At 33.4% G+C, this 71,903-nt stretch overlaps 5 protein-coding genes and 1 pseudogene across 13 annotated transcripts; 2 read left to right on the plus strand and 4 right to left on the minus strand.

The window, feature by feature from the left end:
* Positions 1–8,763: 8,763 nt before the first annotated feature.
* On the minus strand, positions 8,764–17,900 carry LOC123227486. Its single transcript, XM_044652310.1, has 8 exons — positions 17,417–17,900; positions 16,457–16,825; positions 16,098–16,357; positions 13,562–13,703; positions 12,839–13,210; positions 12,606–12,737; positions 11,482–11,610; positions 8,764–11,368 (listed from the first exon to the last, which is right to left on the minus strand). The coding sequence occupies exons 1-8, from the start codon at positions 17,534–17,536 to the stop codon at positions 9,068–9,070; spliced, it is 3,825 nt and encodes a 1,274-aa protein (XP_044508245.1). The 5' UTR covers positions 17,537–17,900; the 3' UTR covers positions 8,764–9,067.
* Positions 17,901–22,083: 4,183 nt separating this feature from the next.
* LOC123227317 (probable protein kinase At2g41970) lies at positions 22,084–25,427 on the minus strand. Its single transcript, XM_044652079.1, has 8 exons — positions 25,231–25,427; positions 24,714–24,903; positions 24,047–24,300; positions 23,835–23,961; positions 23,472–23,745; positions 23,079–23,211; positions 22,908–22,994; positions 22,084–22,395 (listed from the first exon to the last, which is right to left on the minus strand). The coding sequence occupies exons 2-8, from the start codon at positions 24,802–24,804 to the stop codon at positions 22,282–22,284; spliced, it is 1,080 nt and encodes a 359-aa protein (XP_044508014.1). The 5' UTR covers positions 24,805–24,903; positions 25,231–25,427; the 3' UTR covers positions 22,084–22,281.
* Positions 25,428–33,578: 8,151 nt separating this feature from the next.
* Positions 33,579–37,080, minus strand: LOC123227013 (E3 ubiquitin-protein ligase SINAT2-like). Of its 5 annotated transcripts, none has more exons than XM_044651617.1 (4): positions 36,924–37,080; positions 35,338–35,620; positions 34,287–34,673; positions 33,579–34,187 (listed from the first exon to the last, which is right to left on the minus strand). In XM_044651617.1, exons 2-4 carry the CDS (start codon positions 35,542–35,544, stop codon positions 33,867–33,869), a joined length of 915 nt encoding a protein of 304 aa, XP_044507552.1. In that variant the 5' UTR covers positions 35,545–35,620; positions 36,924–37,080; the 3' UTR covers positions 33,579–33,866. The 5 variants fall into 5 exon arrangements, with proteins under 5 accessions (XP_044507552.1, XP_044507555.1, XP_044507551.1 ...); XM_044651620.1 differs by having other exon boundaries at positions 36,880–37,080; XM_044651616.1 differs by having other exon boundaries at positions 36,836–37,080.
* A 6,000-nt stretch (positions 37,081–43,080) lies between these two features.
* Positions 43,081–46,938, plus strand: LOC123228182 (gamma-tubulin complex component 3-like). Of its 4 annotated transcripts, none has more exons than XM_044653473.1 (4): positions 43,081–45,456; positions 45,575–46,031; positions 46,127–46,333; positions 46,452–46,938. In XM_044653473.1, exons 1-2 carry the CDS (start codon positions 43,193–43,195, stop codon positions 45,867–45,869), a joined length of 2,559 nt encoding a protein of 852 aa, XP_044509408.1. In that variant the 5' UTR covers positions 43,081–43,192; the 3' UTR covers positions 45,870–46,031; positions 46,127–46,333; positions 46,452–46,938. The 4 variants fall into 4 exon arrangements, with proteins under 4 accessions (XP_044509408.1, XP_044509409.1, XP_044509410.1 ...); XM_044653474.1 differs by having other exon boundaries at positions 46,127–46,182; XM_044653475.1 differs by having other exon boundaries at positions 46,127–46,182; positions 46,463–46,938.
* A 12,022-nt stretch (positions 46,939–58,960) lies between these two features.
* On the minus strand, positions 58,961–61,850 carry LOC123227119 (DNA-3-methyladenine glycosylase). Of its 2 annotated transcripts, none has more exons than XM_044651801.1 (6): positions 61,336–61,850; positions 60,690–60,761; positions 60,458–60,581; positions 59,955–60,025; positions 59,374–59,431; positions 58,961–59,295 (listed from the first exon to the last, which is right to left on the minus strand). In XM_044651801.1, exons 1-6 carry the CDS (start codon positions 61,630–61,632, stop codon positions 59,111–59,113), a joined length of 807 nt encoding a protein of 268 aa, XP_044507736.1. In that variant the 5' UTR covers positions 61,633–61,850; the 3' UTR covers positions 58,961–59,110. The 2 variants fall into 2 exon arrangements, with proteins under 2 accessions (XP_044507736.1, XP_044507737.1); XM_044651802.1 differs by having other exon boundaries at positions 58,961–59,274; positions 61,336–61,845.
* Positions 61,791–69,102, plus strand: LOC123227886 (annotated as a pseudogene).
* Positions 69,103–71,903: the final 2,801 nt, after the last annotated feature.

Raw genomic sequence — 71,903 nt, forward strand, 5'->3', positions numbered from 1 at the left:
GAGCGTTAACAATTTCTAATAGGCCAAACGACTATGTCCCACCCAAGGTTTGTTGTTTTCTTAAATGTCCCTTTTTAACTATAGAAACATCAAACACCCACTTATGGCCAGTTAGATTTAATAGAACTCTAACGCCTAAAAATTTTATCTCTTTTTGTCCCCCTAAACTTTAAAAACTAAAATTTTCGTCTTCCCCGACGAAGTTCTTCGTCTCCCAAGGAGTCTCCGACGCCGATAGGACCTCCAAATGGGAAAAAAGAGATCGCCGGAAGGAGAGGTTGCTTCGGGAGGGAGAGGTCGTCGGCAACGGAGCTGGAGAGGTCACCGGAGATTTCAAAACCAAACCCTAGGGTGAAACTGCGATTTTTTAAACTTAGGCTGGGGGAAAATTTTAGTTTTTAAAGTTTAGGGGGGCAAAATTATCTTCTATTTTAATTTATTTTTAATATTATAGTGAAAATGACGATTTTACCCTTACCACCGTTAGAGTTTTTAAATCTAACCGATCATGGGTGGGTGTTTGGTGTTTCCATAGTTAAAAGGTAGACACTTGAAAAAACATCAAACCTTGGGTGGGAAATAGTCGTTTGGCCTTTCTAATACCGTCTGTTAATTTGATATGGTATGGTACACAAAATATAGGATTAGAATTTAGTTTTTTTATATAAAATTTATTTTAGATTAATCTGATACAATACAAAATTAAATTTGTTGGAAACAATGAATTCTATGAAATTCTGTAAACATTAAATTTGATGTATCCAAATTTAAGTTTATGATAAAGCATATTCGAATACGATACGAGATGTTAATATTAATCGTTTCCACAACATTATTTGCCCATGTTTTGTTTTCCTTTGAGAGACTTTATCTCTATATTTTTAGTTTTGTTTTTGTGTTTTTTTTTTGAGAAGAGGAAGAGTAAAACCTCTTCTGTAAACAAAAAAAATAATATGTCATATCGTTAGGAGGCTATAGTTTTCGGACAATTTATAAGTGTCTAATTGCCCTCCAATTCCCTACTATTAACTACCCTTGATAGTTAAATTAAATCGGATTGGATCAACCCGTCATAGGTGGACTTAAACTCAATATCTCTTACTCACACATGACAGAATACTCCAACAAAATACTTAGCATCAAAAATCCCATATAGTAGTACATTTCATACTTGCAAATGTGTCGTGCGATCTCGCAAATAACCTATACTTGAGAGTTAAATACTATGCATCTGTTAGGAATAGCATATCCGCTTCAACTCGAATAAAACAAAATAAAGTGTTACGCTCGCAGTATCCCAAACTTACTTGATAACACTATCTCCCTTTAATCTCTTATTTATCATTATGTTATTTTCTTACGTACCCATAATTAAGTCCATTCTCCCAGATGAGTGACATAATCGGCCGGCTAATAGACACACGTAATATATATAAGTCTTCCTCTTCTACTTAAAATTCTCAATTTAAACTTAGCTGTTTTTCTAATCATATTTCATAGACTGTCAAATCGTGTGTGTCATAGGTACCAAACTAAGATAATAACACTAAAAGTAAATATCGAACAATTGTAAAAAGTCAAAAGGTACCAACATGAGATAATCCTCATAAAGTCTCACACAAAGAGGGAGCAAGAATTCATCCTCTTACTATTTTAACTTATCTTCCTACTTATGTGCACACGGTAAGATAACAACACTAAAAGTAAATACCGAACAATAGTAAAGAGTCAAAAGATACTAACATAAGGTAATCTTCATAAAGTCCCACACAAAGAGGGAGTAAGGATTCATCCTCTCGCTACTTTAACTGGTCTTCCTACTTATGTGCACATGGTATGAATCATATGCTACAATGTGTATTTTCTCAAATGTCAATCTCAACATTGTATAGATCTTAGTTTAATCGCCGCACAAAAATCAAAATTTTCCCCTTAGGGTTTGCAAATGTCATCAAAGATGGTCGTCTCTGATGGCGTCGGCTCTCCCTTCCGACTTAACTTTCCCTGTCGATCATTTCCTAGCTATCAAAGAAGGCTAATTTCTTTGAAGAATATGATATTCAGAGGTCTCAGACGGCCACGTCATCTTCGTCTGGGACCTCCGATGGTTGTCTTCATCTCGAACAAAAATGAAATCGTTTTCATCCGAGATGAAGACAATCCCACAAAGACGATTTCATCTTCGTCGGAGGAATCAACCTTCGCCAGTGGCTAGGAAGTGATCGGCAAAGAGAGTTAAGCTGGGAGGGAGAGCTGATGCCACTGGAGATGGTGAAGTTCGCCATATTTGACGATGATTTGCAAATCCTAAGGGGGAAATTTTGATTTTTTAAACTTTAGGTGGGGGGATGTGAGATTTTCAAATTTAGGGGGGCAAATGAATAAAACTTTAGTTTTTTTTGTTAAAAGATGGTTTTAAGTTTAACCCTATCTGAGATTTTAACGGATAGGTAAGATTTTAGATTTTTTAAACTTCATGGGTATGGTTTTGGGATAGCACTTAAACTTGGGTGGAAAATAGTCCTTTGGCCAAAATTACATGCATGCTCAGATGTAAGGTTAGTTCATGGATGTTGTAATTACTTACCAGTCAGATGAAATGACTTTACAGAAAGTGCAGTCAGTCATTCTTTGAGATTGGTAAATTCGTGGATGAGCTTGGTTTTTATCTTGCTGATTTAAAGTTTCGTAAGGCAAACAACATCGATTAGATTTGAACTTATGAACAAATTTTGTCTCATATAATGAAATTTTGTTTCTAAGCCAATGCAACGGCTCAATTAATCAATTTTTCCTGCCAGAATTGTGAATTCAGATTCCATAAGTTTTGTAAGCCAATGTAATTATGGTAGTTGAATCACATATCATATCATCTATTGAAAACCTAATTTTTTATATTATGTTTAATACAATATGTCTTTTAAAAAATAAAATGATAAAATATTTATTAAAACCCCATCATTTTAAAAAATATAATAAACTCCTCTAAAAATTTAAAATTTTTTATATATTACCCTATTATATCATCAGATTTTTTTTAAAATAGTATATCGATCCTATTGATAATATATATATTATATCATAAGATACGTAACATATCATACAATACACTCATTATATTATATTAATTCAATATATCTTACGATAAGTATCATTTTTTATCTATATCGTATCGTATCATAGGATATGTATCATATCATAAGATATATATCGTATGATATAAGACACTGATAACAATAAATACAATGACCTTATTATATTTATTTATTTTTAAAACAACCTATCATAATGTTAGAAAGTGAAAAAGAAAGTAAATACACGCGACAGAATTCTATTAGAATTTAAAAGAATGGAAAAAACAGAAATTGAAAAAATAACCAATAATTTAGGGGGTTATAGAAATTAGTTAAGTAGTTCAGGACTTTAACAATATATCCAACAATTACAAACCAACGAAAATGCCCCTGTATATAAATTGAATTTTCTGTCTATTGTCTGTCATTTTCAAAATTTTAGTTTAGTTTAAGTCGTATTTCAAACTAAAAATCTCACTAAAATAGAAGCATATTCACCTTCCAAGCACTAGAATATGTGTTTCCTGTCCATCTCTCTTGTCTTCTCATTCATTTTCCTTCATTGCCATCATTCTTTTTTAGTCGTGGTTGTTGAGTTTGTTTCGAAAATTCAAATTACATTACTATGTAAAATTGAAAAAACGGTTAGTTGTGACATTTTATAACATTTCATTGTATATATTTATAATAAAATGTTGTGTAAATGCAGATTATATTAGGTTTATGGTTGAAAGTTAGTGTTTTTGGTTTGGGATGAAAGTTACGGATTTTATGGTTGTTTTGATAATTAAGTTGTGAATTTGTTTGGGGGATTGATTAAGTTTGGAATATATTTGCATTAGATTGTGTGAATTTTTATTATGGTTTATGGGTTAGACTGTCCAATTTTGGCATGGAAATTGAAGTTTAGTATATGAGTTGAACTTCGAAGAATATTCTATGTTTACGAAATTTGAACATGGAGGACAAGTGACAAATTTATAAAGAGAGGAGTTTTACGATAACACGCTAATTTGGTGGTGTATGTGAAAACCTTATAGGCTAATGGGCTAAAAAAGATTTATTACTCATGTATACACTATTGGAGTGAAATCCCATATCTTTTTAAGGTTTAGCTTGGCTGAGGGTAAATGCTAGATTTTGGCACCAGGGGGATAAGTATCTGTTTAGTATATTTGAGGTGTAAATAAATATTTTTGAACGTTGAAGGGATTATAGGATTTTACATTTTAGCATAAATTTCATGCAATCAGTGTGAAATTTTGGAAAATTTTAATTTTTTTTACTTCTTAATAATATTTCATAATTTTTTGGATAAAATTAGAATTTGTTTATTATTTGTGTCATTGACCAAGATTATGGTGAAATTTTGTTTGTAGAATGTAGTATCCAATTGAAATAGGAAGTCTCATTGTTCAACAACATAAGTAGAGCATATAGGTACGAAATTCTCAACTTCTCACCACTCAAGAGTTAAAGTAATGGTTAGAGTTCGAAAGAAAACTATTAACGGAATTTGGATGAGATTGGATGAAAATTAAAAGATGTTATCCAAAAAAACATATTTTGAGTCCTTGACTTCAATGTTACTGGATTCAACAATGTACTAATGCATTCAATACTAAGAGGAAAATCAATAAGAGAACCCTAAATGAGGAGTTTTGGTTCCTATTAGATAGGGTGGACATCTATTTCATTTGAAACAAGTTTTCCTTGATCATTGGATTGAAGTTCAGCCACTAAATCGACATGTCGATGGGCATTCCGACCTCATCAACACAGAGGCAAAGGAATGTATATGTTTTTTAATTAAATCAACAGTGACATATGGTGACTTGATTGGGAAATTTGAGTTCATAGCATGGGGCATAACAATGATGACATAGTCAAGCTAGCTGTCTTATATTGTTTGCATGACATATTGTTAGGTGTAGACAATCAAAAATTTATTGGCCTTGATGTCATTCAGCTTGCTGATAACCTTTCACGATTTAATGAATGCCCATATGGCTTTCTAGTGTGGGATATGACTGTGGAGTCCATGAGTAAGGTGATTAGGTCATGTTACACAAAGGTCTTGCATCATTATGAAAAGAAATTAAAGGTCACTCTTAGGTTTCCTATTAGCTTTTCAGGTACAAACCTATCATGCCCATTATTGATTAAAAATTTCATTAACCTTTTTTTTTTATTATTGATTGAGTATAGTTGACTTTGCATATATAGCTTTGGATGTATGAGATGGTGGATAACCTGGAGGGTTTGATGGAGCTAAAATTAGTGTAGGAGTCTCCCACATGGTTAAATAGAAGATGACCAATTAGATTTCATGGTCCAAGATGGAGAGTGTTCAGAGGGTCTATTGGAAGTTAGTTAAAGTCTTTGATTGTTTTAAGGTTAAGGGTTAAGGGTTTTTTATAAACTTTATTAAATATATTCATAAGAGGACATAATTGTGATATGGGTTCTAGCTCCACGAGAGAGGACAACAAATTGGTTTCACTATCTTATGGAGTTCTTGGGTGAGTATTACTATCAGTCAATGTCCTGACGACTCTATCGATGAGTGATATGCAACAAGTAAAAAGTTTATCATCAAATGATCCATCACCATTTAAAGGGTAAAAATACCCTAATAACTAACATAATCCTAAAAGGAGTGAATAAGATTATAAAAACCTAAATCACAAACTCAAACTTTCTCACAAGAATAAGTAATATAATGTAAACATGCAGGTATAAACACAGAGTAAAGAGAAAGTGATGGAGATACTTAAGATTTATAGTGGTTTGAAATTTTTTGACACAAGCCTTCTACATTCACTTTTTTAATCAACCGACTTGAAGTTTCACTCATAAAGAATCTTTTATTTACAATAGTTATCGAGGATTTTGTCTAATTATACTAGTTAACAATTACATGAGATTTTGCTCTACAATAGTTATATAAGTATTTGCTCAAGTTGATAGAATATAGAAATGTGTTAAGTAAATGCCTCTACAAGGGCATATGACAAAGATTAGGGACAATAATTCTCTCAAAGATATAAGATACAAGCTTTAAAGAGTGAGAATTGAGGAGAAAAAGAGTATAGCTTTTACAAGTATTCTCTAACCTTTCCCAACTCAAAATGGCTTGTATTTATTATGTTTTGTCACACGCACACTATGTTATAGTTTATGTTTATTTGATAAATATCTTTTGCACACTCATAAATGGATGGAGATTGAATATTATTATGACGGATATAATATTAAGGATATTTATGTGATAGTTTTGTTTTTGATTTCGCTTGAATTAGTCTATTATGCATGCTTGTTAATTAAGAGTTAAGTAGTATCTAGATACATATTCTCCTCGGTGAGTGGTTTTCTAGATAGGGGTGTTAGAGTGTTACACACAACCTTCCAACTTTGTCACCTTTGCACACCATCAACATTGTTCATGGTTGCATCAAATTCGATCTACCCTTTGTTGACTTGAAACTTTATATTAAAAACCAATCTCCAAAGCAAACCTCTTGAATATATCTTGCAATATGTCTTTATTCTTGAAGATATCGATCACTCTAAACCTCTTACACCACTTATCGAACCATCAGTAATAGGTGATGTTAGCTAGTTAGAGAAATGAGGTAGCCAATGCATTGAATTAGGGATTGCTTGATTCTTCATTGTAGCAAATTGTGGTTGATAAGTTATGGTCTTAGGTGTTACATGGACAATAATTGGACTTGGACGTTGAAATACCAATGCCTTCAAGACACTAAGTAATATTCAATGTCTTGTCGAATCAGGTATTTTGATAGAGATATCATCCATTTCATGACTATGATCAAAAACACCCCATCTCAAAGTTCATCATTTCTATCCATGTACCCAATCCTCTATGACAATAACTCTAAGTCAGGAACATAAGTGAGACTACCTTCATCAACATTAACATTAGTTTTACCCTCTTCATACAAATATTGGAAGTTGATATTGGCTCTAACAACATAACAATATTGCTCCCCTTGCAAAGGTTTAGAAGGTTTGCTAGTCATATTTATCCCCTTGTTGCACATGTTACCTTCATTATCAAGTTTATATGCTTTAAAAATAAAACTAGAGATGCTTATTTTTAGAGAAACCGTTATAAATAGATAATCAAGTTGTATCGTCTTTTTAGTAGAGGCTACAGTAAATGCAATATCGTTATTATCTTCAATGTCACCAAACATCTTATTTATGACATTTTTAGCCCCTTAGCTTCTAAATTTTATAGTTTTTCATAAACCCCCTTATATTTAAAATTTGCGCCCCCCCCCCCCCCCCCCCCCCCCCCCCCCCCCCCACAAAATCATTTGAAGTTTAGTGTAATAGTATGAAGCTTAATGTAATAAGTTAAAACTTTCAAAATTTCAACTAACTCATGAACATTTGTCAACATTGCCACATTTCTGATTTTAATACATGAATTTAACCATCTTTATTAGTTGAATTTGTGTTTCAATGACAGATTTTAGAGATGATATTGCAAGATAATAAAAATGATACTTGGCGTTGAAGGATTTTAGTGTTTTGCTAGAAGGTTAAGCATACGATCAAAATTGTATTTAATTTAGTTGTCTGGCGATTCCGCTATAGGCCTGAACCTTTTGACTAATTTTGTAACCCCCTAAAAATTTGATTATTTTAATTTATTACCCCGTGAATAAATGATATTTTTCTGAAGTAGTGTGAATCTTTAATGAAAAATGGCGTCAGACTGTATCTGAGATGTTCAATTTGAATATCTAACTTGAATTTGGAAAACAAATGTGTTCTAATTTGCATGTGAATACATGCAAATCCAATCATGCTCTATTTCTGCAGAGAACTCCGTTCCAACCTTTGAGTGACTACTTCTATTTAATGTTTTTAAAACTGGATCGGTGATCAACCGATTGTCTTACTGATTCATAGTTTAATCGGTTCAATCAGAGAATAATAAAAAAAAGTAATCAAATTACTCAAAATAATTCAAATTAAAAAAAATTCAAAAGTCAAACCCAATTTTTGACCGGTTTATCCAGTTAAACCCGGTTTTTTACCAGATTTGATCAAGTCAATAGCAAAATCAGTTTTTTATATTAATCGGATCGAACTTGAAGCCAATTTCCAGTTCAACTAGTTAAACTGACCGGTCCGATCCGGTTTTCAAATGATTGCTTCTATTGTGTTCTCCTTACATAAGAAAAAAAAAACACAGATCTAGACAGTATTTCAAAAGATTTATTCCAAATGACATGTCATATCTTCTGTAAAATTATTAACCACCTGGGCTGCCTGCTCAAAAGCTCACTAACCAATTCCATTCATAAACCATGATTCTGTTCAATAGGTATCCACTTTGTACCAATTTCTAATATCTATATTCACATGCTTGTACTTGGACATTAAGAGGATCTTAAAATGGGGGGAAAAAAAGCACTGCACAATCAAATAGAACAAGAGAAAATTGGCTAGATTAATGTTTAAACACCAGAACAACCTAAAATTCACTCTATGATCTGCTGTGATTCTAGCTTGCGTGAGGGTGTCCTGAAAACCAAATAACTGGTTTAAAATATTAATTGTATTCAATACGAATCCAAGTTTAATCCCTAGATAACAACAGTATAGAAAGGAATGACTAAGACTGAATTTGTAGTGATGAACAAAAAAGTAATACCAAACAAATTCTTCATTAGTTGAAAAACAACTGACCTCATACAGAAACCTCCCAAACATTTTTATAGCAATCTCCAACTTTCCTTTAATCAATATTAATAAAACAATTAGACAACTTGACAGCAATCACCAGAAGAAAAATAAAAACTATAAGCTAAAATTGGAATATTTCAGAAGATTATTATTGTTCTTTTTTTTTTTCCTCAACCACCAAGTATCTCAACCTTTGGTATCACCAAACAAGAAGATAGGGACTAAATTCCCAAACAGCCACCACACACCTCATTCTCACTAGCATATTACAAGAATGGAAACCTTATACCATTAGTTGCCGCAAACAAATTGTATTCATCAATAGTGGTCTCTTTCTTGCAAGCATGATCATTCTTGACATGATCTACTGAAAATTGTGAAGAGAAGTTCCCGACAATCTCATCTTTCGAAGGCATGGAATTTAGTTTACATCCAGTTGAAAGAGCTACCGGTCCACCAAAATGAAACAAGGAAAAGTTGTCATTACCCAATTTATCAAAATCATCACTTTGCCCGCCCTCTGCATTTGCTGATGCATCACTTAGACGTGACCTAGTTGGAGAAGCTCTTTTTATATTTGCATCATTCAAAGCTTCTTGTGCTACACCTGCCTTGGAAAAATGAGTTTGCTCATCCAAGTCATTGGCTTTGGTGACTGACTGATAAAGAGGTACCAGACTAGGATTAAACACAGGAGTGGGTACATGCGGCAGACCACCATATTGCATGCACATGCGTGAGTTTCCATTTAAGCCATAGCTGAGAGGGCCAGCATACAAATAGTGGTTGGTATGAAGGAAAGGCATTAATCCATTTGCTGGAGCAGCTGACCATGGAACTGGATTTTGATGGTAGTAGCCCATTGTTGAAGAAGGCTGAAATACTGAAAATTGCACATTTTGATTATGCAGTGGCTGGAAAACACCTTGACGTTCAGAATCCATGCTAACATTAGACATTCCATTATCAGGATTTTGGGAAGTTTTTGTCAGCAAATTTCGCTGAAATTTAGTCCCCATACTTTGAGGTGGAAGTCCGTTCAAAGGCCTGCTTATTAAATTCTCCACTCCATTTGTACACTGTTTTTTCTCCACCTCAACTTCACGACATTCAGAGAAAACATTTTGAATGCAGTCTGAAGCATCTCTTCCTTCTGACTGTTGACTGGCATCTTCTGAGTCTGATGTTGATGATGATTCCAGATTTCCATGGTTTGAAGAGACCGTATTGCAATCCCCCTCACTAAGGCATGAGGAACAGTTATCTGAATTGGATGTGCTACTCGTGTTGGGATCAGAAATTCCAGTCGAGGTAGAGTTTCTACTATGACATAATCCAGCTTCTGTTGAATAGCAAGAATCCTTTGCTTCCAAATGAAATCCATTTTGGCAGCTTTCATCAGTTGAAAGGCTAGAGTCCCTTGATTTCTTCAAGTTAACAATCTTATGATCGTTTTGATGCAAACTTCCATTAGCCTTGCTAGAATATGTTTCAGCAGATGACATTACAAGGTTATTCTCATGTTCAAGTCCTTCACCTTTGAAGGTAGTTGTCCTCAAGGTAACATCCGAATCTGAGTTGCTGCGGGAGTACTTCTTCTGCAATTCCATGGGCTCCCAAACTTTCTTGGAATATAGTGAATCTCGGCTGGATGAACTATTTACCATAATTATTTTGCTTTTGGATCTTCCAGAAATATCACGCATGTAATCTATTTGATTATGCTTGTTACCACGATAGAATTGTTTGGACATATCCAATACAGATTCAGACTTACTGACAGACTTGGGCTCTCGGCCTACTTTAGTTGAAGAAACATGAGGCTCAACCTTTGCTCGATATTCATTATGTTGACTACAGCTACAAGAATGGTCATATCTGTCACCTGTCCTGTTATTGGAACAATGAACCTTCTCATTATACTTCACACCGCAATTTCTATGACTGGATTTTGAGGTGTTTATCCACAACTGCCGATTCAATCCATTGCAGCCCCGAAGAGTCTCATAATTATCATTGCGATATCTAGTCTCAGATCTATTGACCATACAACCACTTTCAGAAACGGTTGCAAATCTACGCCTCTCAGACCACTTCAACAGTGAATCAAGTTGAGCTTCTTTTCGGAATTTTAATCTCCGACGAGAAAACTTTGATTGTTCCATTTGAAAAGAGCCATTCCCATCTTTGGCACTCATAACTTCTCCATCAGGGCGATCATAACAGCAATTTTCTATTTGCAAAGTGCAACACCCATTTGAATACTGTTCATGTGAAATCCCGGGAGATCCAGGCCTGGACAGAATATCACCTGTTTCACTCACCGTGTCCCTGCAGCTAATAGCATTACTTGGCTCTTCATCAACGCTAGGTAATGATTCATCCTTTAAGGCATCAGAATGAATGGGACTATGATCTGAGGCACCATATTTTTTTTCTTTATCCCTTTCTTTTCCTTTCAATCTTTCCTTTCTTCTGAGCTTTTTCTCTCTTTCTTTCATTCTTCTCCTCTCTTTGCGCTCTTCTTCTTCCCGCTTTTCTTTCTCTTCTTCCTCGAGAAGTTTCGTCTGCAGGGAAAAATACAGAGGCCTCAGAAATATTTTGCACAAACAGGAAATGGCTCCCAATTTTTATACCTAGAACATAAATCTTTATGCTAAGTTATCACAAATACTGAGACCTGCTTTTCTAATGTGATAATCTCCTTGCATGCAACATGAACGCGTTCTTCCAGCAGTTTTATTGCAAGACAAACAAAGATGCTGTGAGCATTTTGGCGTGCTGTTCCTTCTCTAAAGGCTTTTTCAACCTGAAAAAAGAATATATCATGAGTATGTTTCATAATAGTACAATTGCATTTGCACATTCAAAAATAAAATAAGAATTAACAACATGATTCCACCAGCTTCATTAGTTCTGGGCAGCCCAGATTGCATAAAATTTTGTTATGCCAACACTACAGCAATACAGACAAAACGTATTACTCTAATAACCAAAATTCAATTGTTTGCCACAACAAAATGAAATGTCCGCAGGGTCAGCAGCACATTCTCCAGGTTTACTCAAGTTATTTTCCTCAGAGGCAAGGCATTCAAAACTTGGTTCCTCCTTAACGAGGCATTGCTAATTCATTCTTACGCCTATCAATAAAGGTTATAACTTGGTAAACAGAAAAGGTTGGCTATTAATAAGAACAGTAAAAGCAAATTATGCTTATAAGAAACTGCATAATAAAACAAAGCAATCTTTACTGAGTTAGAGACACCAGAAGATAATTCAGATAAAAACCAAAAACTTAACTCAACATGACTTTAACACAGAGCAACACTATCAGTCTCAATAGTCCACTGCATTATCCTAATACAGAAGTCTATCATATGCCTAGTAGTGGTTCAAACAAACCAGAGCATTGACCTAAAAATCTTCAGTAATGTATTTATAACAATGAAAAGCATACAGCAACCACAAAAGCACAAGAATATCAATATAATGAACATGCATGCCCCTAAAAAATTGTGGTTGCAGAAACTCTCAATATGCCTAGTAGCAGCTCAAACAAACCAGAGAATTATTTACTTAAAAAAAACTTCAGTAATGCATTGAAAACAATGTAAAGCATATTGCAACCAACATCAATATAATGAACATGCCTGCTCCTTAAAAATTACAGTTGCACCATCTAGAAGAAATTCTCGCTATGCCTAGTAGCGGCTCAAACAAACCAGAGCATTATTAACTTAAAAATTCTTCAGTAATACATTCAAAACAACAGAAAGCACAAGAATATCAATATAATGAACATGCCTGCTCTTTAAAAATTACAGTTGCAGCATCTAGAAGAAACTCTCGAGCAAGTTCAGGACTCTTTGCATGCTTTTGAGGACGGGAGCATTCTCCATCCAGTTCATTTCCATCTTTGTCCATGGAATCATCATCCTGAAATTGCAAAACAGATTGAGAGCTATACCCTTCAAGTAACACACTCCTAATTAATATAAAAAACAGTTAGTTAATCAGCTTTAATAGAACCAAACTACCTCTTCTTCCTCAGCCTCTTCCGCATGCTCAAAAAACCTTCTAATACTTTCCCCTCTTGTAATTGTAACAAATCCATCACCAACTACAAGCCTGCCATGCACACACTGTTGGCCATTTAATGCATGAGCTTTTACAGAAAGCTCAGTACAGCGGCCATCTAATTTCCAAGCCTTCAGGTTAATAAAGCATGCACTCAGACCACTGAGATCCAAACCACTGACTTGAACACTTCCATTCACGCCAACATTTTCAAATTCAAGAATGTCAGATTTTCCCTCTCCAGTTCCAACTGCCCATTCAAAGTGATGGTATGCTCCAATGGTGTCAGAAAAAGTGTGGCTCCAGTCAGCCTGTACTGTGTCATCAGATACCTGTGATGTAGTCAACAAAAACTTGATCAAGATAAACTAAAACAACCAATGTATAGAAAGAAACATACTCAATTCACTCTCCAAAAAAATAAAAGGCTCTTAAATCAGCTCAAATGTAAATTGACAACACTGCTCTCAACTTATCAACTTTAATATAATGAGTTAACATTTCAACAAGGATACTTTATCAAATGTATATTAGGTATTTGCAAAGTCTTTGAGGACTGAATTAATCAATTTCCATATCAGAGTTATAATATTAACCTTTATAGTTCAAATAATTGGATCAGAAGTCATGAGAAACCAAAGCATTTAAACTGTCAGCAGGGAGAAAAAAAATGGGTGAATAACCTCATATTGAAAGGCTGTATCAGCTACACAAAACCAACTAGTGCAGCGAGGTTCTCTCCTCATGCGCTTCAATTCCTTTAGCTCCTTAAATTCCCGAATAACATTTCTTCTACAATCTCTGCAAAACCTCTTGCTGTCAAACCTGTAAAATGAACATCAATTCTTTTAGCAGAAGCAGACATCTTATAAGACAACCTTATGAAACCATACATCAGCATAAGCATTAAGAGAACATGTTTGAGGAAAAAAAAAAAGCTATGAACAGCCACACAAAAATATGCAATGCAACAAGATTTCGTGCAAGTTAATCTAGAAGACAACAAAACTAACTAAGCACCATTGCACCAACACAAGGAGTTAACTAATTTCATGTCAGGTACAGGAACTAACAAAGTTTTGTATACTAAAGTATCTACCATTAAAATGACTACTATAGGAATTAACAGGTAGCTATGACAAAAATTTACTTGATAACAAAAAGTTGTTCAAGAAGGGAAAAAAAAGAAGAATAAAAAGAAATAGTAGCATTCGGTCCACAAAATATACATAACACAATTTACGCAACGCAACACACATACATTGTTGACCAATTAACTTATAATTGCAGCAATCAATTGAAAAAGAAGGTGCAATGGAGTAAAATCATATAATGCTTTGAGTAGATCTTTAGATATTCAGTGGTGTCATGTGAATGAAGGAGGTCATGGTAAACCTTCAGCAACTAAGGTTTATCATGTCATATATTCTAATAGCACTTAGGACTGCAAGTTTCTATCTCCTTCATGTCCCTCTTTGCGCACGTTTCTCCCTTTAAAGCCTCAACTCAATACACATTCCTTAAAAATGTTTTCTTCTGTAAATCATATCTTTGTTAGACTACAAATATCACCTCTGGTGTGATTCACACATTTTCCTAGATGCTTTAATATAAACTCTATTTAAGCCAGTGATGCCACCCCTTTGTCCATATACCTAGAATGACAATAGTATTCTTTATAACGCCCTAATTTCTTCATATGCAGCATGTTGGTCCATCAGCATGTTGGAAATTATGGAAAACCAACTATAGCTAGAATAAAAACAACCAAAAATAGTGATGTTGGAAATCGATAAAAGTAGGTCAAATGGATAAGTGAAACCAAATATTTTATACAGCTTCTATATTCAGGAAAACTGATGCATGTCCTCATCTTTATTTGGAAAATTATAGAAATTAAGATCTTCTTTATCTACCAATTTTGATCTAATTTCAATAAATCATTCTGCACATCAACGATCTCAAACCTTTTGTCTCTCCATTGTTACCTCACAATCCTTAGATTTTCACAATTACACAAAGCCATCATGAACAAACTAAAGTAACCAAACTTCATTTACCTTTCATAGTTCATTTCCCAAGGCACAGACATTGCATCATAGAACTTTATTTTCCACTATATCAAAAATGGGTCCTACATTTAGGTACATTGGGAGGAAAGTGACATCAAAGTATTTAAATTAGAGATCAAAAACAAGAGAATCCACATTAACTAATGATACTCACAGGGCAGCAAAACTGTAATATAAAATTAAATATGACATTGAAAAAACCTTCATGTTTATCAAACATTTTCCTTTTGAATAAAATAGTGGTCACCTAACCTGCAGTCTCTTGTCATTACTAATCACATATCCTTAAACAGATGCAATCCATCATTTTTTAAAATGACAGCAGTTTCTTTCTAAAAAACTTAAGAAATATAAATCCAAAGTACTAAAGTTAAATTTCTTTCTAAAGTAATACAAAAGCTATCTGCCACTTAGTAAACTTCATGGATATCAGCTGACATCCATTACCGATGAATTCAAAGTGATAAATTCATCACCAGGCTTTGGACCAAGCCAAATTACAGGCCACAAAAATCATAAAAGATGAAGCCTGTCCAAAAAAATTGAGAATAAATTTTCCCTACATTAACAGACTTTTCAGAATGCTTGCATGATGCAGCTTCTGTGTAGACAAAATTAGTATTCTTCCATTGGAGTTCACAAAATTGCAATTATCCACCAGATCTGTCAATTCATGTTAAACAAAATTTCCCATAATAGCACATTATGGGATCCATTCCATTCAATCTGAGGCAGGCAGTTTTTCACTTTTTCACTGCATGCCTAACTCATAATGTTTGCTTTAATAAGGTTGTCCATCCATTTCAGCAGTATATTTGAAGCTAGGAACATTAGGTTTTCACAGAATAAATTTGTTATAATAAGCTTGTAACAAAGAAGCGCAAACTTTTTTAGAGAAAATAGCATGGGAAAGTATCTAAGCCTTCTAAGAAAGGATAACGAAAAATTGATTTACTCTATGCAGACACATAAATTTATGATGTCTTCTCCATCAGCTTGACCGGTATAACAGTTTCCACCATAAACTTTTATCTCATCACTCCAATAAAAAAGATGGTCCAACTACCAATCAGGTCTTATACCAATATTCCACCAAATTTTGAATCAAATACTAAATATTACAAACAAACATGTAGCTAAAACACACCTGTACATAAGCCTCTCAATAAAATCCTCTTCCTTCATCCTTAAAAGAGATTGCCGAGTTTCTTCCCCAAGAGCAGACCAGAAATCCACTAATGTGTCACAAGATAGCCTGGCAGTATGCAATGCACATGTTTCTCTTGTTCCATGTACCCTACCAAAACTCGCCATTCCTTGACTTATCCAACCCCGTCCTCCACCACCACAGGCATCAGGATAAAGCAATTCCCGCTCCCGTTCCCTTGCACGAGCACTATCAAAGACCTGATAAGATAAAAACTTTAGCAACACCAACCACATGCATAGATGCAAAATACCTGCATGCAGAAGAAAATTTGCTAGACAAAACTTATTAGAACTAACATTTTGCAGTCCCTTGAGAGACTTTGAACACAAATAGCAGTCCAAGAGTGTTAATGATCCATCACGGGTTGTGATTAGACCACCCCAGGGATGGACTGATGGATCTTGAATGTCAATTTGGCACCCATTTTTCAAAGTTGATCCACTGTCATTTTGATTTTTTGATGCTGCAGTCCTGTTGCTAGGAATCTGTGCAACTGTTCCATCCTGCTGCATAGACTTTCCATACATAACAATCTGCAGAAAACCTTCTAGCAGCAGTCCATTGCATCGCGAACAATACATGTTCTTTCGAGCTTGCTCAAAGAGGGTCTGCTTATCAATCCTAAGGAGCTCCTGCCTTGCTTGCAGTGAAAGGTCACTCCAGAACTAAGTACATATCACCAAATTAGCAATTTTATTCATGAGTTGCATAAAAAAATTGAAAACCTAACATATTCAAAACATGTCATACCAATACAAATACTAAAATTTTTAACCCATACTCGATATGTCTAGCAAAAATGATGTCATTAAATGATATAAACAACTAGAGAACATTTTGCATCAATTTTCAAAACAACTGCATCAAATTCCATCACAAAAATTATTACTCACATGAAATTGCAATATGACACGAAAACACAACCTAATTGATGCACACTCACTAAAATGGAAAATGATATTGCTATTATCAACCCACTTTTACATATTATCAACCCTCTATAGCCATCACTATATCAGAGAGAACACAATAATACAATAAACTACACTACTTGGATCTAACTAATAAAATACTTAAAGTTCCATCAAGGCAAAACCACAGAACAAATAAATTTCACCTCATGATCCAATCAGAACTCAATCAACCCAATCCACTTCAAAAAAAACCCATATGAATACAATGATCTAATTCATTTTTCGTCCAATAAACACAAACCCAATGACAAAAATATCTAAAAACAAAAAAAAATCTAGTACCTTCAGCAGCTGATTGTACCCAACATCGTCGCTGTGTTTCGACCAGAACCCATTGGCCGAAACCGAGTAAGCATTACTAAATTGTTCGTTGTTTCTCTGCGTCTGCGCTAACCCCGGCATAATTTTTCTTTAAATTCAATTTAAACTCATAAAATTCAATTCATTCACCAAAATTATTAATTCCATTCATTCCCTTGTGGCTGCAACGGTATGACGATCAAGCATCGATCCCAAGCGGATCGTTCCTCTGAGAACTTCACGAAATGGGGTGAAATAAAAAGCGAAAGTGAATCGAACCACGCCAATGAGATTGAAGATCGATTTCGGATCGAAATGGGTCGGAATCTAATTGGACAAACAAGCAAGAGATTGGAAATGGCGAAAAGGGGTCAAGTTTCTGAGAGGTTTTTGTGATGATGATGATGATGAGATTTGGAGCTGCGTTTATATTTGTAGCGAGAGAGAATGAAAAAGAGAGGGGCCTGGTAATTGTAAATGTAACATGGTCATAAAAGAGAAATCCTCATGTTTTTTTTTTTTTTTCAAACTCCTTTTATATTTTTATTATTACAATTTTACCTTTTTCGTCGCCACCATTAATCATATATGAGTAATATTAGTTACATATATATCATATCTAAAGTTTGATGTAAACAAATTTAATAAACAAGGAATATATAAGAAATAAATTAAGATAAATAGAAAAATAAAACATAGAATTTTTTCATGTAAACAAAAAGAAATATGTTTATTTTTCAATTAAATAATAAGTTATATAAAAAATGTTTTAGAAAAAAATATTAATAATAAAAAAATAATTTTTAAAAAATTATTAATTAAATAATTTCATATTTAACATCATGAAAAAAAATTTAATATATTATTAATATAGAAAATATTTTATATAAAAACAAAATTTTAATATAAAATATGTTAATTTAATCAAATATAACACTAATCTATAACAAATCATCCTTGGCAATTATGTTAATTAAACTCTTAGTATTATTTTATTATTGTCAACCAAATAAAATAATTATTTTTATAAAATTTCTATAGGGTATTTTAAGTAATAAAAGAGTGAAATTGCAAGTATAAGAAAAAGGGTTTAAATTTATTCTAACAATATTTCAAAACTAAATTTTTTATTTATCTAATATAATAGTTATAGGGTTACTAGATTTAGAATTTCACATATTTGATATAATCGGTTTAACTTTAAAGAGATAATTCGACTCAAATAAGATTTTCTCGTTATCAAAAAAAAATTATTTACACATACTAAAATTTGCCAAACATAGTTAGTAATCTTCTAGATGCTATAAATTTATGGTAATATTTTAATTTTAGTAAAACAAGAAAAAAACCAAAACAAATGCATCTATAATGCTACATGTACGTATTTTTAGTACATAATTAAATATATACATGATATGTCATTATCTGATTGAGTGTTACATATTATTAATTCAAAATAATTAAATCACGTGATGACATATCATTTGTATATTCAACTATATATTCAAAAATATATACACATAATTTTATTGTAATAATAATATTAATTACTTACCATATCATTTTGTTTATGTAAATAAGAAATTTATATGGTAATGAAATCTAATATAAAACAACCATATAAATCCATTGTTCACTCGGAGTAATACTATATATATATGTTTTGGATACATAAATAAATATATATTTATATGTGTTATCATGTGATTAAATATTATTTTATTCTTAATTCAAAATCATTAAACTATATGATAACACATATAAATATATATTTATTTGTGAACTTAAAATAGATACTTATAATTTTATTGGTTTACTGGCCTTGACTCCTAATTATCTTAGTGTTATATGCACATGTCAGCACTATATAGTATGATCAATATTACTTGAGAATAAGAATTCATAACACAATATTGAGCAATTGATTATAAGTAGTGAAAGACAGATAGATATAATACAGAGAGATCAAAATTGAATAGAAATTAAAATATAGAAGTCGATTAAAAAATGTTGAAATTTAAAAAGGATCGGTATAAAAATTTAGAAATTATTTTAATATTTTAAATATATTAAATTAATAATTTTTCGAGACTAAAGACGTATTTGAAATACTCATATTTCATAAAAAAGATAACTCAAAATTTTCAATCTCAAAATGGATCAAGTGACCCTCCTTAACTCTATTTGAGTCACATGATTTTTTGGGTCTTACGAGATATTATTGGAAGTTCATCCGAGATTATGAACAAATTAAAAATTTCTAAACATCAATGTTAAAAAATAATAAATTTTTTTTTACCAAGGTCGCCACCAAGGAATTTGATCTCTTGAAGCAAGTGTTGTCCTCCTCTCCTGTTTTGTCATTACCTGATTTCTCTCAACCATTTGCAATTGGTGCAGTCCTAATGCAAAATCAACATCCATTTCCTTCATCAGTCAAGCCTTGTATGGAAAATACTTATTTTTCCACTTAGGAGAAGGAATTATTATCTCTTGTCCTTGTCGTCCAAAAGTGGCAGCCTACCTTAATGGGGTGGAAGTTCATGGTGCATACAAATCAACAATACATCCTGGAGCAATAGGTCGGCATACTAGCCCAACAGAAATGGATTATGAAACTATTGAGTTACAATTTTATTGTAGAATATAAGAAGGGAAAGTCTAATATTGTGTTGATGCTGTCTCAAAACGAGTATTTTAGTCGTTTTTGTGTGATTCCAAGTCACTGAAGGGAAGCTAGTTCCTTGCAAATATTCCTTAGCATTTTGTTTTATAAGGGACGGGTGGTCTTCCACTGTGGCCTGCTTGTTCTCTGATAACATTTTCAAATTGCACGGCCTCCCTAAGTCGATCATCTCCGATCATGACAAAGTATTTATCAGCAACTTTAGGCAGTAGGTTTTTACTTTGCATGGGGTGGTTCACCTTAAATTGTCCCCGACATACCATCCTCAAACTGATGATCAGTCTAAGGTTGTTAACCGTTGTTTAGACAACTATTTGTGTTATTTTGTAAGCTTTCAACCTTTGCAATGGGTGAGGTGGTTGTCATTTGCTGAATTTTGGCATAATACAAACATAAATTCTTCTACAGGGTTCTCTCCCTTTGAGGTCTTACATGGCATTAAGCCATCAAGACTTCTATCATATGTACACGACATTAGTGCTCTGGAAGAAGTTGATTGTCTTCTCTCCACCCGTGATCCTGTTATAAAATTGCTTAAAGAAAATTTTAAGTTGTCACAAAATCGAATGAATCGACTGGCTAATTCCAAACGTCTTGAGTGCGAGTTTGTTGTGAGCGATATGTTGTACCTTCGCTTGCAGTCATACCAAAAGAGTTTTGTCCAGTTTCGATGGGTACTAAATTATCTCCATGTTATTTAGGCCTTTATGAGATCATTGCCCGTGTGGGGAAAGTTGCTTACAAGTTTCGATTGTTGGAAGGATCCTGAGTGCATTAAGTTTTCCATGTTTCATTGCTAAAACCGAAGGTCGGACAGAGGGATGTTACTCTGGTTGATTTGTCAGAACACACTAAGGGCTCGTGTTACCCCGGCTTGTTCAGATTCTTTCCAAGCAAAGTGTGAAACACGAGAAGTGCTACATTGCTGAATTGTTGATATAGTGGGAAGGACTGAGTGCAGTATATGCTACATGGGGTGATAAATGGTCACTATTAAAGAATTATCCAAAACTCAATCTTAGGGACAAGGTTGCTTGAAATGGAAGGAATTGATGAATGCCATGGTTATCATGGGTAGGATTTTGCTACGATACCAGCTGACATTCTTCCACAAAATCCACCCCTTCTGAAGCAGTTTATGGATGACGTCCACCAATTTTAACGTTCTATGAGTTTTGGATTTCAAAGGATGGAAGCCTGAACAGGGAATTATGACAGGATCAGATCATATCCCAATTATGGCAACATATTTCCAACACTCAAGAAAAGATCTAGGTTTCTTTTGACAAAGGCAGAAAAGAGCAACAGTTTGAGGTCGGCAACCGGGTTTATCTCAAGTTGCAATCATACGTGCGGCTCTCCAACTCAAGCTATCAGCCAAATATTTTGAGCCGCAGTAGATTACTAAACACGAAGGATTAGGATCCATGGCCTTCAAATTACTCTTGCCAGAGGGAAGGTCCATCCCTCATTCATGTTTCGTTAACTAAAGAAGCAGCCCAAGAACAACTTTATTATCATTTAAGTTGCTGGAGTTTAACAATGAAGTCAGTGAAGCAAATTTTCCTTATCGACCCTGCAGATGAGTTACTGATCTGTTATTGTTTTGCATGCGGGCTTCAGTTTGTTATTGCTCTGTTTTCTTATGGTGCACCACATAGAGCTTTAGGTCATTTAAATAGAAAGATGAATGAAATAGTCAAGCAATTTATTTTCCATACAGTATCTTATGGCTCATTAATATCTCTTTGAGAGCTTCTCACTGTAAGGATTCCTAAGACCGGCAGAGGCCGAGCTGAGAGCTCGACATTTTCAGGCAGACAATGATATCTCTTTTACATAATTATAAAAAATAAACTGATTATATACAAAGATTTAGAGAGTTGTATAAATATCACGAAAAATAAAACCAACAATTTGTCCTGATGCCTATGCAGCTATGCTAATAAAAATAGAAACCAAATTATGAAGTGACAAGTATAAATATTGCCAAAAAAAAAAAACATCAAAGCAAGAATTAGTCCTTGTCTAATAATAACATTAGAAGAAGGATCACAAGGCCTGGAGCTGGATTACAAGTGACTGCAGAAATAATTTGAATTTGGATTGCAAAACCTGAGGAAAGTTACTGACTGATTACATGAGTAAAATAGGAACAAGTCTATGGTCCTGCTGGTTTTGAGTTAAGAAGAGGCTGAAGAGCTTTCACAACAATTGTCATGTTTGGTCTAAAATCTGCTTCATATTGAACACAAAGTGCTGCAACTGCTGCAAGCTGAGCCATTCATAGACACACACAAAGGCTAGCCAATGTCAATAAATGGCTCAAAAGTGGCAACAAAATAGCATCTAAAAGTCATTTTAACAACAATGAAAGTTTTTGGTACAACATAGTGCAATACAACCAGCAATTGTGAAGATTCCATATCAGCACAAGTGAGATATACTTACTCTCTTATTGATTTGCTGCTGTTCCATCACTTGGTATGGAAGATTTTTCTAACAATGTGTTTTGGAATTTTTTAAGTTTCAACTTTCAAAGTGATGTATATCATTGCTCCAACCACCTAGACAAGAATCAATAGATTTCTCCTTGGGAGTAAAGGACTTCTTCCATGTTTGTTTAAATTGACTTATTTATTATACATGCAAATTAAATGAGACTAAATTCAATTTTATGATGTATAACGTTATTTTGATATTATGTTAAAACACCATTTGACTTGAAAAGTTAAAATTTGATATAACTAAATATGAATATCTAGTTTGATGAGAAGAGAAAATAACCTTGGCAATCGCCTTTGGTGGGTAATCACTATTTAGCTTAGGATCAACACATTGCTTCACCTTGTCTTCACTCAATCTTGGAGTAGCCTGCAGATTTTAAGTACAAATTAGATGCATAAATGAATATAAAAACACAACAAATTCATAAAACGTGCAGCTAAGAAAACACACCCAAGTAACAAGACTTTGTTGTCCTTTTGGCATGGTATGATCTACTGGCTTTCTTCCAGTCAATAGTTCTAAGAGAACCACTCCGAAACTATAAACATCACTTTTTTGCGTTATCTGTCCTGTCATGGCATACCTATCACAGAAGGAAAGAATTTTTAGAACCCAAAAGGAGAATAATGATAAATTGTTCGCCAAGATAAGAGAAGTTAAAAATTCGGCACATGATTAGGGGTTTTCATCACTTTGAATCTAACCGATTTTACCAATAACAAGACCAATATGATGTTTGAGTGAACATAATGCAACAAACTAGAAAGTAGTTCATAGTTTAGTCCTATCAGCAAATTGTAATTCAAGACTAGAAGCTAGTAGGCATGGAAAAATGAAGCTTACTCAGGAGCATGGTAACCAAAGGTGCCTAAAACTCTAGTAGAATGCAGTCGAGCTGCAGTGTCGGATGACTGATTTGTCAGGTTAAAATCAGCGATTTTAGACTTAAAATCATCAAAAAGTAAGACATTGCTTGATCTAACATCACGATGAACTATGGGAGGTTGAATCCTTTCGTGCAAATACTCTAGGCCTTTTGCTGCACCAAATGCAACTTTAACTCTCTGGTTCCAGCTTAGAACTGGACCAGGTTCGGCACCTTGTACACCCTTTCTCCCTGCACCACAAAATTACTCTTCAAGTGAACCAATTAACAATCAAACATGAAAGAATAAGCACTGAATTCAGTGATTTAGGCAAGCATACCATGTAATACATCATGTAAAGACCCCATTGTTGCGTATTCATATACCAAAATGCGGTTATTCGCCTCCGTACAATACCCCAACAACTCCAAAAAATGCTCATGTTTAAGCCTTGAAACTACTGACAACTACATAATAAATTAGAACAATTTGCATCAAAAACAAGTGTCAAATAGCCTCATTTTCCTGAGAAAAAAGTCCCCAAAGTCTTACTTGTGCTGCAAAATCTGAATCCGATTCTTCCGAGGAACCGGTGTCTAGCTTCTTTATTGCTGCAGGGCCAGTTTCTAACTTGGCATAGAATACTCGGCCATAAGATCCTTCACCAATCAAGGCCTTTGAACCAAAGTTGCTAGTCAGCCTATTTAACTCATCCAAAGGAACAGATGGAACTTCAATAGGCAAAACCTTTTGAGGAGCTCCAGTTTTCACCATATTGGAACTCCTTGGCTCTCCTCTCTGCCCACCTATCAAACAAAAAGGCAACAGTTCAAACATCATGATCATACTTTCAAATTTTGGCACATTTTCAATACATTAAAATACTGATATTGCAATTGCCTAATCCAATAAAATGTCTTCATTTTGGAATTCAGCAAAATGGGAATTACTGCACTAAGATCAATATACAGATACCAATAACTGCAGTGAAAACTATTAGATGAAGTAGCTTTCTCAGTAACTGTTCATTCTCGTTTGTATGTTCGTATGTATCCTACTAATCATATCATTCAGTATCATAGAATTTCCAAAAAATCAATAGTCTAAAAAAATTACTACAGTGAATGTTATTGAATACACCAATATTAGTACTAATTATTGTGAATAGTTTTTTCAATAATTATCATAAAAAAATGGAAAGAAATTTGGAAATAGTTACCAGCAGCATGTGGATTGCCTTTAGGTGGGGCTGTGTTTTGGCTGGCAGGGGGGCCTTGTTGCTCTTCCTCTGCATCTTGACAGCAGAACATATTTCAAGTTTTTGGTGCACCAATGTCAAAATCCCACGTAAAATTCACCCTCTTGATTTTTTGTTAAAAATTAACGACCAAATTCTCCTCCTGCAATTCCTGTACATCATCCATCTCAAACTCGAATTAATACATAGACAAATTAAAAGAATACCATAAAAACCAACTATAAAAATTTGTGGTTCTCAAGAAAACCTCAAAAAATAATACAATAACACATACATTAGTTAACACAATCAAAATATTGTCTTTCTTTGATAAATATAAAAAATAAATAAATAAATAAACTGGGGTCTTTCAATACAGTTGATACAATCAGAATTCAATCATTTTTTTCTATATTTTCAACGAGAAAAATCGACAAAAAATTATGAAAAAATAAAGATCTATAGGTAGGCAAATGAAAAGAAAGAAACAAAAACAGACCTAAAAATTAAGCCTGTGTGCGACGAAGAATGAAGAAGAAAACAATCTGTTTGTTGTTGTGTCTCCTCTAATGGCTCAGGTAATTTTGGCAACAAAATGTTTCTTTTCTTCTGTTTCGCGGGAAACTCGGATTGCTCAATTTAACCAATAAAACTTGTTCGTGCTCTCACGTTTCCACGTTACAAGTACTATCTACCTATTTTAATTTTTATTTATACAATGAAATTTTAATCCAATGGTCTGGATTTTCCATGATCGTCATCTGATTTTCTGGGTTGCTTTAAATGTCAACCTTTCGATCATTTAATCATGCAATTTCGTGGGGGCGTAATTTTGCTTATATAAGGGGATATTAATTTAACAATAAATTATGTGTATATATTTTTCAGTATATAACTAATATATAAATATTATGTTATTATATAATTAGATGATTTTAAATTAATTATATAATAGTATTTAATCATATGATAATATATACTCTATATACTCAAAACTATATGTACGTAATATTGTCATCTTAAACTAAGAAACCTAATTTTATACCCATGTAACTACTTGTTTTCATGTTCTTACATATGTGTACCTACTACAAATATACAATTATATACATATATGTCATTACATGATTAGATGTTATTTTATATTTAATTCAAAATCACATAATCATATAATGACAGTATAAATATATATATATATATATCCAAAATAAAAATACATAATTTTATTACTTATGTATAAATAAATTTTTCCTTCATTTCAAAGATTTAAGGGAAATTGAAATTTTTAGCACTATTATATTCTGTGTATACAAAATTGTCACATATCCTAAAGCTTTCACAAATATACTACAACAGTACTCACCTTCCCCAAAATAACCTTCTTCAATCTTTCATGTATAAATTTTCTTTCTTCTTCTCTGTAAATTTCTCTCTTCTTCCTCTTCTTCTAAAGTGATAAAGGAATCACTCTCACTTCTTCTTCATCTTCAAAAACAAAAACAAGAAGAAAAAAATTGAATTCTTCATATTAAGAATTTTTTAAAGTAAGGATTTAAAAAAAAAAACAACTCACAAAAAAACTCAAATATATCTATTGTATACACTTTATAGAAAATAACGATCGGAGAAGATGATATAGTAGTATTTAACTGAAAAAAGATAAAAAATTGACGTTTAAAAAGTTAAGTGAAAAAAAAAATTAAATATTTAACTAAAAAAAAAAGAAAAAGATTAGCACTTTTTTAATATTTGAAGGTTGGCGTTAACGCCAAGGGTTGGTGTTACGCCAACCCATACTTTGAAAATTAGGCGAATGGTTGGCATATGCCAACGTATAAATATTAAAGCAAGGGAAGGGTTGGCTTTATAATATAATAATATTATTATATATATTATACAATAACATTATAATATATAATATATTATATTATATATATATATATTATAATAATATTTATAATATTTTATATTATATATATAATATAATAATAATATAATATATTTATATTATAATATATAATATTAATATATTTATATTATTATAATAATATATATTATAATATATAATTATATATTTTATTATATTATATAATATATTAAATATAATATATAATATTATTATAATTATATAATTAAATAATATATATATATATATATTAATAATATATATGGCGTTTATGCCAAATATGGCAAATATATTATATATATTATATTATATATAATATATTAAAAATATAATATAATATAAATAATATAATATATTATAATATATTATAATATATAATATAATATTATAATAATATTAAAATATAATATATATTATTATAATATTATAATATATATTATATTATAATATTATAATATAATTATAATATTATAATAATATAATAATATATATCAATATAATATTATATAATATATAATATATTCAATCCAACCCTTATATGTACAGGCCAGGTTGGCGTCGCCAACCTGGCCTAATTCCTAGATTTGACGCCAAGCTTTTTTTTTTTTTTTGGATTAAATGTAAATTTTTTTTTCCAGTTAAATCCTATTGAATGTCATCTTCTTCGATGGTTATTTCTTACACTTTTTCAATGGTCAATTTTTTCTAGTTGAGTTTTTTTGTGAGTTGCTCTTTTTTTTTTAAATCCTTACTTTGAAGAATTCTTAATCTGAAGAATTTAGTATTTTCTTTCCTGCTTTTGTTTTTGAAATCTGAAGAATTCAGTATTTTTTTTCAAAAGAAAGAGTAATTCCTTTATCACTTTGGAAGAAAAGGAAGAAGAGAAAAAAAAGTTGCAGAGAAGAAGAGAGAGAAAATTTGTGCATGAAAGATTGAAGAGGGGTATTTTGGGGAAGGTGAGTACTGTTGTGATAAATTTGTGAAAGTTTTAGAATAGGTGGCAATTTTGTATAGACAGAATAAAATAGTGTTAAAATTTTCAATTTCCCAAGATTTAATAAGTTTACCCAACGTTGTGTTATGTTTTCTTGTTTCGTACTAAGAACCAAGGGCAAAAATATTAGTTTTTTTTTTTTTTTTTGTTTTTGTAAACTACAATTTTCTTGATTATGTGCTTAGGGTTTATGTTTAGGGTATTAAAAATTTTGCCGCAACAAGAAACCTGATATACAAAATTACCATCCAAATAAAAATGCAAACATTTTTATCAGAAATTAAATAGAATTTTGAAAATGCCCTTGGTTTGACCATCTTGGCAATTACTATTCATATGTGAAATCTGACTGTGCCACGATTAATGCATGAATCTGAAAATATAGCCGAAGAGTTTCTGGCTCTTCACAATAATATGTAGCTTTATTCCTTTTCATGCCTCGAGCCAACCACCCTTCAAGTATCCCCTCAACCTTCAACCTTCAACCAAAAAGCATTTTGAAGCAATCAACCACCTATCACCAATCTGTGGATCCTTGCTGCCATGACAATTTGGTTGAAGCCATTGCCGATCAAAGTCGACAATGAAGATACGACATTTATCAATCACAACCGACAACAATGCAACATCCAGGATTGGCAGTTGACGACTCAATGGCAGGACAGTGGGTGAGTTTCTTTCTCTATTTTCGGCATGTTAATGGATTTATGTTTATAGGCATATTAAACGCATAGTTGTTTATGAATTTGTTGAATAAATTGTTGTTTATGCATTTAAGGATTTATATGCATGTTGTAAAATGGGATTGTTGATGTATTAAGGAAGAACAGATTGGCGATATCGCCAAGTTGACCTAGGTAGATTTTTTTTATAATTTTGTTAGATTATACAGAAATTTCTACTCAAGGCTTGTTAGATTATGAATTTTCGTCTGAAAATGAGACTTCATTTATAGTTTTGATATGTTAGAGTATAACTGATCATAATTTTAGTTGACATTTTGAGATTTAATTGGAAAAACATGTTGGCAAGGTCACCAACCCTTCCTGGTCTACCTTGTTAACTTGATCTTTAACCGTTTTATGCTTGTTTTTTATACGTTTTATGGATTTTATGCCAATGTAATCACTTATTTGGTTAATTTTTTTAGGAATTTGATATCAATTACCATGAGAGGGCATATAGGTTTCAGAAGGCATTTAAATTTCAAGTACACATGACACTTCAAATGAAGATAGACACTATCACTGCCATCAAGGAGAAACACACGATGATTCAAAGAGAATTATTTAGGACAACCTGTTTTGGGCACTTATTGGATTCGGAGGAGCCAAGGTTTAGTGTCATTTTTATGCATGTCGTGTTACTTCATATGATTAACAGTAAGAAGTTTGAGAAATGTGGTTTAGATTAAACAAGATGGAGGTCCGATTCAACCCTGTTGAGTTTGTGTTTCTCATTGGTTTGATCTTCAGGCATGACACGAAGGTGCCTAACTATGTTGATTGTGCAAAGTAGCTTCAATTGAAGGCGTAACACCTAGAAGTCTCCATCCTCTTCCCTTATTGCTCATGTACGCCATTTACATTGCGGATATACGCACTTCAACCTATATCATACTTTATTAGAGTGAATGACTTTTCATTGAATACTTGTCTCTAACACATAAGTTCAAAATAATGCTTTCAATTTTGTCTTCGAATTATAAAAGCCCATAACTTTTAAACTAATGTATATGTGTGTTTTTTTATTAGTAATAATTATATTCTCAACATCCATAGTAGGTTCAAAAACCCACTGAAATATATTAGGATTATGAACATGACTTGTATGCTTTAGTATCTATGGAGTCATGACATCTTGTGCTACATTTGGCCCTGTCATTATAAGCATTATTTTGACTTCTTCCAACTTCTTGGCTCAGTATGCAATACATATCATCATCAAACCCCAAAAATTCCTTCTCATCATCCTCCTCCTCATTACCTTCAGCTTCATAATCCTCATCCATATTGTCATTATTATAATCATTATCATGATTCCCACCAAACTCTTGAAAACTTTATGGTTGTGTCCAGTCGTCTGTCGAATGATCCTTCATTTCTTCCTTTTGAACATTTACAGCTTGTTGATTGTCTCCTCCTTTAATTAGACTCTCAGTAATATAGAGTTTTGTTGATCTTTATAAACTTCTTACTACAATCATCACATACTCAAGATCATCATCGTCTACAATCTCAATTGGATCCACTAATGCATCACTAGGGATAAATACGTAGACATTTAACTGACTTCGATCAATTTTGAGACAATAGTGTATTTTCACCATAAATCCTTTGAAACCAACACTTATGTCAATGTAGATCGGTCTCTCATTCCCACCAATATATCTCATCATATTGTCATTACCTGAACTCTACTACCTTTTATAGCGAATCATAAATGCAACTTTTTCCGTTTTCGACTTCAACTAAACCTGAAACATTAAGTAAACACCTTAGATAACTAATTCACAAGTCCAAAAGAACTGGTTAGCGAGATCACTAAAGGTTGGCGAGATCACCAACCACTTCTTCATATTGTTTTTTATCCGTAATTTAACTGGATCTTCGTCAACTTATTTCCAATTTAAATATCAATACTTCAACTACATTATATTAACATCAATCAATATAACAATATGAAATCACAACATTAAACAATACTAAATTTTTTTCACATAAAATCACGACATTAATCTAGCTTATATTCTTTGATTTTCAATTATTAAATAATAAAAGACATAGCACAAGCAGTATGGATCAACATTAATTTAGATTTGGATGATTTTTTTGCAAAATTTTTCAAAGATATGTGATTTTTTGTGTGCAAAGCCAGACTTGTGTTTATAAGGTTGAAAACAAGGTTAGTTTAGGAATTCAACAAACTTTGTGATATAAATATTTTGTTTGTTAAAAGTGTAGTATATTTGTATAAACAGACCCATTTTGTGGCAAAAATTTTAATATGTTGATGATTGATTTAATTAGTTTTAGGTTTTTTATGTTGCTTTTGGTGGATATGCTTTTGAAGTTATTTATGTTAGAAATATTAATTAAAATAAGCAAAACAAATTTACGTTTAAACGTTTTTAAGCAAACTTTTGATGCAGTTACTTTTCTCTAAGCTAATTCATCGTTTATTCTAATAATACATTTTTTCCTTTAATATACTTTCTTTTTAGTTGTGTTTTTTTTCAACACAGTCAACGACGATATACTCCAATAGTATATCATCATATTGAATACAAGATAATCTCATAATTTATATCATAATAAATTCAAACTTTCGTTGAAACTTTGTTATGGAAACTTTCATGGATAAAAGTTTAAAACTTTAAATACTGATTTCTGAAGTTTGAATGCAGATTCTTAAGAGAGATTTGATTTTGTTTATTTGTTTAGTTACCGATTACATTAGTTGTATAAATAATGAAAATCTGTTATATAAGTAAAAGTAGAACAAGTCCTAATGTCAAATCAAAACAGAAAGCAGAAATGTAATTTCTTGGAAATCGAATGCGAGTGCGAGTACGAAGTGCAAATGCGAAAATACAAACGCACGAAATGCGAATGTGATAATACTTTTATAAAAATATTTTTATATGAAAACATGAATTGTGCACACACACTTTCTTGCACTTCATGTTTTTTATATAAAAATATGTTGATATAAATATTTTTATAATATTATTTTTATATAAAAACATGAATTGTGCACATGCACATTCTTGCACTTCATGTTTTTATATAAAAATATTTTTATATAAATATTTGTATATTTATGTATAAATATAAAAATATTTATATAAATATTTTTTTTATAAAGCAAAAGAAATGTACACATTCTCGCATGCAGGCACCCGCACTTCACATTCGCACTCGCACTAGCACTAGTATTCACACTTTGCACACATTCTCGCTTTTGCACTCGCATTCTATTTTCAAAAAATTGCATTTCACCTTTCCATTTTGATCTTACATCAAAACTTATTCTGTTGTATTATATTAGTTGTGTAAACAATGAATATTTATTATGATAGTCAAAGTAGAACAAATTTTGATGTAAGATCAAAACAGAACACAGAAATGAGATTTTTTGGAAATCTAATGCAAATGCGACCACAAATATGCATGTGAACTGGGAGTGTGAACTATGAACCACGAGTACGAGTGCGAGTACGAGTGCGAATGCGAGTGCAAATACGAGTACGAGTGCGAGTGCGAATACAAAGTATGAGTGCTTGCATGCGAGAATGCATGAATTTCTTTCGCTTTATATAAATTATTTTATATAAAAATTTTTATATGACATGTTTTTATGAAAATATTTTATAAAAATATTTATAAAAAATATTTTTATATTTTTATTTAAATATAAAATATATTTATATAAATATTATGAAAATATTTATAAACATATTTTTTTATAAAAACATGAAGTGCCATAATGCGCAGGCACGCATTTTCACACATGTTTTTATAAAAATATTTTTATATTTTTTATAAAAGCATTCTTGCATTCATATTTTACACTCGCACTGACTCGCAATCGCATTCGCACTGCTATTGTGTTTGCGGACATTTGAAATGGAGTATTAATTAAAACCCATTTCAAACTTAACAAGCCAAAGATTCAGACTTACTTTAAATGACATTATCGAATGTTATTGTATTTGCTGAAGATCAAAATGCAAGAAATGGAGTCATCTTTACTTTGTTTTGCATTCCAACTGTGAGACTGCAATGTTGTTAAGAAAGGGAAATGTTTTTGTTTTGTTAGATTTTGGATAAAAGGGTAGAATGGGTAATTCACATGTATTTTGTTTATAAATATAAGTGTCTCAAATGTTTGTCTAAAATGGTTTAGGCATAAATTTTTTTACCTATTTTAATTAATATCTTTTTATGATATCAAGGAAAATAGAATTTTTTTTTCTAGCTCATGTCAAATTTTTTAATTTAATCAAAAATTGTTGCATGTATAATTTCCATAATGTTCTATACATAACATTGCGGCATTTTAATACCGTCTCAAGATTAGGAGAATGTATAATTCGATTCAAACCGTAAAATTGGACTAAACTATTTAAAAATTACGATTTAGTTTAGTTTGGTTTATAAAATGATATGGTTTGGGTTGCTAAATTTTTAAAAAATAGTTTTCAGTTTTGGTTGTAGTTTGACAATTTTTCAACTAAACCAAACTGTAAATTTTTTTTAAAAAATACATATATATAACTATATTTGACAGAATTTTTTAATAAATAATTAGATATATAACTCATTTTTTCATATTTGTTTTGTTATTTATATATATCCATATTTACTTTGCATGTTTATATTATGTTTTGAAAAAATATAATTCAATTAATTTTATTGAATAATATATATTTAGGAGTGAATGATTTTGATAAGTTCAAAACGTAACCCAAACCGGACCAAAATATATTTTTTAAATTTACTTTGGTTTTGTTTAAAATTTAAAATTTTATCGTATGGTACGTCTTTAAAAAATAAAATAATAAAAAAATAATAATTAATATGTCATTATTTTAGAAAATATCATAAATACTTTTAAAATTTTAAAAATTTTCATATATACATTTACTATATCATCATTTTTTTCTAAAAAAATATATCAATCCGTATAGGTAATATGTATTACATCGTATAATACATATTATATTGTATGATACGTTCATTGTATCATATTAATTCAATATGTCTTATAAAATATATCATTTTTCACATGTATTATATCTCATAATATATATCATATATTTTAAAATATTGATAACTATGATTCTTCAATGAATTAGTAGGAATTGCAGGGTTTTGGCAATAGGCTATGGATGGATAAGGCAAAATTGTATATAAATAAAAAAATTGGACAAGGAGGCAAAAGATTGAAAAAACAACTTGATAGAAACGTGAACTACGATTGCATTTTGCCGCAGGGGCCTTCAAGCAGCTGCTAAATTGAACTCTATAATTTCAATTCCCACACTAACTCCTACTAGAATCTGTCCAGGCTGCAATGAGCTGACAGAATTTTTTCTTTATATACAAGAAAAGCCTCAAAAATTATAACACCTTACAGGCACAAAAGCAAACATGAATTAGAATAATTCAAGCTGCGGACTTTGCGCTTGGCGCAATGCTGGTGAATCTTGCCAAACATCAGCTTTGTTATCTCATTCTTCTTTCCATATACGGCCGGTGACCCTCAACTTCAGCTCTTGACTGTCTCCACCAGAAAAGTAGAGGGCCAAATTCTTCTGAATAATAAGCCCATCCTGGCTGTCACGAACTTTCCTATGGCTGTCACGGATGCTCCTTGGAACTCCTTGCCATGTTAGCTTTCGTCCATTGGCACCAACTTCCAAACTGTAGCTGAATTTCTTTGCCTCATTATCATCGCCCATAAACCGTAAGAAGGCCATATAGACCAGCGCCAAGCCAAGCTGAAATGCCTCAAAATGCAAGCAAAATTGTCTTCCGAAGCAGTTAAACACCTAAGAGGCAGCAGAATCAAGCTGTAAAAGTGATAAAAACTTACATCAAATCTTATTTTAGGAGACTTATAGCATGTTTATCATACATTAAAAACTTACATTTAACATCCATGTGGCATTTTCAACTTCATTTGGATCTGATTTGACATAACGGTGGTTGAACGTACAGCCATAGTGCACATCAACCTTGTGGTCATTCTTAAGATGCGCAACAAGAGTTGGTATATCACCCATGACAGAGCACTCAGACCCCGCATAAGGGCAATTGTAAGGACGAAAACGACACTGTTGCTCGTGCTTGAGCTTGCTGTAGTACGGAAAAATGTCATGACAACCTAAACCCTGGTATCTGCAGGGCAGTTCCAAGAATTCCGCAACTTTTTCCAAAGCCAAACACCTGATATTTCCAAGATCATAGCGGCATGTTGGGCAGCAATTATGTACTCTATTCTTGCAGTTTGAACATAAAGTGTGTCCATTTGGGCACTGCAACAAAAAGTTCATTAAAAAAAGGGGGGTGTTAGTAGACAGATCAAATTGAATTGAAATGCTGAATGAAATCCATATATAATGTATAGAAGGATTCAAAAACAAGGTATAATTAACAGGTATTATCACCAAAAAAATAAAAAATAAAAAGCCAAACTTCTCAGCCAACTCCGATTTACATCATATCCATGACATGCAATATCCTCAATAGCAAATTACCGCTGTTCTTTTCTAGTATCACTTTCATATTAGATACACAGTCATTAACCACAATACAACGGAAATGCCCAACTATCAATTTTGCCGCTCATCAAAGTGAAGAATCAGAGAAAAAACAAAGGGAGATGAAAAAATAAGGAAAAAACACCAGAATCTACTCTGTACTGCCAATTAAATCAAATGGTGAATATTGAGATCAATATTTTATGTGATTGAATAAGGAACCATAGACATGGATATAAACACTCCTTCAAGGCAGGAACACAGCCGTGCTAGTATGACCATGAGATTCAATTTACTTGAGCATCATAACATTATAACTGAATGGTCCAGTTATAAAGGGAAATCATACTTGACATAACTCCAACAAAATATGAATTTATAGGAGGCACAATCAAGAATAAAATGGATAAAACAAAAAACATAAACATTAACAACAGACCTGATGAATTGGGGGGTACATTAAACTTCTGCAGACAGGACACTCAAGGAGCTCATTCACACCATTGTTTGAATAAATTCCATGTTTTCCAACCAAACCAACACTATTTTTTGCAAGCAAACAATTATTTTCCGCCTTAATGTCATAGTCTGCAACAGTGGGATGAGACACAATAACTTCTTTACAAGTGCTGCCTCCAGGAGCCATTGCTTTTCACAATTTTTGTGATACTTCTAATTCAATGACAGCAATGATATCTATTAAACATTTCACCTGTGTTCATCTGCAATAAAATTTACTTGTCAGAAACTTTAATTTATAGGTTAATCCATGAAGAATGAAAATACCCTTTCACATTAGACCTAACTTGATAACATCAAGTGAGAAATATTAGGAATAGCAGCAACATTTTATCATATTGTTGCTGCAGCCAACTGCAAATAAGTATCTAATTTAATATTCATGAGTTTGGGAAGGTCATGAAAATTGATGCAAAGTTTAGAAGTGCTTTATTTCTAATATAATGTTCTCTCTCTAAAAGCCATAGGCAACCATCAGATTGACCAAAGGATTGGACCACAAAACAAGCAAAGTGCAGAAAGGATATGCAGAACCATATTATATTGCTCCAAAACGTGCAAGGCAGCAAAGTGGAGCATTGGTAATTGCTTAAGACAACATAATACCAGCTATTAATAGATTTAAACCCTAAGAATGAAATATAGACTGCAGTACTATACAATAAAGGAGTGCAATCCAGACAAGCTTAATCTGCATTCATACCATATTTAAACAAAAGGAATAAGAGAAAAAGCATTTATCAAAAGGAAAAAACCGTGCACCAAAAAGACAATGGGGATAACCATGAACAAACAGAGAAATCAAAACCAAAAAAAAAAAAAAAATTATCATATAAATGAATTCTCCAACATATGTAACCAATCAAAATGAAGAAACTGGGGATAATTGATACCCACTTTCTTAGAAACTACATTTGACGTAAAGAGATTAGCTCTATTTCAATTATCCATCCAACTAACGTATCTTATTTATGCTCAGGAACCTCAAAAACAACCAAAATAAGAGACAAGAACAACAAAACAAGATTTCAAATTTCAATAAAGCAACCACTTCTTAAACAAATCTAAAAATCAACTGGCCTTTAAAAAACTAACTTCCAGGACTGATTCGACAGAGCCACCACAATATAAGACAAAACAATGCCAAATAACAAACCCCAGAATCAAAATGTTCTCTTGTCTCAATGCTATGTCAAACAGGGTTTAGCCAAAAACTAACTTTATCTTTTAAATAATCAATCAAACAAATTAAAGCAAAAGACAACCCCAACCCAGCTCCAAAAAAATTACAAACAAACCCCATTTCAAGTTTCCAACAACAAAATCAGATACATTACCAATAAAGATAAAAAAACAAAAGCAAAAATAAAAAACACGCAAACCCAGTTGAGATTTCCAAGACCAGTTCCCTCACATACCACCAAGTTACAAATCTGAATTGTGGGTTTGGTTTGCTTCAAACCTCTGAAAACAAGAAAAAAATACAGAACGCAAAAAGCAACTTGCCCGCAAGTCGCGCGTGAAACCTGGATACATAGAAATGCAAGAGAAATGGGTTTGAAGTTTGAATTGAATCGATGGCGTTTGTTGTCTCAATGCCTTCACACGATCCGCGACGGTGTCAGTTTGTTTTTATTGTAGGTGTTTTTTTTTTTTCTTTTGTTTGCTTGTTCCGGCAGTACCGGCAAATTTGATTACAATATTCAAAATGCCAAAGGACTATGGCCCACCCAGAGTATGCTTTTTTTTTCAAATTTTCTCCCATTAACTTTGAAAATATCATTTACCCACTCATAGACAGTTAAAATTAGCTGAATCCATTAGTTATATTATTTTCTCTCTCAAACCCTAAAAACTAACAATTTCTCCCAACCCAAGTTTTTAAAAACTGTATTTTTCCCATAGAGTTTCTAAACTTTTAGATCCAATTTTTTTGATAATGACCAATGATCTCCAAACACTTACTCTCTCTCTCTGACGACCCTTCCTTCCAACCGTATATCTTCCAATGTTGTGTGACATTATCGTCGAGATGAAGAATCTTTGTTGACAAAGACTCTTCGTCGTTGACAGAGACTCTTCGTCGTTGACTAAAACATCGTCTTCGTCTCAACGAAGACTCGTCGTTTTCGTCGACAATGAAGCCGAGGAAGGAGAGACGCCGCATGGTTGGAAAGAGGAGACATCGGGGAGGAAAATACGTCACCTAAATATCATCAGTCGTTGTCGAAAAATTCAATCAGAAAGTTTGGAACCCCTGGGGGGAAAATGTTGTTTTTGAAAACTTGGATTGAGAAAAATTATTAGTTTTTAGGGTTTAAGAAAAAAATAAAATCAAATTTACGTTTATTTTTAATATTATAGATAAAATATGATTTTGTCATTAAAACAGTTCTTTTAACAGCCCACAGATGTGTAAATAGAATTTTTAAAGTTAACAGAGGGAGAATTTGGAAAAAAAACATACTTTGGGTGGAAAATAGTCCTTTGGCCTATTCAAAATGAATATATACTTGTTACAAGAAGGGGTGTATAGTTGATATATATTATCATATAATTAAATAATTTTAAAATAAAAATAAATAACATTAAATTATAATGATGTATAATTATATATTTATTTATATATTTAAAGTAAATGTGTATAGTATTACTTTTTTTAATAAAATTGTAAATATAATATGATACGTAATAAAATAGAGTTAGGATTGAAATTTTTATATGAAATTTAATTCAGATTATTCTGATACAATTCAAAACTAAATTGAGTCGTGTTAAAGTTATAATGAAAATAATTCAAACTAATTTGAATGTTCAAAGTACTATTAGGTAATAGAAGTTTGTAAGGAGCAAATTAAAGACATGTGCAAAGACAAGTAACAACAATTGTTGAAATACTTACTAATGTTCTAGAGCCAATTGTGACCACTGTAATTTTATGTAATCATTATTATTTTAATTAATAAATATGGTATTATTTTATCTTATTTTTTGTAAATAGATAAATATCTCAAGAATAATTGAATTATGATGAAGGGCTCAGTTTATAGCAATTTATCACGAAAACCTTGTATGCATATTAGGTAGTTATTCTTAAACCATTCATAGTTATGATATTACCATAATCAATGACACAAATAATAGTGATATAACTATCATACTATTAAATGGCCCCATTGAAAGATGGTGACGGATCTCACATACCAAAGTTATTTGTTGACAATTTGTACAACATATGAATGCACTCTATAAACATGTTCACCGGACAAACCTGCTAAGAGGATTTCATATTAATGATTGTTTCAGTGTCTATAGAATTTATCTTCTTATTGAGCAAAGGTACATGTGATCATTAAACTTGAAATTATTAAACTGTCTTGTATAAAAATTGGTATTATTTGACATCAGCGTAATATAGTTCAATTTGAGGATTGCAAGAAAAATAATGATTAACTATATTGAGATATATATAAAGGATATGCAAGACCAATAAAGGATTGAACGTAGCTCAGTCTAGGATAGACTTATTAACAAATGATAATGATCAATTAAACTTGTGACCACAATGGAATTGAATTGTTGCTCGACCTAATATCATTTAGTCTTTGACAAAAATTAGTCTATATGTCTCGAGGAGATACTTAATCTATACTTCAATCTCGAAAGAGATAGTATATGACAAATGGATTGAATTGTATGATATCATTGATAGGATAAAAAGTCAAACGCTGACACTTCGTTAGTCAGGTGGTCATATTATCTTGTTATAGACCAATCTTGATATGCATTTGGATGGATGTCAAGATGAGAGCAACTGTTCTTAGACATTTATCTATTTATAAGGTGAGATAAAAAAAAAAGGTCATATTTATTAATAATGATTACATACAATTACAACATTAGTGATTGACTTTCAGACATTATTCTACAAGTTAAACACCTTGTAAATCATCATCATCTTCCCTGTAAAACATTGTTGACTTCTACATTATGTGCCTATTAAACATAGTAATTGGTGCTTTTAAAGATGGATTTCTTGATTTAAGGGGACTTGTCACATAAACCAAATGCATTCTCTTAACTAGTGAAAAGGGGCAATAAAACAATTAACATCATCATCATCTAAGATTTTGATAGACCTCTTATTATTGACATTATTTGGTTTTATACTTATTTGAATATTGTTCTGTTTACAATCAATATGAAGACTCTTTCTCATCATGGATTTTAACTATTTTATCTTCATCTCTAACTTATTTTATTTTTATATCTATTTGTATTCATTTACCACTATATCAAATCAAAATAATAACAAAACTCACTATTTTGAAATCCTACAATGGAAATATATAAGTTTGCTGCAACTAAATTTACAAAAAAATTCATATTTAAATGCACAAATATAATCTAAAAAAAATCAAATTACCCCTCACATGGTAATATGTCATTTTACCCGGTGGTTAACTAACAATTCACCCCTAATAATATATCCCTCTAACCTTTACCTAAGTTAAAACAATCACAAAGTCCTATATAGGGTTTAAGGTTTATAAGGTTTAGGTTTTTTAGTTTAAGGTATAAGGGTTTAAGAATTTAAGTTTTAAGATTTAGAATATCAATTTACCCATATGATAATACATCAGTTTACACTTACATGGTAAAATATAAATTTACCTTTGCATAATTAGTTATCAGTTTAAAACCATATCTGTATTTCATATGTATTATTTTGTAACTAAAGTAACTACAAATTTCATAACTAGATGCAGAAGTACAATCTTAAAAAAATTCATCATGAGCATTGAAATTCATCATTTTACCCCCATATGATAAAAATATTAGTATACCCCACATATTATAAAATCTTGTTTAGCCCACATATAAAATATCCATTTTCACGCATGCTAAAGTTTCCTATGTATATTTCCTAACCAAGGTTATGAGAAATTTCATTACTAAATATAAAAATATACTATTTGAATATTTCACACAAAATTTGTAAAATATTATTTCATCCCGCATGATAATATATTATTTTACCCTGTGTATGGTAAAATGCTATTACTCACATGTTAAAATGTTAGTTTACCCCCACATGCAAAAATATCAAAAACCTCTTCAGTGTGGTAAAATATCAACCCCTTTTTATATTGGAAAAAATATTATTTTAATCATTCCTATCATTCTTAATTTTATATATACTTTAAAACTCATAAAAAATTTCAATACACCAGAAAATAAAATACGATCTTCAATTAATTGAAAATTTAAGTTAATTTTCATATAAGTACCGAGATTTAACATAGTTTCTTCCTTGAATTTGAAATCACGATGTTAAAATTTGAGTGAAAATGTAAAATGAGAATTTTTAAAACTTGTAGTATTTGCTTGTGATGTTATTTTGTATAACACATAGAGGTTTATATAAAAGGGGTGATAGTGCTTTGATATTCAATGGGGGATTTTCGTTATATTTGTATAATCCCTGAAAAATTGTTCAAGTTTGTTTAAATCCCCTTAATTTTTGACCATTTTAATTAATTTTCCTATAAATATTTTCTAATATATGTAAGGTCAAACGACTTGTTTCTATCCAAGGTATAGTGAAATCTCAAAATTTTACTCTCTAATTTTCAAAAATCTAAACACCTATTTGTGAGCCTACTTTTGTTAAAATTTTCTGTTAAAGGTAAAAGTAAAATTGTTCTTTTAATAATATTATTAAATATATATTTAATTCATTATATTTTTCGTCATAAGTTTTAAAAACTAACAATTTTACTCCTGTAAAGTTTTCAAGCTTTGAAAAGGAACATCCCCCCCCCCTAAAACCTAGAGTTTTTTTCTTTACACCTCTAGTCACCATCTCCGACCACTGGTGACCTCCTTAAACCTTGATAAAGTTTTCTAGTCGATGACAAGTCATTGTCCAGATCTAGATGCATCTTCATTCATAAAGACGTCATCCAGATCAATGATGAACACTACCATCTCATTTGGACGCGTCCAAATCGACATTTGGGGTGGTGTTCTCATCGATCTAGATGGTGTGTGATTTAATCTAGATGACATTCATTAAATCCATACGACTGGAAGGAGAGGAGGTCGTTGGTGGCTGAAGAGGGAAGAAAAAAATACCTAAGTTTGAGGGGAAAAATATTACTTTTCAAAACTTGAAAACTTTAGTAAGAGTGAAATTGTTAGTTTTTAAAACTTAAGGGAAAAAATATAATGAATTATATATTTTTTAATATTATTATTAAAATATTGATTTTATCTTTAACATTAATTTAAACTTTAACAGAAATACACTTATGGGTGGATTTTTGAAAGTTAGAAAATAAAATTTTGAGGTGGGAACAAGTCTTTTGACCAGTATATAATTACATTATAAAAATTTATAATCAATTAAAGAAATAGTAAAGTAGAATTACTTTCAAAATTTTATAAAAGAATTTTAATTTCATTGGTTTTAAAAACTCAAATTTTTTGTAGATTGATAAATTAAAATCTGCATTTCTTAATTTTATAAATCCAAATTTAATAATTTTATATATGTTTTATTGATTCTTAAAATTAGAGTTTTTTGTATTATTTTGAATTTAAGTAATGTATAATTTTAAAAAGGGAAAAGGACTATTTCCCATCCATTTTTTAGGCCAATCTCAAACCTATACCCACGGAAGATCAAAAACCCTTTTTCCTACTTATGACCAAACTGTCGTCTAATTTTTCAGTTAAGGACAAGGCCAAAATCGTCGTTTTACTGTTTAAAACCTTAAAATTTTAAAATTTCACCATTTTCCCCTTCAGGTTTTAAAAACTAACAACCAACTCATCTTCAAAGTTTGAAAAGTTTAGATTTCACCCTTAGGATTTGCTTCCTTCTCCGGCCACCACCGACGACTGACGCATTTAACCAATCTCCCATCTTCGACTACAAAGGACCATGAAGGACGACCCTTCATCGCCCAGATCTGGACGATAAAGCATCACCCAGATCTGGAGGATAAAACATCACCCAGATCTGGAAGAACAAACGAAGGACGATGTTTCGTCGTCCTGTCGTCGAGTGACGAAGGACGACGAAGTGTCATCCTTCGTCGTTTGGGTGAAGCGACAAAGAGATCTTTATCTCTTCATCGCATCATGTGACGAAGAGATCTTCGTTTCTTCGCCGCACCGTGCAATAAGAAGATGAAGATCTCTTCATCGCACCATCGTCGTTACACCAAGAGAAGAAGGAGACCAGTGGCGACATCGAAAAATTAAGTTGAAAAATGAGGGTGAAACTGCTAGTTTTGAAAGTTATGAGGGGCGGCTGCATTTTGAAAAATATGGAAACCCTAGGTTTGGGGGTGCAAATATTAGTTTTTAAAGTTTAAAAACTTTAGGAAAAAGTGAAATGTTATTTTTTAAAACCTAAGGAGATGAAAAGTAATACACTTTATAACTTTTTAATATAAATAGTAAAATAACGATTTTATCTTTATTTCTAACTAAAAAATTGGATAACAGTTTGGTCATGAGTGAAAAAATTTTAACCTGCCGTGGGTATAGGTTTTAGATTGGCCTACAAAATGGGTGGGAAATAATCCTTTTCCCTTTTAAAAAATATATTTCTCATTTCCCCGCCCACATAAAATACTCGCAAGTCGCAACAACCAAAAACAAAACACTTAAAAAACATATATCAGAAATCAGGAGTCAAAAATCAAAATCAATATCAAATCCTCTGAAAAACCCTTCACTCCACGTCACTTTCTCTTCGAAAAATGGACGAAGAAGATCAAACGAAGCTCATAGATCTCATAAAAGAGCTCATTCTTCGTTTGCTCGCTGAATCCCCGCAAAAGCAGAACCCTGGAAGCCCTAATTTCGAAGCCTCTCTTAGATACGCCGTTCGCATTCTATCCAGCCATTTAACGCCGTCAGTTGCGCCGGATGCTGCCGCCGTTGCAGAGTCCGTCAAACGCCGTCTCGCAACTCAAGGTAGGTCCTCCGATGCACTCAGTTTTAGTGATTTGTACACCAAGTTTTCAGCTAAAACGGGGCCTGGTAGTGTTAATAATAAGTGGGCTGTTGTATATTTGCTTAAAATTATATCTGATGATCGGAGAAGTTGTAAAAATGTTGTGAATTTATCGAGTTTGTTGCCTAATTTGGGGTTAGATGGTGAAGGATTGAATAATAGTTCAAAGGTTTTGAATGGGAAGAAGAATAAAGAAATGGGTTGGAGAAATAATGGGGTTTTAATGGTTAGTAAAGATCCTGAGAATTTGCGCAAGATTGCATTTAGGGAGTTTGTGAATGTAGTTAAGGAAGAAAATGAGGTCAGTGAGGAGGTGATTGTGAGAGACATATTGTACTGTTGTCAAGGGATTGATGGTAAATATGTTAAATTTGATACTCGTGTTGATGGGTACATGTTATTGGATTCAGTTAAAGTGCCTAGAGAAACCCGTGTTATGGTCAGGAAGCTTTGTGAATTGGGTTGGCTGTTCAGGACAGTGAAAGGGTATGTTTCGGAGAGTATGGATCAGTTTCCAGCTGAAGATGTGGGGACAGTTGGGCAGGCGTTTTGTGCTGCATTGCAAGATGAGTTATCGGAGTATTACAAGTTGTTGGCAGTACTTGAGGCGCAGGCAATGAATCCAATTCCATTGGTTTCGGAGAGTGCCAATGCGGGGAATTATTTGTCTTTGAGGAGATTGTTGGTTTGGTTTGCAGAACCAATGGTGAAAATGAGGTTGATGGCTGTTTTGGTTGATAAGTGTAGGGTTTTGAGGGGTGGTGCGATGGCTGGTTCTATTCATTTGCATGCTCAACATGGTGATGTGCTTGTGCATGAGTTCATGACACGTTTACTAAAACGAGTGTGTTCTCCACTGTTTGAAATGGCAAGAAGTTGGGTTTTGGAAGGTGAGCTAGAGGATATATTTGCTGAGTTCTTTGTTGTGGGTCAGCCAGTGAAAGCTGAATCACTTTGGAGGGAAGGATACCGGCTTCATTCGGGGATGCTTCCTTGTTTTATTTCACAGTCTCTTGCTCAGAGAATTCTGAGGACTGGAAAATCTATAAATTTTCTACGTGTTTGTTGTGATGATCGTGGCTGGGCTGATGCAGCAACGGAGGCTGCAGCTGCGGCTGGGACTACGACTAGAAGAGGGGGTCTTGGATATGGAGAAACTGATGCACTTGAGTCTCTGGTCATAGAAGCAGCAAAAAGAATTGATAAACATTTATTGGATGTTATATACAAGAGGTACAAGTTCAAAGAACATTGTCTTGCAATAAAACGATATATACTGCTTGGGCAAGGTGATTTTGTTCAGTATCTTATGGATATTGTAGGGCCTGAACTCTCCGAGCCTGCTAATACTATTAGCTCTTTCAAGCTGGCTGGATTGCTGGAAACTGCAATTCGGTCATCGAATGCTCAGTATGATGATCCTGACACATTGGATAGGTTGAGGGTTAAGCTGATGCCACATGGAAGTGGAGATAGAGGTTGGGATGTGTTCTCACTGGAATATGATGCAAGGGTTCCTCTAGATACATTGTTCACAGAATCTGTTATGGCAAGATACTTAAGAATTTTTAATTTTCTGTGGAAGCTCAGACGGGTGGAACATGCACTTATTGGAGCTTGGAAGACAATGAAACCCAATTGTATTACTTCTCATTCATTCACTAAGCTGCAACATGCAGTTAAGTTCCACTTGCTTTCAACATTGAGGCGATGCCAGGTTCTTTGGAATGAGATGAATCATTTTGTTACAAATTTGCAATATTATATCATGTTTGAAGTCTTGGAGGTGTCGTGGTCTAATTTTTCAATTGAAATGGAAGCAGCCAAAGATCTTGATGATCTACTTACAGCACATGAGAAGTACCTTTATTCAATTTTTGAAAAATCTCTCCTTGGTGAACGTTCCCAATCCCTTTACAAGTCTCTCTTTCTCTTGTTTGATCTCATACTTCAATTCAGAAGTCATGCAGGTCGGTTGTATGAAGGAATTTTTGAGTTGCAAGCTAGGTGATGATCTTATATTCTATATTGATATTATTTCTATCTTGCCAGTGTACATTTATAAATATGTTAAAGAGTAATTTGATTTATTTTATTAATACATGTTAATTTTCATCTAATGCAGAACTATGGAATCATCATTAAGCTCCCGAGACAAGAGCAAATTGAGGAGGCAAACAAATGATAAATATTCAGAACCTGGTTCATGGCTTAGTGATGGCAGGAAGTCTCTAACACAGCGTGCTGGAGAATTTCTTCAAAATATGGGACAAGAGCTGGATGCAATAGCAAAAGAATACAAGTCATCGCTTGAGGGTTTCTTAGCTCAATTGCCTGTGCAGCAACATGTTGATTTGAAATATCTCCTGTTCCGACTTGACTTCACAGAATTTTACAGTCAGTTGCGTACCAATGCATAGGAAAAGCTGTCAATGCTTTTGAGTTAAAGAAATCTGCTTCTAACATTTAATGCATGAACAAAGTGTTCTGATTCCTAATTGCTGGCCACCATGCAACGGAACAATAATTTGGTGCCCTGCTACATTCGGCTGACCAGTTCAAGTTTCAATGATTGATCTTAGGTACAGAGAAAACAGTGCTATTTTTTGTTTACCTCGGATTGCATAAATGTCCTAATTTTAAAAAAATTTCTGACATTTATTTTTATGCTTTGCAGATGGTGTGTGCTTTTTTTTCTAATGGGTGGAGTGAATATTTTGGGTTGACTTGAAGGTAATTTTGTATCATTAAATTAGGGTGTTAAGTGCAGTGGTGTACACATTTGAATATGATAGGCTAATGACATGTGGGTGTTTTTGTGGCAAATGGCTAATTTCTAGCTATCTATCCCAAGCATGTGTATCTGTAACATAATTCTGTATTGGTTAGTGACAAGGAATGCAATTTATCTCATTAATTTGTTCCCCTTTTCTTTCCTTTTATTCCTTTAGGAGATTTTGTTAACATTGCTTATAGCTTTCCCTGCAATTTGAAATGTGCAGCTTTTCTACAGGTGCTGATCAAGGCTATGCTAGATTATGTTTAATGCTTTTGACAATGGAAGAGTGTGAATTTTCACGCCTCAGTTCACTCACGAGCATAGGGAGTTTAGACATAATAATCATATGGGAAACATTGTAACTTAAAAGCTGTTACAGAATACTTTAGTATATGCTGTTACCGATATGGCAGAGATGATGAAAAATCTTACAAGTCACAATTTTATAACGTTTCTGTCGCATTCAAAAGAAGAATGAAAGGCAAGAAGACTAATTGAAGGCTTGTTAAATAATGAAGATACAGAGAAGATGACAAGTGGAAGGCCAAATTTATTTCTCTTTTACATTTGGCCACACTTTCATTTCTTTATACTGAAGTAGTTATTCTGTTACAAGCAATGCCACCTGTTATGTGATAATGGTAACAGCCCATCATAATATAAACGAATACATGTAAAGAGAATCAATGAATACATACAATTAAACACCACTCTTTTTTCTCTCTTCCTTTCTACTTTTCCTTTCTTCTCCTTTGTTCTTCTGCTTTGCTATTCTTGTTTCTCCTCTTTTTACTGTTTTCTTACACATTTGAACCAGGAACAATTCCTGTCATAACAGTTTGGTATCATAGCCTCTTGAGTCTGGGCAACCTAAACAATGAGCAAAAATACACGAAGTGTAAAAGGGAATGTCGACAGAGGATGTGTTGATGCATGAACTGGAGAAGCAATTGAGTTCATTACAAAGCAAAATGGATGAGGTGGATATGTTAGGGTATCACAGGTTGGAGATCAGTTGGAAGGAGGACATCTAGTTGGAACAACTTGTGATAAAAAAGGAGTAGCAAAACTTTCACACATTGTATGAATAGCCGAGAATTGAACAACAGATGCGAAGTGAAACGCAATTGGCTTTTGCCGAGAACCAGAAGGTCCTAGTTAGCCTAACACAAATGGTTCAGAGTTTACAATAAGGTAAGGATCCTGACCCTGAGATAGAAAATATTCGGAATTATAAAGATATTCTTGGCAATTCGAAAACAGAGGGAGGGTCTAGTAATGAGGAATCCTCTTTTAACTCTCCTTACTGGAGTAAACTTTTACCAAAGGTAGACCTTCCCATGTTTGAAGGTGATGATCCTCGGTTATGGGTTACAAAGTGTAAGAGGTTTTTTCCCATATAAGAGGTAGATGATAGCAGGAAGGTTGAGTTAACCTCCTTATTTTTAGTCTACAAAGTTGAGATGTGGTATCAAAATTGGTGTAACGACAAAAGGATGACTGAGTGGGATGAGTTTGAATTGGCACTTTATGGCAGATTTGGTGATTGTTTGATGGAGGATGTAGTGGAGTCTTTCAATTCACTACAACAGGAGGAGTTGAAATGTCATATAGAGCAGCTGAACCCAAACTTAACCGAGTCATACTTTATTTCCAGCTTCATAGGTGGCCTCAAGAATCAGACAAAACCCATGGTAAGATTCCCTAAATCCATTACTCTTTACCAAGCAATCAAACAAGCCAAGTATCAAGAGCTTCTCATACAAGAAACAACCAAAACCCTTCATATCGGACCCAAACTTAACTCTTATTACCCTGCCAAGGCTAATAACTACAGCGTAGCCCAATCCAGTAACCCTTCCCAACTCAAGACTAATACCTACCTTCCTCAAACACTAAAAGCTACCCAACCCACCAAATAACCAACCTCAACAGAAAACCGAAGTCCCTTATAACCAAACTGTAAAACACAATCAAACTTCTTTTAGAGCAACTTTTACATAATCCAATGGAGTTAACCCCAACCTAGGAAAAACCACGGTGACTGATACCGATGTGGAGAGAAATATTTCCTAGGACATCAATGCAAAACTAGAAAGTTGATGTGCTTGTAGGAAGACCTCAAAGTGTTGGGAGTGGAGGAAGAAGTAATTAACGTGGAAGAGGGTGAGCAAGAGGATTGTGTTATAGAAGAAGAAAATGCCAGTCAAATGGAACTTTTAATGAATGCTATTAGAAGTTGAGTGAGTCACAATAATGTGAAGTTAAAAGGGCAAATGAAGGGAAAACCAATTTTTGCGTTGATTGATAGTGAAAGTACCCATAGTTTTGTTGATAGTAAAACAGCTGGGGACCTTAAACTAGAATTGACTTGGGTGGCTTCTATGATAGTTGCAGTAGCCGATGGCCAGAAGTTAATAGTTAAACCTAAATGAACAAGATGTGTTTGGGCTATGCAAGGTAACACATTTCAATTCGATGTCAAGGTGTTGGAATTAGGGGATTGTGATACGATCTTGGGTATTGACTGGATGAAATCTTGCATACCCATTACTTTTGATTTTGAAGCTAATCAAATGGTAATTAGAAAGAATGGACAATTTATGGAACTTCATTGCATGATCGAAGAAGTTTCCTTAAAATTATTGAGTTGCAAAGGGTTAAAGAAACTCGTGAAGAACAAGTGGATTGGAGTCACCATGAAACTATTTTCCATAGCAGCCCAAAACTTGGAAGTTACAGGACAACCCTTGTATTCGAATGACTTCCAGTTAGGATTGCAAGAGTTATTACAAAAATTCTAGTATATATTTAGAGAACCACACGACTTGCCTCCCTTTCGAAATCATAATCACCATATTCCCCTTAAAAATGGTGTAGAACTGTCGGAAATCTATATTGGGCTTATAAGTGTAAAGATTGAAACTTATATTACACAAAACCAATTGGCTTGTGTTAAAGTCCAATCCATAACACTTATATACTATTTTCTTATGTTTTATTCATTAGATGTGAGACTCTTTTTCTTTTTTTTTTTATTTGAGTCTTTAACACCACCGCTTAAGTGCAAACACCTAGGTTGTTAGACCTATCGTTTGGCTCAGCCGGTTTTTGGCTAGGTACATTGTCACTTGTATCCAGAAACATTTAAGCTGTTAAACCTGTCGTTTGACTCATGCTCTGATACCATGTCGAGAATATAAATTGGATTTATAAGTATGAAGATTGAAACCTATATTACACAAAACCAATTGGCTTGTGTTAAGGTTCAATCCACAACACTTATATACCACTTTTTTATGTTCTATTCATTAGATGTGAGATTCTTTTTCTTTCTTTTTATTTGAGTCTCTAACACCCCCGTTTAAGTGCAAACATTTAGGTTGTTAGATTTGCCGTTTAGCTGAGCCAGTTTTTAGCTGGGTGTATTGTCACTTGTATCCAAGAACACTTAGGCTGTTAAACTTGTCGTTTGGCTCGTGCTCTGATACCATGTCGGGAATATAAATTGGGTTTACAAGTGTAAAGATTGAAACTCATATTACACAAAACTAATTGGCTTGTGTTAAGGTCCAATTGACCATACTTATATACTACTCTCTTATGTTCTATTCATTAGATGTGAGACTCTTTTTCTTTCTTTTTATTTGAGTTTTCAACACCTCCGCTTAAGTGCAAACACCTAGGTTGTTAGATCTGCCGTTTGGTTGAGCCGGTTTTTGGCTGGGTGTATTGTCACTTGTATCCAAGAACACTTAGGTTGTTAAACCTGTTGTTTGGCTTATGCTCTGATACTATGTCGGGAATATAAATTGGGTTTACAAGTGTAAAGATTGTGTAATATTTGTTTGTAAACTATAAGGGCAGTAGCGTAATTAGGCTTAAGGATGCATGGGTCTTTTGATTTATAAGAGAGGGCAGTTTGGTAAACTTGCTGGGATGCACTTTGGTTGACCTAAGTATATAAACCTATATTTGGCCGACTAAAGCAGAGAGAATATTAAGAGAAAAGGAGGCGTGAGCTGCTGTGTATTCTTTCTCTGGTTTATGCTTCTTGTGGCTTTGTGTGGCTGCTGTGTGGCTGTGTTTGCTCTCCGGGTTCGATGTGCGTTGTCTCTACGGTGAAGTCAGGTGCTCTTTGACTTTGTATTGCCGTGTATTTGCTTGTATATTGTTTTGATGTACAGTGAGAGATACGTGTGTTTGTATATTGTAAATCGAACTTGATATTAGTGGATTTGACTAGAGGAACACCTCTGCCTTGGATGTAGGATTTCGTTTACGAGATCCGAACCAAGTAAATCGTGTTATTCTATTTTTTCCTGTTTTCCGCGTTTATATTGTTCGGATCGGATTATCTTTGGGTTCGGAAATATAAATCTATAACAAGTGGTATCAGAGCCACAAAAGATCTTTCCGATCTGTGATCTTGTGACCTATTTTTGTTTCTTTTCCATTTATATTCGGCTGCTTGTGTATATCTTGAGGCGTGTTTAGTTTTCATGCTTTGCAATATATTTTTGGTGAAATATATGTGCTGTGTTTCTTGATATATGTGAATATTTTCGGAAAGATTGTGTTCTTGTTGTGAGTACTTTGCTTTCTTGGTACTGCTGTATTTTCTTTTGGTATTTGTAGGATTAAAGAAACTAAAAGAAAAAGAAAAAGAACATAATGGGGTCAACAAGGTTGGAAATAGAACAGTTTAATGGAAAAAATGATTTTAATATTTGGAGGAAAAAGATGAGGGCTGTTTTGGTGCATCAAAGGTGTGCAAAGGCTTTGGAAGGTATAGATTCTTTACCTTCTGATATGACAGAATCTCAGAAGGCTGAGGTACTTGAAACTGCTTATAGCTTGCTTATTTTACATCTATCTGATAATGTGTTAAGACAAGTTGATGATGTTAGTACTGCCGCAAAATTATGGTTGAAGCTTGAATCTCTTTATATGACTAAATCTTTGACTAATAAAATATATTTGAAAGAGCAACTGTTTGGTTTTAAAATGGATCCAGGAAAGTCTTTAGAAGAAAATTTAGATGAGTTTAATAAAATTACTATTAATTTGGCTAATATAGAAGAAAAAATTTCTGATGAAAATCAAGCCATTATTATTTTGAACTCACTGCCTGAAACTTTTAAAGATGTAAAAGCTGCTATTAAATATGGTAGAGAGTCTCTTTCTTTAGAAGATGTCTTAGGGGCTCTTAAGTCAAAAGATTTAGAAATGAAGATAGAAAAGAAAACCATAGGTGAAGGCTTGCAAGTAAGAGGCAGAACTGAAAAGAAATTTCAACAAAAAGATAAAAGATTTAATAGATCTAAATCTAGGCCAAAAAAAGTTTGTTGGAATTGTCATAAAGAAGGCCACATGAAAAGAAACTGCCCTGAAAGAAAGAAACTGAATTTTCCTTCAAATAATGAAAAACATGAGTCTGTAAATCTACTTGATGGCTATGACAGTGCTGAAGTTTTAGTTTTAACTGAGGGGTTGTCTAGGGAAGAATGGGTTTTAGATTCAGGATGCACCTATCACATGACACTTAGAAAAGACTGGTTTATAGATCTAAAACAGATAAATGGGGGAAAAGTTTTAATGGGTAATGATGATGCATGTGAGGTAACAGGTATAGGTGCTATTAAACTAAAACTTGCTGATGGTTCTATTAAAATTCTCAATGATGTTAGATTAGTTCCTAAATTGAGAAGAAACCTAATATCTTTAGGTTTGTTAGATTCCAATGGTTATTCTTATAAATCTGAAAAGGGTGTGCTTAAAATAATGAGAGGTGCTTTAGTAGTAATGAGAGCTAAATTGATAAATGGATTATACATTTTAGAGGGAACAGCTGTTAGTGACTCAATGTCTTCTAAACCTGATAAGGTGGATGAAACTATTTTGTGGCATAAAAGGCTAGGACACATTAGTTTCTTGGGTTTGCAAGAACTTGGTAAACAAAACTTGATTAATTCTAACAGAATTTCAGCATTAGAGTTTTGTGAGAATTGTGTTTTAGGGAAGTCACAAAGATTGAGGTTTGCAGCTGCTACTCATAGATCAAAGAACATTCTTGATTATGTGCATTCAGATCTGTGGGGTTCTCCTCAGGTACCTAGTTCTCTGTCTAATGCTCATTATTTTTTAACCTTTGTGGATGATTTTTCAAGAAGAGTTTGGGTTTATTTTTTAAAAACTAAAGATCAAGCTTTTGAGTTTTTTAAAGAATGGAAAACTCTTGTGGAAAATCAAACAAATAAGAAACTAAAAGTTTTAAGAACAGATAATGGTCTTGAATTTTGTAACAAACAGTTTACTGATTTTTGTAAACAATTTGGAATCTTGAGGCATAGAACCTGTGCAGACACTCCTCAGCAGAATGGTCTTGCTGAGAGAATGAATAAGACTATTCTGAACAAAGTAAGATGCATGTTAACTGACTCAGGATTGAGTAAGAAATTCTGGGCTGAAGCAGTTGCTACTGCTTGTTATTTGATTAATAGATCACCTTCTTCTGCTATTAATTTTAAGACTCCTATTGAACTGTGGTCTGGTAAACCACCAAATTTAAATCACTTGAGACCTTTTGGATGCCTTGCCTATATCCATGTGAAACAGGGTAAACTGAACCCTAGAGCCTTAAAGGCTGCCTTCTTAGGATACCCTACAGGGACTAAGGGTTATAAAGTTTGGTTAATTGATGAATTAAAATGTGTGGTTAACAGGGATGTTGTGTTTAATGAATTTGCTTTTTATAAAGATCTGTTTATCTCTAACCAATTTCAGTCTAAACAGGTTCATATTGAGGTGGAGAATTCTGACTTGAGAAATTCAGCTAGTGTTGAGTCAAGTGATGGACCTGGTTTAGGCTCAGATCCAATTCATGCTTCAAAGTATGAAGATAGGGGTTTGAACCAGCAACCATCACAGAGTCAGAGTCAAAGTAGTTTAGACAGTGATTTTTCTGATTATCAATTGGCTAGAGATAGGACTAGAAGAGCTATTAAACTGCCATCTAAATATGCTCATGCAGATCTTATATCATATGCATTTAATATAGGTGATTGCATTGAATTGAATGATCCTTTAAATTTCAAACAAGCCTATATGAGCAAACACAAAAAGGAATGGTTAAATGCCATGCAAGCTGAAATTGATTCTCTGCATAAAAATAACACATGGATTCTTGTTAAAAGACTTGAAAATAAAAGGATTATAGGTTGTAAATGGGTTTTTAAAAGAAAACCTGCTGCTCCAGGCTTTGAAAATGGAAGGTTTAAGGCTAGAGTTGTTGCAAAGGGTTTTTCCCAAGTAGAAGGCATTGACTATCATGAGATTTTTTCACCTGTTGTTAAACATATATCAATAAGACTTATTTTATCTGCTGTGGTGTTATTTGATTTAGAACTTGAACAGCTAGATGTTACTACTGCCTTCCTTCATGGTAATCTAGAAGAGCAGATTTATATGGAGCAACCAGAGGGTTTTGAGAAACCTGGATCTGAAGATATGGTTTGCTTACTAAAAAGGTCATTATATGGCCTAAAACAGTCACCAAGACAATGGTATAAAAGGTTTGATGACTATATGCTCTCCATTGGCTTTTCTAGAAGTGAATTTGATAATTGTGTTTACTTTTGTAAAACTGAAACAGGCAGCTATGTTTACTTGTTGATATATGTGGATGATATGCTTATTGTTTCAAAGAAAATAAGTGCTTTAACTAGGCTGAAAAAATTGTTAAAAGATGAATTTGAAATGAAAGATTTAGGACATGCAAAAAGAATCTTAGGAATGGATATTAATAGAGATAGAATTAAAGGTATTTTAACTTTGTCTCAATCTGAATATGTTAAAAAGGTTCTTGAATTGTATGGTATGCATGATGCTAAATCTGTGAATACTCCTATAGGTGCTCATTTCAAATTGATGTCTGTTTTGCATGATTTACCTACTGATGAATCTGAATATATGAAAAAGATTCCTTATGCAAATGTGGTAGGTAGCTTAATGTATGCTATGATAGGATCCAGGCTTAATATTGCTTATGCAATTAGTTTGGTGAGTAGGTTTATGGGAAAACCTTGTAAAGCACACTGGAATGCTGTGAAATGGGTATTAAGATACTTGAAAGGGTCATGTGATTTTGGTCTTGTATATACTGCATCTGATACTAACAGTTTACATGTTAAAGGATACTGTGATTCAGATTATGCTGCAGATTTAGACAAGAGGAGGTCTCTAAATGGCTATATTTTCACATTTGGTGAAAATGTGATAAGCTGGAAGAGTTGTCTTCAACACATTGTTGCTTTGTCTACAACAGAAGCTGAATATGTTGCATTGACAGAGGCTACAAAAGAAGCTTTGTGGCTGAAAGGTATAACAGAAGAGTTGGGACTGCATTGTGGTATTCCTGTGATCTATTGTGACTCACAAAGTGCAATACATCTGTCTAAAAATAGTGCTTTTCATGAGAGAACAAAGCATATAGATGTTAGGTTGCATTTTATAAGAGAAATTTTGTCTAGAGGTCAGGTAATTCTGGAGAAAATTGCTTCAGAGGTGAATCCTGCTGATATTTTGACAAAGGTAGTTCCAATAAATAAGTTTATGAGTGCCTTAGACTTATTGCAAATTGGAAAGTTGTGAGTCTGTCTTGCAGAGGTGTTTTTTGGCTAGTTAAATTCATGTTTGAGTCTTGTAGTTTTCAAACAAGGTGGAGTTTGTAATATTTGTTTGTAAACTATAAGGGCAGTAGCGTAATTAGGCTTAAGGATGCATGGGTCTTTTGATTTATAAGAGAGGGTAGTTTGGTAAACTTGATGGGATGCACTTTGGTTGACCTAAGTATATAAACCTATATTTGGCCGACTAAAGCAGAGAGAATATTAAGAGAAAAGGAGGCGTGAGCTGCTGTGTATTCTTTCTCTGGTTTATGCGTCTTGTGGCTTTGTGTGGCTGCTGTGTGGCTGTGTTTGCTCTCCGAGTTCGATGTGCGTTGTCTCTACGGTGAAGTCAGGTGCTCTTTGACTTTGTATTGCCGTGTATTTGCTTGTATATTGTTTTGATGTACAGTGAGAGATACGTGTGTTTGTATATTGTAAATCGAACTTGATATTAGTGGATTTGACTAGAGGAACACCTCTGCCTTGGATGTAGGATTTCGTTTACGAGATCCGAACCAAGTAAATCGTGTTATTCTATTTTTTCCTGTTTTCCGCGTTTATATTGTTCGGATCGGATTATCTTTGGGTTCGGAAATATAAATCTATAACAGATTGAAACCTATATTACACAAAACCAATTAGCTTGTGTTAAGGTCCAATCCACAATACTTATATACCACTTTCTTATGTTCTATTCATTAAATGTGAGACTCTTTTTCGTTTTTTTTATTTGAGTCTCCAACGAGAACCAGATGATATTCAGCTCTATAGATATTACTACTATCAAAAGATAGAAATAGAACGAATCACTCAAGAGATGCTACATTCTAGAATCATCCAAGCTAGTAGTAGCCAATATGCTTCACCTATAATCCTCATAAAAAAGAAAGATGACAAATGGAGGTTTTGTGTCGATTACCACCAATTGAACGAGGTAACTGTAAAGAGTAAACTTCCCATCCCAATAATTAAAGATTTGTTGGATGAATTGTATAGAGCAAACATTTTCTCTAAACTGGATTTAAGAGCAGGGTATAATCAAATACGAATGGAACCTGTTGATATTCATAATACAACATTCAGGATACACTCAAGCCACTAAAGAATTTTTAGTGATGTCTTTTGGCTTAATGAACGCCCCAGCTTCCTTCCAAGCTCTCATGAACAAAATATTCTGACTGTTTTTACGAAAATTTGTGTTGGTTTTCTTTGATGGCATCTTGGTCTATAGCCTCGATCACAAGACTCACTTATGGCATTTTGAACAGGTACTACACATGCTGGAGCAACAAAAACTGCTTGTTAAGCTATCAAAGTGTGATTTCGGAAAGGTCAAGATTGCTTGTTTATGTCGCATGACAACTGGTGAAGGACTAGCAACAAACCCGAGCAAAATAGAAGTGATGAAGTCATGACCCATACCCAAAACGTTGAGAGAATTTAGAGGTTTTTTGCGATTAACTAGGTACTACAAGAGGTTCATCCAAAACTATGGGAATATCAGTTGACATTTGACTGACTTGTTAAAGATGGATAACTCTATATGGAATATTGCCGCCCAAGAAGCCTTCGACAAACTCAAGGTGTCAATGACCATAACACCAGTGTTAGCTCTTTTTGGATTTCAAAGAGGGGTTTGTAATTGAGTGTGACAGCAGTGGCGAAGGAATGGGTGCTGTTTTGATGCAAAGAGGGAAGCCTAGAGCATTTTTGTCCAAGCCACTCAACCGAAGGAATTTGCAGTTATCAGCTTATGAACAAGAACTACTTGGAGCAGGGCCAATACTATAATAAAGACAGACCATGAAAGCACCTACGGGAACAAAGATTGCACACTTATGTTCAGTAGAAAGGTATAACAAAGCTATTGGGACTTGACTACATGAGTCAATATAAAAGAGGGGCCAAAAATAGAGTCGCAGATGCACTAGCAAGAAGATCTGACTCGAATGTAATATACCTCCTCTCTTCTTCAATTGTCCCTACATGGATGGAAGAAGTGAAAGCTTCTTATGAAAGAGATAAAGAAGCCATGAAATTGCTACAAGCCTTAACTGTGGACCCAAAGTCGGTTCCAAATTGTGTTGCCAAACCATGGCTAATTTGCTACAAGGGGAAGTTTTATGTTGGTAGTAGTACAGGGTTGAGATATAAGCTTTTAGAGACATGTCACGAGTTTTCCCTTGGTGGGCATTCGGGAATACACAACACATATAAAAGGCTACGGCAAAATTTTTATTGGCCAAGCCTGAGGAAGTCTGTAGTTGAATGGGTCCTTACTTGCGATGTGTGTCGAAGGTGTAAATCGGAGTCATGTGCCTATCCTAGTTTATTACAGCCACTGTCGATCCCTGCACAAGCTTGGAAGTCCATTTCGATGGATTTTGTAACTCAACTACCCAAGTCCCACGGCTATGACACAATATTTGTTGTGGTGGACAGGTTCACTAAGTGCAGCCACTTTTTTGCACTATCTCATCCTTATTCAGCTGCCAAAGTTGCTGTAGTAATCATGGGAGGTGTGCTTAAGCTACACGAAATGCTAGAAAATATAATTTCAGATCAAGATAGGCTTTTCACTGGACAATTTTGGCGCGAACTCTTCAAACTCTTGGGTACAAAATGCAGCTAAGTACAGCTTACCATCTGCAATCGGATGGACAAGCGGAAAGAGTGAACCATTGTCTAGAGGCCTATCTAAAGTGTGTGTTTTACACAATCTCGCCAATGGTTCAAGTGGCTATATCTTGCATAATGAAAGGCAAAGACTAATTGAAGACTTGTTAATAGTGAAGATCAAGAGAAGATGACAAGTGGAAGGCCAAATTTATTTCTCTTTTATATTTAGCCACATTTTCATTTCTTTATCATGAAATAGTTGTTCTATTATAACCAGTGTCAACTGTTACGTGAACAACCCATCATAATATAAATGAATATATGTAAAGAGAATCAATGAATAGATACAATTAAATATTCTCTACTTTTCTTCTCTTCTGTTCTTCTGCTCTGCTATTCTTGTTTCTCTTCTCTTTTTGTTGATTTCTTATGCACTCAAACCACGACCAATTCCTGACATAACAGTTTCATATCCTCTAATAGGAACACCATCTAATTTAGCTTCAAGAGCTGTGACTTTGGATGTTGAGATTCATTTAATGATTCTGCATTAAATGAATCAAAGAAAGGGAGGGGGTTCTTATCATGTCTGCTACTTGATCATGATCAAATGTCATATAGTTCACCATCCACAACTTGCTTCCATTTCTAATGGTTCAGGGATCCCTATGTTTGTATGGAATGTGTTGTTGAATTGAAGCTTTTTGAGGTGGATGCACGTCTTTAGTTGAGAATTAGTGATAGACTTAATGAACTACTGGAATTTTTAGGTCTAAACTCTGCCATGCCTGAAAATATTCTTATTGCTTCACACATATAGGTGTTTTTTTTTTTTTAATAATATTAAATGTAGATATTTTTTAGTATAAAATTGATGCATTATAATATAATTAAATATTATTTTATTATTAATTCAAAATTACTCGATCATATAATAATATATCAATTTTATACTTAATTTTGTATTAAAAAATATATACACATAATTTTGTTGTGTTTGTGACAGTTGATGTCTAATTTCTTTCCGGTGTGTCTTCCCTCGGTTGTATTTTTCCAAGTGTAAGCGACAAAAATTTTAGTTCTAGCCGGCAGCCCAACTAGGATTCACTGTTATTGCTTAAATTTTTACACTTGGCATCTTGAATTAACTATATTTCACTAGATTAACGAGGTTCACTCTCAATGTATTTTAGTATTTTTGTAGCTAATTTGGCTTTCAAAGTACTGATGTATATGTGGAAGATTAACTGGTTTTCCTCCCAGACTCATCTTCAAAGTGGATTTGTGCAGCTAAGAGTCGACTTTGCCCAGATTCAGTTGCATTATCTGGTCAATATAACTCTCTTCATTTCTGCTCTCAATCACAGATTTCCTATGGAAAACTTGTTTGTGACTGCTGGCAGATGTCGGCTGAAAAGGCATGATAATAATGAAACTAAGCTAATTTGCAAAAACAATATAGCTCTATTTGCAAGTCCATAAAGCTCGCATTATTTTAGTAAAGGGAAAAGATCTTTTAATGCTATAATAATTCAAGATTTTTTCACTCCAATCTTTCCATATACATAGAATTCCCTGTTGCAAGAATCCTAAATCATGGAGGCCTAAGTGTGTTTTTAGGAGCACTTATCCAAGGCGTATCAGCAACAGCAAATCTCCACAAGGCATTAGCATGCTCAGGTAAGGCATACTCAATGCCAACGCGAGGGCCTATCAATATCTTCTCAGGCTCTGGACCATCTAAGAGTTCTAAACCACCTGTGCAAAATCCATTGATATCTTTTGGAGCTTGCAAAAACACCATTTGGAAATAAGATTTACAGATGTACAATGATAAGAATTGGTTGTTAAGCTTACCAGGTGTATAAAGCGGATGATTAGACCAATCTGTGGAAATTCCTAGAGCTTGACCAACCTAGAACAAAAATTACAAGAGATTAGGAGTTGAACAAATCTCCAGGTTTTCAATTTCAACTAGTAGTTTTTGAAAATTACATACATTGCAGGTCAGCCATAAAGAAAGATAGATACCACAAAAAATAAACTGAAACAAAATCAAAAGGAGATATAATCCAATATTGCTTCCTAATTGCAACTTGAAAATTTATGAACATATTTCAAGACATTCCCAGATTCCTGCAAAATGGTTTATACTCTCAAAATGATTACAGTTTTGCAGCTGAACTGGGCAATTAAAAACATTCATGTATCACCAACAGCATTGCAGAATATGGACTGCTGTTACAGGAACGGAATTATATCTAAACCAATAAATTCGCCTAAGATTTATCCTCACATCAGCAGAAGAAATCAGCTATAGTATCTGCTTCACCAGCTTCAGCTCAAAAAGAATGTTGTGATTCAACTACACAACCAGGCATAACACTAAGAGTTGAAAAAATTGAGCAAAATCAGATGGTATTAAAAATCAACACTACCTTTCCAGGACCAGTGAGAAGAACCGGTTTCTCAGTTATTTGTCCTCGACGCTGCTGAATGGTCTTCAACCCTGTAATTATGTTCGCCACAATATACAAAACCATATTAGGTAGTTTAGTATGCAACTAGCTTCACCAAAATGTACATAGCAGATAGAACAAGGATTCACGCAGAAAGTTAATGTCAACAAGAACATACTCTTAAATACAATAAATTGGTATAATTTCTTCTGTTTCAGCCTATGCATTGCCGACATTAAGATGAACAAGCACAACAAAGAAAGCAAACACAAATCATCAAACAAGGTACCGGTTCCTGGTTTTTTTTTCTTTCATTTTTGGGTGTTTGTGGTGCATGTTAAAGTAGCTAACTTATTACAATCAATTCAAACTTAAATACTGAATTGGTAAAACCTTTGAGGTATGAAGATACAGAATTCACATTGAAGTGCAAATTACTACACATAACAACTAGCTATGCATGTATAGCTTCGAAAAATTACCACTCACAGGAGCGCAGGATCGTACTAAAACAGCAGCCCCAACTCCTTCCTTATCAGCAACAACATTGAGCATTGTATGCAGACCATAGCAAAGATACACATATGCATGTCCTCCTTTTCCAAACTACAATCCCAGGATGCAAACAACATTTTATATAAGTTTAGGCACAAATTTTCTCCACAACTAATGAGAACAAGAACTAAGTTCAAAAATTTTGAATTAGCTACTTACAACTGGGGCTGTTCTTGCTGTAACTCCAAATCTACCATGACACGCTGAATCATTTGGCCTGTAAGCTTCTACCTATCAAAACCATAACTCTTCATTGAACTTTCAACACACCTATAATTATTCTCCATTGAAATAATTATTAAATTTTTAAAAATCTGAAACCCTTTATTCAATTGTTGATTAAATAACTGGAAACCAAGTAATTGAACATAATCTTACCAATTTTTAACTCTGATAACACAAATCAACATACTTGTTATATGAAACGTCATACTCATAACATTCAAAGTCATCACAAAATATAGAAGTATGAAACACTGTTTTTGCATTGTAATATAAAAGTGATCTCAAGCATTCTTTAACCACTCAAAATAGTGAACCATAACCAAAACAAAAAAAAAGAATAAGAAAAAACTAAAAATGTAATGAGAAATGCAGCATTGTCCTACATTTCCCCAAGAAACAAAAAGAAAATGTATCAAATAATAAAATCAGCTTTTCAGCAAAAATTAACAGAGGGGTATTCAAAATACTAAAAAATGTGCAAAAGGGTATTTATATAATCTCAAAGTTGTGATTATTTATTTTTATTTTCTTGTCCTACATTCTTCCCAGGAAACAAAGGGAAAATGGGTGACATCGTTACCTCAGTAATCTGAAGAACAACGTCGTCTCTCCTCAGAAGCTTCCCAAGTAAACGAGGGGCAAGATCAAGAGCATCAACCTGGAAGAACTGAGGTGGCATAATCGTCACTTTGTCAAACGATGGAACTGAGTTGGGAACCGAGTTAATTTTGGGTTCGGGGGAACTGGACCTGATGGTCATTGATTTGGAGCGGCGACTCGTCAGAGTGTCAGAATCATGGCCTGAATCGGTTGTTGTTGAAATGGGTTTATTGGGTTTTGAGCTTGCAACACGTTTGAATCGCCGAGTTCGCTTCATTTCAACTCGGGTTGAACCCCGAATGAGGAGACGAGTAAACGAATCGGTGGGTATTTGTATGGCAATAATTTGATGAACGGAGGCCTTTTCGTCACTTTCTAAAACCAGCGGTACATTTTGTAGTCCCAAATACTCGTGAAGGATAGTTTACAACAGTCATGGACTCGAATGTTCAGAGCCCTGAAATGTTGTTACCAGATGTTATGTAGTCGTTATATTAGTTGCTTCAGTCTATGATACCCGTTTTTAACAGTCGTTGCTCACAACCAGTTAAGCCGTAATTTTAGTCACGCTTTGTTATTGGTGACGTTGTTTACGGTTGTACATGACAGGAGGTCAAGCCGGTCCCAACCCATGCCCCCATTTTTGACAGGCCCATGGTGCTAGACCTGCAAGCCATATTGAAGGACTCAGACCACGCTGGTACAACCTATTAAATATACGGAAAAAAAAATATTTTTATCCAAATTTTAGTTAGAATTCAAAATTATATTTATAATAATTGAAAAAATCAAGTTCTCACTCATAGTATAACTTTTGTTAACTTTCCTTACTGGAAGTAAGGATAAAATGACATTTTATTATTTATATTAAAAAAATATAAAATTTGTCACTTTTTTTTTCCCAAATTTTAAAAACTAACATTTTACCATTGTTTAAAATTTTCAAACTTAAAAGGTAATATTTTCACCCCAAACCTAGGGTTTTCATTCAAACTATGTCACCCCCTAGAACTTTCAAAAATAGCAATTTCTCTCTCACTCTTTAACTGCAACTTTCGACATTCCTTCTGGTGTTGTCTCCAAACCCTTTCTTCTCCTGATGCATTGAAAAGTGGTACAAAAAAGAGATCATTATCTCTTCGTGGCATCACTTTCTAGCGCACCAAGAGAAGGAGAAGGGTGAAGCAAGGGATTCTGAAGGTAGGGTTTTGTTGAAAGCTGAAGGTTCTATGGAGATTCATTATATTTTTATCGAGAACACGGATCAGAACTCAAAAATTAGGGTTTTAGTGAAGGATGAGGGGCCTATTGGGAAGAGATTAAGGGAGGCAATGTGGGAAAAAGTAAGAGTTTTGATCTTTGAGAAGGTGAGAGATTACATTGAGAGTATGGTGAAAAGCAAGTCGTGTAAGGAGGAGTTAGAGGTGAAGAAAGTGGCAACGAAGACGGTGAAGGAGGAAGAAGCAAGAGTGAGTGTGGTGGTAGAGAAGAAGGTGGTTGTCAAGAAGGAAGAGAGTGATACAAACCTTAGAAGAACCACACCTCAAAAGGTAGTTATTGAGATAGGAGAGTCTAAAGTCATATAAATCCTACACTAGTTGTTTATATTTTCCAATGTAGGATCCAAGTCTCAAACCTTGCACTTGAGATCCTAACATACCATCACGCTTTGCAGCCCCGGGTAAACACTGTAATACTAATATCACCACTCGTGTCACATGATTGTAACTGAGAGACATGATGATAGCTCTGATACCAAATGATACAAACCTTAAGAGAACCACACTTCAAAAGTCAGCTATTAAGATGAGAGAGCCCAAGGCCATATAAACCCTACACTAGTTGTCTATACTTTCCAATGTGGGATTCAAGCCTCATACCTTGCACTTGGGATTCTAACATTGGCAAATCATGAGGCATTCTTTGTCTATAGATAAAATAACCTTTAAAACTCATGAGGGGCATTTTGAGTTCTTAGTTATGCTTTTTGGGCTTACCAATGCTGCATCTACTTTTCAAAATATTATAAATGACATATTCAAGCCTCATTTGAGAAGATTTGTGTTGCTTCTTTGATGATATACTTGTCCGTAGCAAAGACAAGGTAGCTCACTTGTATCACTTGGAAAAGGTTTTGGAACTACTTCTTTCACATCAACTTTATGCAAAGAAAAGTTAGTGCACTTTTGGAACTGCCAAGGTAGAATATTTAGGTTACATTATATTTGGAAAAGAAGTAATCACTGACCTACAAAAGATCCAGACAGTAAAGGAATGGCCAATGCTAAGAACATAGAAGCAGTTAAGAGGCTTTCTCGGGTTGTCTAGGTACTATCACAGATTTATCAAGAATTATAGCATGATTGCTCGACCTCTTACTGACCTTTTGAAGAAGGATAATTTTGCTTGGTCTACAACTGCTCAAGAGTCATAGCAAAGGAGGTTATAGGAGACACAAGACCGAATACAACAATCTATAGAGGATCTTAAGAACATCATTAGTGGTCTAAGTCTTCAACATGCAAAAGTGATGAACCAGGTTACCAATTGATGTGAAGAAAGGCGTGTAAGGCCAACCCAGGAACTTAGACAACAATGGGAAAGGCAACAAGACTGGATTTCCCTAGGTTCTATAGCAACAATTTTGATAACTAGATAATGAAGGCGGAATGTTTCTTTGAAGTGGACGCAATCCAATTGTTGATCGTATCAAGATTACAACATTGCATTGGGAAGGGAGAGCAATCCAGTGGCACCAAAGCTTTATGAAATCAAGAAATGGCATAGCAGTAACCTGGGAAGAGTATGTGGAAGCAATGAGAGTAAGATTTGGAAGTTACGACTATGACGATCCTTTAGCTAATTTGTGCAACTTGAAACAAGTAGGCACTCTTTAACAATATCTAGATGTATTCAAAGAGTTGCATCTAAAGGCTGGTATTAAGGAAGACCAGACCCTTAGTTTTTTCTTGTCTGGCTTGATTGATCTTTTATAAATGCCTGTAAGGATGTTTAAGCCCAAGACCTTGATCAAAGCTTATTCTTTAGCCAAGCTTCAAGAAATTATAGTGGCAGTATTGAGTAACCAACCAAAACCAATGGCAAGAACCTCTTAGATACCAGTGAATTTGAGACCGACGGTGCCTAATGTAATAGTCAGTAATCTAGTACCAATATCTTCGGGCTTACTGCCCATACCAAGTAGTCCTAGACTACCATAACCATACCTTACAAAAACAGCCACCAATCGAACCTTTGATGGAAGAGAGCCAAAGGAATCTGCTTTTGGTGTGATGAAAAATACACATCAGACCATAGATGTAGGAAGAAACAAGCATATGTGATTCAACTGCATGTGAAAATATAAGGAAATAAAAGGGTTGGAGATTACGGAAGAAGATAAGGAAGAGGTAGTACTAGAAGGGCATGGGTTGATGTAGTTATCATTACAAGCATTGCAAAGGCCACTCGAAGCAAGGACTATGAGGCTATATAGAATGCATGACATGTGGAGGCTATATATCTTGGTAGATTCAGGAAGTACACATAACTTCCTGAGTGAGCAAACTGCTCACAAACTTGGTTATCCTATACAAAAAGCTAAAGGTGTTCATGCCACAGTAGCCAACGGCCAAGAATTGCACTGCAAAGGTTGGTGTAAGGAATTGAAGTTTCGAGTATAAGGTCAGTGGCTTTCGGTTGATGCTTATACACTGTCAGTTAAGAATTAGATTTAATATTGGGAGCACAATGGTTGGTTGAACTTGGTGACATTACTTAGAATTTTGAAGAACTAACTATGAAGTTTATGTTGGAAGGTCAATTATATTTCTTGCAAGGGGAAGGTAACAAAAGTATTAGTGTAATTGAAGAAAACCATTTATGCAAATTGCTGCAAAAGAAACAATAATTGGCATCAATTCAATTACTTTGGCCTGAACCAGTAGAGGCAATACAACAGTTGTATAAAGTGCAAGTTTTTGGGCCATCGACCAAAGAGGAATGGCAGGAGTTAACAACCTTACTTAGTAGGTATAGTAAGGTTTTTGAGGAACTAAAAGGGCTACCACCAATTAGAAGCCAAGATCATAGAATTCTCTTACAGGAAATGGTACAACTAATCAACCTAAGACCTTATAGGTATGGTAGCTTGCAAAAAGATTTCATTGAGAAGATGATAAGGGAAATGCTTAAAGCTAGAGTGATACAGAATAGTTACAGCCCATACTCAAGTCCAGTGGTTTTAGTCAAGAAAAAGGATGACACCTATAGACTACAAGACCTTGAATCAAGTGACAATTAAGGATAGATATCCAATTCCATTGATATAAGAGCTCTTGGATGAGTTAAGGGGGGCAACCATCTTCTCCAAAATTGATTTATGCTTAGGATATTGGCAAATCAGGATGCATTCTTCGTCTATAGATAAAACAACCTTTAAAACTCATGAAGGGCATTATGAGTTCTTAGTTATGCCTTTTAGGCTTACCAATGTTTCATCTACTTTTCAAAATATTATGAATGACATATTCAGGCCTCACTTGAGAAGATTTGTGTTGGTTTTCTTTGATGATATACTTGTCTATAGCAAAGACAAGATAGCTCACTTGTATCACTTGGAAAAGGTTTTGGAACTACTTCTTTCACATCAACTTTATGCAAAGAAAAGCAAGTGCACTTTTGGAGCTGCCAAGGTAGAATGTTTGGGTTACCTTATATCTTGAGAATGAGTAATCACTAACCCACAAAAGATCTAGACAGTAAAGGAATGGCAAGCACCAAGAACATAGAAGCAATTAAGAGGTTTTCTCAGGTTGTCTAGGTACTATCGCATATTTAACAAGAATTATGGCATGATTGCTCAACCTTTTACTGACCTTTTGAAGAAGGATAATTTTGCTTGGTCTTGCTTATAAGAAAGATATAGAAAATATAACAGTTGACTATCTTTCTCAGGTAGCTACTAGAGAACTCCTATAGTTAGCTGTTATAATCATTCCTCAAGAATTATTGTCAAAAATTGAGGCTACTTGGCATTAGGACCTTAAATTGAAACAAATCATTGCTACTAAACAGAGAGATGTTAATGCCTACAATAAGTATGAATGGTTTAATGGACAATTGAGGAAGAGAGGAAATTAGTTTTTATTACTAATTCAGAATTGCAACATCAGCTGTTTTCCTTGTTCCATGATTCACCTTTAGGTGGACATTTTGGGGTTACAGTTACAATGAAGAAGCTATCATCAGTAGTTTATTGGAAAGGCATGTAGGGTGCTGTCAGAAATTACATTAGAGGATGTCCTACTTGTCAAAAGTATAAGCCCAAAAATGTGGCCACACCTGGACTATTGTAGCCATTGCCCTTGCCTTATGGAGTATTCAATAAGCTTACCATGGACTTCATTGAAGGCTTGCCTAAATCACAAGGCAAATCAATCATCCTAGTAGTAGTTGATCACCTCACAAAATATGCGCATTTTATGGCCTTGGGACACCCTTTCTCTATATAGCAGGTTGCACAAGTTTTCTTAGACCAGGTTTTCAAATTGCATGGGAACCCCCACAAGTATAGTTAGCGATCAAGGCACTGTTTTTATTAGCAAATTCTAGCATGAGCTCTTTCGGTTACCTTAGATACATGGCAGAAAAGCTCCCAAATACTTGATTTCATTAGCTACTTTTAGCCGAATATTGGTATAATACAAATTACCATTCTAGCATCCAAATGTCACCCTTTGAAGCTCTTTATGGCCATATTCCTTACCTCTCTAAAGAGTCAAACATAGCTAAAGTTTATGCCCTGTTATGTTCCAAGGAAGATACCATCCAAGTGTTATGGCGGCATTTGTTAAGAGCCCAACAACGTATGAAGTTGATGGCAAATTGAAAGCGATCCGAGAGGTAATTTCAGATTGGCAACTAAGTGTATGTCAAACTTCAATTGTATCATCAAATGGCTATGCATACAGGAAATGAAAAATTACAGCCCAAATACTTTAGCCTTTTTTCTGTTATTAATAAGGTGGGACAAGTTGCTTATCGTTTGCAGTTGCCTAGTGATGCCCTTATTCATAATGTCTTCCATGTTTCACTCTTGCAACCAATCTATGCTCAAGTAGTTGTTTCGCCTATATTACCTCCGCAATTTACTCCACAACGCTAGCCTCATCACATCTTTGAAAGGAAATTAGTGAGACAACACCATTCATCAACTATTAAACTTCTTGTACAATGGCAGAATGAGTCTCCAACTATAGCTATCTAGGAGTTTACAGACACTATTCGTGCTCAATTTCCTTCATTTTCCTTTGAGGACAAGGTAGTCGAGAGGGGGTAGTTGATGCAAACTATTGAGAAACACAAACATAGTAAATAGCACGTGAAGACGAATGCTGCCATTTTGGAAATTCGATGTCATTTAGGAATTAATGGAACATTGTCATTTTAATATTCCTATGAAATATAAATGTAAAGATAAGAGGGAAAGTTGGTTATGCAGATTTGTCAATACAGTTCATGTTTCTTTCTTTTGATTTTGTTTCTCTCATGTCTGTTATTCTTCTATGCATCTTCTTGTTCTTTAATTCTTTACCAAACCTTAAGCATTAGCATTAGTGGTATCAGAGCTTTACCTGGCTATGGAAGAGACGCGTAATCAAGAACTTAAGAGGGAGATCATCCAAATAATAGCTCAAGTGGTGGTTGAGGCAGAAACTCGACAGCAAAGAAGGTTACAAGAGACATAAGACCGAATGCAATAATCTATGGAGGATCTTAAAAACATCATTAGTGGTCTAAGTCTTCAACATGCAGAAGTGATTAACTAGGTTACCAATCGACGCAAAGAAGGGCATGTAAAGCCAACCCAAGAACTTAGACAGCAATGAGAAAGGCAAACAAGACTAGATTTCCCTAAGTTCTATGGCGACGATTTTGATAAGTGGATAGTGAAGGTGGAATGTTTCTTTGAAGTGGACACAACTTCAATTGCTAATCATATCAAGATTGCAACATTGCTATTGAGATGGGAGAACCCAAGACCATATAAACCTCATACTAGTTGTTTATACTTTCCAATGTAGAATCTAAGTCTCATACCTTGCACTTGGGATCCTAACAGAGAGGATGAAAGAAGGGTTTAAAACGATAACGATGACAGAGAAATTTAGCTATAGAGGTAGGGATTTGCATAGATAATGATGGATGAGAATAAGTGGAAAGGGTTTATAATAAGTAATGCTAGGACAAGTAAGGAGGTTGATGGAGACATTAGTATTTTTTATGGGTTAGTTATAGGGAAGAATTTGGAGTTGCAAGGGAGGAAATTGATTATGCATAAATGGAGGTTTGGAAGTTGGCCCGATGGGATTGATTCAATGGTGAGTTTAGTTGGCTTGTTGATTAGATATTGATTTGGATTTTGATTTTGGTTGATTGATTGTATTTTTTTATCTCTTTTGTTTTACAAGTGAGACTGGCTTTTGGGGAGCCTAAACTTGCAGTTACCATTGTGAAGTTAAAGCATACTAATATTCTTGAAGAAGATAGGTTAGTTTTAATATATGGGTTTGTTTTAGTATGGTATAGTTTTAGGTTGATAGATGATATGGTTATTGATTTCCATTGGGATGGTTGATTTTTCCTGTGCAGACATGGGAATTCAATAGTAGTGGAAAACATTGAGAGAGGATGACGGGATCTTATATTCCACAAGATACAAGTAGTTTTTGGTTTTGGAATATAATCATTTTTTATATTTGTCTACTTCCAAATGAGTCAGTTTGAAATTGTAGAATCATGTCAATTAACTTTACATGAATCAAGAATTGATAAAAGGTATTTGGTTATGAAGATTAGAAGAAATATTATAAGAAAAATAAAGAGTCTTGTGGCGTCATTTCGATTGATGTTTATGTTGGACTCAATCTTGTTGATCTCATCTTTCAAAATAACTAAAATTAAAAAATGTGTATCATATCTCTTTGATGTTAGCCTTGTTTCATATGTTATGATGTAAATTTCTCTGTTGTGCATGTGGGATAAAGAGAAATTTACAGGAGTTGCTGGCATATTCTGCTATCCTTTATGCATTGTCCTCAAATTTGGTTTAATGAGCATTCGTAGCTTCTTTTAATGCCAATTTTTTTATGGATAGGTCATTATTAGATTTTATGTTGGGTCATTACTTACATTTAACAATAAATATGTCTTTGATAGGTTAAGTCATTTAAGTAGTGGTAGATGGTTGTTTCCTCATATTTGGGGGCGTTTTGAATGATGTATGTCAATTAAATGATTCAGTTGAATCACTTTGTTGAATGTCTTTGTTGGAATATTGACTGGTTTACAAAATATAGTAAATAGTGCAAAAACTGTATATTCTTCTATTATAGGAAATATTCTGAATAATTGCTTCTGGGAGGACACATTTAGTAATATATTCAAATTTGGTAAACATAGTATGTAGTTGACTTTGTGTATTCACTGATGTTATTTTTAAGAGTATAGTTCATGCTTTTTCCCTTTCTTTTCTTTTATGTTGTATAGGATATGGAGGAATGGCTTTTGGTGTGTAGGCCTTTGGATTTATGTTGACTTTTCATTAATAACATGAAGTATTGTTTGGTGTTGGAGAGTATATTGATTTTGAGTTTTAGTTGATAATTCAAAGTATGATGAACATATTAAAATAACTTAAACTATTTATTTCATGTACCCATTCATGGATTATTTAGATGCATATTGAAAAATATTATCTTTAATTTAACATATGAAATTATTAATTAGTTTGAAAACAATTGATGCAATGTAATTGAGATATTAAAAATAATTTTAAAACTTTGAAATTTTGAATACTTATTATTTGCTAATATAAAGTTTTCACAAAATTTGAATGAGAAAACTTTTAGAGAATTTTTATTGAATTCAACCAATAGCTTATGAAATGTTTGGCTTTCTCTTGAAAAATTTATATTACAAATTTTGAACTATTGATAAAACATAATTATTACAATTTTTGACTTTTTTGTATGAATTATTCCACAAATTTTATAGCTTTGCATGAAATCTTGAAATAATGCACCTCTTGGGTAGCTTCGTCAAGAGAATAATGCAAAAAATGTTTGATTTTGTAGATGAATTTTTGCAAAGGTATATTTGGTTCTATCAGGAATCAAACATATCTTAAAAATTGATCTCGTGTGTCAAGGAACTTTTTGACACTCTTTTGAGTAATTTTAAGAATGATTTTGACTTAATGGGCATCATTTGGATCAGTTTAAATGATATTGAATTTTTGGAAAATTCTTTCAACGCCAAATATTTATCAAATTTATGAGAATCTATAAGAATTTTGAACTTGATATCTTGTTTGAGCAATTGTTTGCACTGACATCTTGAGCCATTGGCTTTTTAGAAAATTTGTCTTGATTAAGTAATTTTGAAAATAATAGAGGATTCCAAAACAATCGAGGATTCCAAAATAGTCATTGTCATTTTTTTGGGCATAATTGACTAAGAAACTTGATCCTTCATTGCTTGATTCTTCATCATTTTATAACTGGGATAACAAATTTCTTAAATGAAGTTTAAATTCTTCTTTTAATTAGGTTTCGACAAGGGAAGATGAAACCATTGATTTTCTTTGCAAAAATTTTGCAAATCCTGGAGTAATTGTATTTGTCATTTGAGAAGTGTTTGATAAATATGATTGAATTTTTCTTTTGGTCATATTTTTCCCATCATTTGCCCTTGAATTTTCTTATCAATTTAGAGAATTTGGACACTTCGAACCAACAATTTCATAATTCTATGAAATAATTCATGAGGGATATAATCTAGACGAAAAACGTATAGTTGATTGGAAATGAGCTTTTGTTTGAGAACATTTGAAATTTGATTTGAAAAAATAAAAAGATTCTTGAAAACATATTTTTCATCGTTTTGTTGTATCATACTCACATAATTCTCGTATTATGATTCCCTTTCGTATATTTACTAATTATGTCCTAATTTTTATCCTTAAATTTAAATGTGATATTTTATGTTTTTACAATGATTATTATTATGTGTGTTTTTTAATCATTAATTCAAAGTTATTATATTATATGATAGCACATTATCATTGTTATTCAAATCGGTACTCAATTTTATTGAAATTTAATTGGGTTCAAGTAATATGGATATTTTCAATTTTAAGAAGAGTGTTTGGGTTTTATAAGTTTTAAATGAAACCCTAAAATTTAATCACAAATTCTTCCTTCTTTTGCCTTTTTCTTCATTCCCAATATCATATATGATAATGTTTTTAATAAAACTATATATATTTATTTTAGACGTAAAAATATATACATATTTATATGTATCATCATATGATTGAGTTACTTTAAATAAAAAATAAATAACACATAATTATATAATGATATATATAAATATATACATATTTATATATTCAAAATAAATAAGCATAATATTATTCTAATTTTTTTGCTTGTAAAATAAGAAATGATGAAATTTTGTAAGAGATATTAATAAAATTTATTAGAT

This window comes from Mangifera indica, chromosome 10, assembly GCF_011075055.1.
Source record: "Mangifera indica cultivar Alphonso chromosome 10, CATAS_Mindica_2.1, whole genome shotgun sequence".
In the NCBI taxonomy this organism is placed as follows: domain Eukaryota; kingdom Viridiplantae; phylum Streptophyta; class Magnoliopsida; order Sapindales; family Anacardiaceae; genus Mangifera; species Mangifera indica.

What these genes read in the sequence shown, in the direction of transcription:
- LOC123227486 (XM_044652310.1), bottom strand. Translation starts at nt 17,536, where the DNA reads ATGCCGGGGTTAGCGCAGACGCAGAGAAACAACGAACAATTTAGTAAT. An exon ending in ATACAGCCTTTCAATATGAG is followed by an intron (nt 13,211 to 13,561) that starts GTTATTCACCCA and finishes ACTACATCACAG; the next exon opens with GTATCTGATGACACAGTACA. An exon ending in AAGAGGCTGAGGAAGAAGAG is followed by an intron (nt 12,738 to 12,838) that starts GTAGTTTGGTTC and finishes TTGCAATTTCAG; the next exon opens with GATGATGATTCCATGGACAA.
- LOC123227317 (XM_044652079.1), bottom strand. Translation starts at nt 24,804, where the DNA reads ATGTTCTGCTGTCAAGATGCAGAGGAAGAGCAACAAGGCCCCCCTGCC. An exon ending in AACAAAGTCTTGTTACTTGG is followed by an intron (nt 22,995 to 23,078) that starts GTGTGTTTTCTT and finishes TAAAATCTGCAG; the next exon opens with GCTACTCCAAGATTGAGTGA. An exon ending in CACCAAAGGCGATTGCCAAG is followed by an intron (nt 22,396 to 22,907) that starts GTTATTTTCTCT and finishes TGAATGGCTCAG; the next exon opens with CTTGCAGCAGTTGCAGCACT.
- LOC123227013 (XM_044651617.1), bottom strand. Translation starts at nt 35,544, where the DNA reads ATGGCTCCTGGAGGCAGCACTTGTAAAGAAGTTATTGTGTCTCATCCC. An exon ending in TGTACCCCCCAATTCATCAG is followed by an intron (nt 34,674 to 35,337) that starts GTCTGTTGTTAA and finishes TTTTTGTTGCAG; the next exon opens with TGCCCAAATGGACACACTTT. An exon ending in ATGCCACATGGATGTTAAAT is followed by an intron (nt 34,188 to 34,286) that starts GTAAGTTTTTAA and finishes GCTGCCTCTTAG; the next exon opens with GTGTTTAACTGCTTCGGAAG.
- LOC123228182 (XM_044653473.1), top strand. Translation starts at nt 43,193, where the DNA reads ATGGACGAAGAAGATCAAACGAAGCTCATAGATCTCATAAAAGAGCTC. An exon ending in ATTTTTGAGTTGCAAGCTAG is followed by an intron (nt 45,457 to 45,574) that starts GTGATGATCTTA and finishes CATCTAATGCAG; the next exon opens with AACTATGGAATCATCATTAA.
- LOC123227119 (XM_044651801.1), bottom strand. Translation starts at nt 61,632, where the DNA reads ATGAAGCGAACTCGGCGATTCAAACGTGTTGCAAGCTCAAAACCCAAT. An exon ending in TTGTTCTTCAGATTACTGAG is followed by an intron (nt 60,762 to 61,335) that starts GTAACGATGTCA and finishes TGGTTTTGATAG; the next exon opens with GTAGAAGCTTACAGGCCAAA. An exon ending in ATCCTGCGCTCCTGTGAGTG is followed by an intron (nt 60,026 to 60,457) that starts GTAATTTTTCGA and finishes ACATAATTACAG; the next exon opens with GGTTGAAGACCATTCAGCAG.